The sequence below is a fragment of the Haliotis rufescens genome, unplaced genomic scaffold, assembly GCF_023055435.1.
Source record: "Haliotis rufescens isolate VD_foot unplaced genomic scaffold, xgHalRufe1.0.p SCAF_11, whole genome shotgun sequence".
NCBI classification, from domain to species: Eukaryota; Metazoa; Mollusca; class Gastropoda; order Lepetellida; family Haliotidae; genus Haliotis; species Haliotis rufescens.
Genome location: NW_025963791.1, coordinates 18706767 through 18766967, shown reverse-complemented (window position 1 = coordinate 18766967; position 60201 = coordinate 18706767). Strand labels below are relative to the sequence as shown.

At 40.8% G+C, this 60201-nt stretch overlaps 2 protein-coding genes across 7 annotated transcripts in view; one reads left to right on the top strand and one right to left on the bottom strand.

The window, feature by feature from the left end:
• Positions 1-4876, top strand: part of LOC124120477 — a 5946-nt gene extending 1070 nt beyond the window's left edge. Inside the window, exons 1-4 of one of the 2 annotated variants that reach the window (XM_046483308.2) lie at positions 1217-1760; positions 2676-2704; positions 2902-3135; positions 3911-4876. In XM_046483308.2, coding sequence (XP_046339264.2) covers positions 2695-2704; positions 2902-3135; positions 3911-4092 — 426 coding nt within the window. In that variant the 5' untranslated portion in view covers positions 1217-1760; positions 2676-2694 and the 3' untranslated portion in view covers positions 4093-4876. Of the gene's footprint in view, positions 1-1216; positions 1761-2675; positions 2705-2901; positions 3136-3910 lie in introns of those variants that run through there. The other variant, XM_046483309.2, reaches the window with a different exon arrangement.
• Positions 4877-10041: 5165 nt separating this feature from the next.
• On the bottom strand, positions 10042-59913 carry LOC124120478 (centrosomal protein of 112 kDa-like). 5 transcript variants are annotated; one of them, XM_048392375.1, is made up of 29 exons: positions 59797-59913; positions 44923-45116; positions 42026-42092; positions 40992-41109; positions 40742-40792; positions 39618-39799; positions 35611-35704; positions 34609-34675; positions 34127-34176; positions 33569-33655; positions 32878-32977; positions 31165-31283; positions 30824-30967; positions 29900-30054; positions 29114-29243; positions 26588-26680; positions 26172-26198; positions 22651-22730; positions 21685-21820; positions 20555-20662; positions 20043-20225; positions 19266-19409; positions 18037-18123; positions 17486-17548; positions 16134-16186; positions 15515-15611; positions 15151-15240; positions 13911-13976; positions 10042-12188 (listed from the first exon to the last, which is right to left on the bottom strand). In XM_048392375.1, the coding sequence occupies exons 2-29, from the start codon at positions 45020-45022 to the stop codon at positions 12033-12035; spliced, it is 2847 nt and encodes a 948-aa protein (XP_048248332.1). In that variant the 5' UTR covers positions 45023-45116; positions 59797-59913; the 3' UTR covers positions 10042-12032. The 5 variants fall into 5 exon arrangements, with proteins under 5 accessions (XP_048248332.1, XP_046339267.2, XP_046339269.2 ...); XM_046483311.2 differs by lacking the exon at positions 26172-26198 and adding an exon at positions 24671-24730; XM_046483313.2 differs by lacking the exon at positions 26172-26198 and adding an exon at positions 24418-24429.
• Positions 59914-60201: the final 288 nt, after the last annotated feature.

Sequence of the window (60201 nt, the reverse complement as noted above, 5' to 3'; positions counted from 1 at the left end):
TTGTGTAAAAATAAATTGTCTCAATGAAAAGAAGGGTAAAAAATAAATTTGCAACCACATGACGCCAACCAAGTTTGAAATGGTGTTCATTTGTGCAGAAAAAAACACGTTTATTGATTTCCAAAGATAATATGTCTAAGATACCCATCAACAGTTGTATTTTTATGCAAAGTTTTCTTTTTTTAAATTTTTAAAAGTTTAAAAAAAATATTCTTAAAAAATTGAACCATGTAGAAGAATTCTTTGGGTGATGACTCAGCTCGATTAGGATTAATTCTTTGGATATAATATCAGGAACGTAAGAGATTTTATCGTATGTTTGAAGTTCAATTGAAAATAGAGAGGTATAGTTTAATTTATTCAATCTATTTTTAGTTTATCTGTAATTCATTCAGATGTTTGTATATTCCAGCGAATCTTTGCGTATTCCCAACAAGAAAGAAATTCAACCTCCTATATTAGGCGATGAATTAACACCTTCGTAACTTCAGCCTTTGTTGTCTACATGTCACAACTTTTAAGGTACAATCGAGCATGCTCTTTCTACTTTCTTCTGTAACAAATGCTATATTTGGGATAACACTTTTTTAGTAACATGCTTTCCCCTGTATATGTGTTTTCAGTGCCAGCTGTAAACTGCTGTCTATTAAACACCGTATCAATACTTTGAACTGAAGCCCAGTATTATTACTATCACAGCTTTATCTAAACAGGCGAGAGCTTTATCTCCCCGGATTTATAAACCTGTGCTTATTACGCACTGTATGTACTAACTAGATTGTAGAGCTTTAGCGAAGTGACGGTTTCTTAAAAATATACAGTTCGATTAATAAAAATGACACTCAATTCCAAACATTCACGCACGCACGCACGCTCGCACGCACGCACACACGCTCAGATACAGACACACACTCACGCACGCACGCACGCACGCACGCACGCACGCACACCAACCGCCCACTCCACCATTTCCCCTTGACCTGCCACCTCTTCTAGCAACAAGAAATATAATTCATTGTCCTGTTTAAAGTGTCACACTGCGCGAAAGGTCACACTGATCTACAGGTGTATTGTGTATATTCGTTGCTTACAGATCAATCAATGGGAGTGGTTTCCGTGTTTTGTAAACCCCTTTGTCCGCACGTTACGCTCAGGCCTTCAATGACGAATCTATATTAGTCACATATGAAAACACCTCATTGTAATTCAATTGGGTGGGAATCTTCGAGACCATGCATACATTTTACAAACTTTGATGGAACTTTGAATTGTATTTGTGTGACGTCAGTCTATGGTATTGTTAATCAACGGCGTAGCTGCACGTGAATACTACCCTGGCCTGATTTATGTCGACATAAAATCGAACACTTCAATAGGCACGCGTTTTCTTCAGTGACTGCCGTTTGTAGCGTGTCAATGCCTCTCGCCATGGCTGCATTGGTGAGTCGCTAAGACTGCCAAGCCCGTGAATGTATTTTGACAACCTGCTATAGGGAGTTGCACACATGAGACGTAACTGTGTTCAGTTCTCCATACATGTGTACAATGTCACAGTAGGTTGAAATGAATGTTGAAGTGTTCACCCAGTGGTGATATACCTGACTTACCCAACACGTACGGAGGCCTATGTACCAGTATAGCTCTGTTGTATTGGGATGTGCATACCCCGAATTTGAACCGAGTGTGAACTGAATGTAATAGAGGAAAGAGTGACAAATCTGCACGTGGACTTCAGTCTATCCGTGACATGATACACCCAGGTAGGTGCCGTCTCTATGTTTAAGCTTATTATCTATCCCCCGCCACGGAGTGGGAGTGGGAGGGGGATATAGGAATGGGTGCCGTCCTTCCGTCCGTTCGTCCGCCCGTCATGTTTTGTTTCCGGGGCATAACTTGGAAACCGTTTAATCTTTTATTACGAAACTTTGCTTTATGTATCAAACACATGCTGTACTTGTGTCTTTTGGTGTTTCTTTATTTCTAAAAAACAAAAGTTTGGTATTTCCATGACAACAAACAGGACTTAGCCTCAATTACGTGTAGCAATCGTTTCCGGAGCATAACTTTGAAACCGTTTAATAATTTATTACGAAATTTTGCATATTTGTCTAACACATGCTGAACTGGTGTACTGTGTCATTCAACACTACTGTGTCATTCAACACTATTACACCATTCAACACTTCTGTGCCATTCAACACTACTGTATCATTCAACACTAGTGTATAATTCAACACTATTACATCATTCAACACTATGATATCATTCAACACTGCTTATTATTCAACACTTTAATACTGTATCATTCAACACCACTTCATCATTCAACACTACTGTACTATACACTGTAGGTCCAAGTAGTGACAAATACCACGGACTTGTATTACCTATCCAGGTTATATAGGTCCGTGCAAAGACAAAACCAGCCCCGTTTAGAAATCGATTCAGTTAATTTATTGCTGTTTACATCTGTTGGGGATTCCTAAGTTCTCCTCTTTTGTATGTATAGAGACATCGACATGATAATAGTGTTTTTCAGTTTACTGGTTGAGGAAACCACGTTTCTGTCTATACGTAACTACAAAGGTGTTATATTTTTCAACGCAGGAAATACAAAGCACTTTGACCAATCATGTGTTGTGGTTGCTCTTCTAAAAGGAAGTTTGTTGTTTCAGGGCCAGCTAATGCCACGCCATGGATAGCGGTACGTCATTTTTGTTTTGTTCTTTGTTTTATAAAAAGATATGCTACCAAGCACCTTATTTATCAAACCAGATCAGTCAAGACATATCCTGTGAATGAGGATCAAAGTCAACTCTGAACACGCACCAAAACTTAAAAACACGAACGATTATCCCATAAATGTTTTAGTTGTTTTAAGTTGTTCTTCCGTCATTTCAGAGAGGTTAGACAATGTTGAGGTCACGATCGAGTTCATTGACATGCAGGAAATAGTCCGGCAGTTGGAGATGGACTACGCCGCTGCTAAAAGTGCATTTCTTTTTCGAAAATATGGCATGTTGAAAGCTATGTTGAAGACAGCAATAACAGCCATCAATCAAAGCTACTATTCCAAGGAGAGACCACGGGGTTATTTTGCAAGAGCATTAGCGAACCGACGTCAGCGAAAGAAAGGTAACTGAATATTGATTGAGTTCTGTTTAACGTGGGTTTAAAGTATTTCTTTGTATTACGACGTGTCAGGTAAGTGTTGGAGGAAATCGGAGATATTTCCCGCAGATACTCAAGAACATGTTTTGACATAGTTTGACATTCTTCCACGTTAACCGTCATATCATATAACGGAAAAATACTTTTCAAAACGGCATTAAACCAACATCTGCTTAATCACCACCCATTACTACTAAAATCACGTACAATCACTATAAAATAAAAGTGAATGAAACCGATCAAATGTTTTTTGTTTGTTTAGTGATCAATCATCTGAGACTATTATACCACGTCCCCCGCCAAAGCATTCCACACTCTACTGTTGTACATCCACCGTTCCGTTTTATTGAAAAGAAATCTCGCCCAAAAGATGTGAAATATATCTGTTTGTTGTTTACCGCCACACTCAGCAATATTCCAGCTACATGACGGCGGTCTGTAAATAATCGAGCTGGACCAGGCTATCCAGTGATTGATATCAAGAGTACGTCCCACACTCTCAGGGTTAGATGAAACGCAATCACCCAAGACCCCAAACTGGACCACCCGAGCCATTTAGTCGCCTCTTACGACAAGCATAGGTTGAATTATAAATAACACTTTTTTATGGATAACAATTTCTTTTATTCTTTGAAACGAAGTTTCAGAGCTACTAATTGCCCCTTCTACCCCAGACGCCCCTCGGGGTGTAAAACAAGTAGACCATGTTGTATATGACTATGTTTATGCTGATTTACAGAAGTGCTGGCCATTTCTATCGAAGAGGTCGAGGCAGACAGTTGCTTGAAGCGAGAGAGGATCAGCACCATCCGGAATCTGGACGTAGAATATGAAAGTTCCAAACGGTCTTTACCTCCTTGGAGGTATGGGAAATTGAAAACAATGGCGAAACACGTCATCACTTTGAAGAACTTGGAATGAGGGACACAATAAATCAAGATTTTTGACCGATCATCATCTTGTGAAGTGCAACAACTTCATTGGTATAGCATCTTCGTAGACGCTTCCAAACCCCACATTCGTGCTTATAACACACCTGCCTCGAGTGTGGCAGAAGTACTGAGATGTACGACCGAGGGAACTGTGGTCCCTCTCTTCATTGTGCCCCCTCCCAGGGAAACCTTGCTGCCACAAGCGGTATTAGTCCCCCACTGTGGATCAGTAATCGCTACAAGAAATATCAGAGACAGTGTCAGTGTGTGTTCCTATTTCACGTTGTTTTAAACACCGAGTAAAATTAAGACAACCTTCATTATTTTTACTTTTACGTGTTTCATTTTGTCAAAATTATGCTTCATTTTTGTTAGAAAATATATGGTTGCTGGCGACAGGCTGTTTGTAAAGGTGGGAGGTGTTGATGTCGCTCGAGGAATGGATACTGTAAATATGTTTAAATCTATTTACTGTAAAAACATTTCTAATTAAGTTTTATACATATGTTGTAACATACAAGTCGTTTTAAATAAACGAGGGAGAAATCTATAAAACCCTGCTGTATATATCCAAGCGGAATGGAAGACGTTATCAACAGTAGTGATCTAGACGTGAAACAGGAAAACACTCGACAACTGATGACACGTCAGGACCAATGTGAAGATCTGGGTTAGAATTGGTCCTCAGCAACCCATGCTTGTTTCCTGTGAAGATCAGGGTTACAATAGGTCTTCAGCAACCCATGCTTGTTTCCCGTGAAGATCAGGGTTAGAATTGGTCCTTAGCAACCCTGTCGTAAGAGACGACTCACAGGATCGGGTGGTCAGTTTTGCTGACTTGGTTGATGCATGTTATCGTATCCCAATTTCTTAGATCGATGCTCATGATATCAATCACTTGGTTGTCTGGTCTCGACGAGTATGTACAATTCAATTGTTTATTATATGAAAGGCAATTGGCCCATATACAGACCGCCTTCATATAGCTGGAATATTGCTGAGTGCGACGTTAGACAACAAATAAACAAACCTTCACCACGGAGTAAACCACACTCCTATATACACTCTTCAAAAAAGGAAACGCACAGGTAGATTTTTAGTAAATTTATTATATTTATGATATAAGGCCACCGGGTTGCGCTGAACTCCGTATCTCGTGTGACAGCCCCGAGCAGCAATCACGGCTCTGCATCTCCTCGGCATGACTGGATAAATGTACGAATTCTGTCCTGTGCCATTCTGCTTGTAACGCGTTGGCCAGTTGTGGGAGTGTCTGCGGCGTGTTCTGACGTTAACGGACACGTCGTTCGAGTTCATCACGAAAGTGTTCGATTGGGTTGAGATCTGGAGATCTTGACGGCCAGGGCAAGGTGTTGATGTTGGCATTATGAAGGTAGTCTACCGTGACACGAGCTGTGCGGTGGAGCGCTATCCTGTTGAAACAGCTCCCTCTGGCGGTCAATGATTGGAAGAAGGTGAGGTTAAAGAATTTGATTCACGTAGTGATTTGCTGTCAAATTTCCCTGAACCAAAACCAAGTTAGATCTCGTGGTGTAGGATATGGCCCCCCACACCATGACACTACCGCCACCGAATTTGTCAAATTCATGTACACAATGTGGGGCAAAACGCTCATTTCGACGACGATAAACACGTCTTCCATCTCGCAGGTGGAGAAGAAATCGTGATTCATCGCTAAACCACACACGTCTCCAGTTTCTGAAATTCCAAGGCTGTAAGGTATGCCACAAACGCAAGCGTCGCTGTCGATGGATCTGTTGCAAAACAGGGACAATAACTGGCCTTCTGGGTCGGATTCCAGCCTCGCGAAGATGGTTCCTGACAGTCTGGTCCGATATCCTCCTCAAACCAGGGATGCGACCTGCAGTCTCCCTAGCTGTGGCATTGCGATGACATAGGTGGAACAGTCGAAGGGGGGTATTTATGTTAAACTGCGGCATGGTATCTCAGTGTGCTAACACTATAAATTTGCATCAGTCCGGACTAGTACAAGCAGCCACAAACACACACATACACGTCACTATATAAGTGCAATAATCTTGGATGCGACGTTAAACCTCATTTCACCTCACCCCACCTGATAGAATGTGGAAAGAAGGGTTTCCTTTTAATGCATGTACATCTTGTGATGCAGAAAATGTTGGACATTTTGTAGTGATTTAATAAGATCTGCAGACATTCAGAGATTGCCTCAGATTATCTGTCAACGACTGATTTGGCTGAAGAATTTCATCACATATATAAAATACAACAAACTTGTGTATAATATTTATTACAATGTTATATGTACAATCTATTGTCTATTCAGGTGTTTTTATACAGGATTTTGTGCACCTATCAATAACATATATCTATATTCTGTCAATAAAATACTTCAATAACCGACAGATGTTCCAACATACGCTACATCTGTTTCAGCTTCTCTTCGTATTCCACCTGTTCAACGGCATCTGTCACCAAGCAAAACAAAAACATCTCTTCTTCATCCAGAGGATTTGTAATTTGATTGGTCCATATTTTAGATTTGGAAGGTTTTCTTTTAGGAATGTTAATACAAAATGTCAATGCCAGAGAATATCAGTCTTAAGAAAACGTACATTACAACAACCTTATGGATAACAACTTCTGGTTATGTTTTCCTTCGTACGTTTTCTTATTTACTCATCAACTTCTAGAATGCTTGTGTTTTAACCCCCGCTTTTAACAGTATTCCAGTAATATCACGGCATGTCAGCTTAATGTGGGAGGAAAGCCCGAAGTGATGCAGGTCTCAGATGTTTACCACTTCGATGAAACCGCCGAGCATGGTAATGGTGCTGACAAACGTTGAAACATAATCAGGGTGAACCGGGATTCAAACCCACAATCATAGGTTTCTGGCGTGCCCAGGGGACACAACTCTGCACAGGAAATTGCAGTGCCTTAGACTACTGGGCTACCCGTGCCCCCAGAATGCTGATGAAACAGTTAATATCCATCTTGATTCTCTGCCAAAATGGCTAGATTTCATTCGGCGTAAAAGGAGAAATAGTGACACCAGGTGTTCGCAAAAAGGGTAAGCCTGTCCTGTTGTTATGGTTCTGTTTGGATTCATGGAGGGGGCACGGGTGGCCCAGCTGTCTCTGGGGCCGCAATTCGCTGTGCAGAGTTGCATCCCTTGGGCACGCCAGAAACCTATGATTGTGGGTTTGAATCCCGGTTAGCCCCGATTATGTTTGTAGGTGTGTCAGCACCATACCCGTGCTCGTGGGTTTCACCGAAGTGGTAAAAGTCTGAGACCTGCATCACTTCGGGCTTTCCTCCCACATTAAGCTGACACACCGTGATATAACTGGAATACTGTTAAAAGCAGCGTTAAACCCAACTCACTCACTCACTGGATTCATGGAAGAAACACTGATTTACTGTTCCAGCGTTAGAAATTGGCACTCGTCCTTTAGTCCTTGCCAAACTCCTCAATAGTTTAGGTATCTTAAGGACTAGTAGAAATTGGCCATTATTACAGGTTTTTTCTATATGTTATCATTATAAGGAAGAGTGGGCTTAAACTGTTAGTTTCTAGCACTGTGTTCACATGGACATTGACATCTGACATCTATATTAAACAGAGCAGTTCATTGCATTGTTAGTGAACTTCAGGAGCAAACGCAATAGTCCCACTATAGATTGGAATGGTAACAGCAGCATCAATATCAATCTGGTAAAACAGCTACACCCCACTGTAAAACAACAACAGTTAGTACGAAGTACGTCAACATGAAACCATCCATTTCAAACATTTACATCAAACCAAATATGTGTCGCTGAGAATGAGAAGATACAGTGTTTAGCTTCTTGTATGAAACAGCGATGTGATGCAGTGATTGTGACAGGTTCTGCAGGCTGTAGATGGATGAGAGTGATACTACCGCTAGCAGGAGTCTAACATAATGCTGGGGATATGACCAGACATACACTGTGAGTCAACTGATGACATTTGTATATATACACACTCGAACACTGACACACCTAATAAACAGGGAAAGTTTGGATTTGCTGACACGGTTTGAAAACAAGCAGTCATGGTTTCTCAACCAATGTAGCAGCCATAGAGTAAAAATGTATTGATAAAAAATGTAAGAAATGTAAAGAATTTTGATAGGTATTCGTTTGTTATTAACTGTTTAATTTGGAACTAGTAACATACTTAGCATGATAAGTGTTAACAAATTGTTTGAAAACTTGACAATGTGTTTCCCTGGTGTTTCAGTGCATTTTACAAGGAGGTAGATACAATATATTATTTTCCTACTTACAAGCTATAAACAGTGATACATGGGCTATATACACAGAATATACAGGAAGCAAATTGTGACTTGGTAAGAGAAATGAGCAATTTATTCTTGTTGCCTAGACAGGACATAACTACAACTTCCAGCACATATAGACTGATCCATTGACATTGTGAAGCACAGTTGGCCAGATACAGTAAATAGCTTATGTATGTTCGAAAGTTAGTTAGGATGTTGATATGTAACAAATGTTATATCTGGGATAACACTTTCTTTGTTAAGAACAGATTCTTGTACTTTTTTGTGTTGAGGTGCGATAAGGTGCCTCACTCTGGCAGTGTGGGTTCGAATCCCGGAAGGGACTCAATCCCAAAAGGTACAAGATTCTGTACTTTACTAAGAAAGTGTTATCCCAAATATACCGGTAACATTTGTTAAATTTGACCACTTTCTAAATGGCATTGTGTGTTTGATGTTGATATGATTGGCAAATGTTTATCTTTGCAACAAAACATACCTTTATCCATGTGAGTTTTCAGTTTGACATAAAAAATAAAAGAGGTAGAAAAGTCAGAAGCACATAAACCTGCATCTTGCAGTGTTACATTGAAAGTAGGTTATAGAGCAGTTCTCAAGTCTTCTTCAGCCTTGAGCATCACACTGAAAATGTAACGCAAAACAATTCCTCTCCATTGTAAAATATAGCTTTGAATGAAATTGAACGCACTGAGAAAGATAGAAAACTATTCTTCTCCATCCAAAAGGTCCACACAGAACATGAACAAGAAAACCTTTGTTTTCCATTCTCACGTTTCACATCAAAATGAAAGTAATACGAATAAGGAAACGATCCTTTTTCATCATAAGTGAAAGAGCTAACGAAGATAGAAAGCCATTCTTCATCCCAAAATATAACACGAAACTGAATGTCCTAAGAAAGATAGTGAATCATTCCTCTTCCAAAAGTTTTACTGTAAACATGAAGATAAAGGCACATCAGAACTCCATCAATCTTCATCCTTGAGTTTTACATTCCAAATTAAAGACCTTGCTGACAAAAAAAAGTCTCTTCACATCATAACAAGTGCTAAGAAAAATAACATTCTGATCCAATCTGAAGTTTTACATGGATAGAAAGCATTTCTTCTGATTCCATATTTCACATCGAAATATAGAAAAGCATTCTTCATCATCCCAATGTTTCACAATCGAAATAAGGAAGGCTCACAAAGCCACTGTCAACCATCCTTTAGTTTCAAGGTAATAATGAAAGCACTAAGAAAGCAAAAAAGAATGTGTACTCTCCATCCCAAAAGTGGTAGTGATGTACAAAATCCATTCTTCTCTATCCTAAAGTTTCACATTGAAATAAAAATATAGGATTCTTACAAAATCATTCTCCTTAGGCTAAAAAGAAATAATAGTCTTGGTTCTCAGGCACCGCCTGCATCATCATAAAGTCTGCCACACGCTTTGTATTATTATCATTTTAAAACAAATTTAAAAATCCATATCCCTTAAAAACAATGTGATCCAATATAGCATGCAGTTACTTCCCTTTACTGCGCATCTTGTGTTATGGTCATGGCGACAATAGGAATTTGTATGTTTATGTAGCGAGGCCCTTTCCCAGGTTAGTGGTACAAAACTGTTTATTTGGTTACATGCTATTTTCAACAACCAAAAAAAAAAAAATCACCACTTGCCAGCACTATTTTTTCAAAAGTCATTGCCTGAGAACCCAATTCTTTCTTTTTTTTAAGCCTATTATCCAAAACTAAAAGTTCCGCATCGAAATGAAATACATGAGATGTAAGAATTATTCTTCTCCTTTTTACAAAAACAATGAAAACACCAGGACAGCAGGAGAACTGTTCTCTCCCACCTAAAAACAATGTAACACCACCAAAAGAGACAGACATAAACAGGGAGATGCTCTCCTATGTACAATGACACATGACCTTAGCAAAGCAAATAGAACCCACTGATTATCCTGGGTAAATTCTGTGTTTCTTCAGATGCCGAAAACCCTGAAGAAGCACAAGGGGTCTGCCATAGCAGGCTTGACCCTGTGAGTTGTTAACTTCTAGACATTTGAGATGAGGAACACATAATGTATCCTGAATCTGTCACCCTCACACCACTCATCTCCTGACCTCATGATGAAGGGGAGAAATAGTTGGGGAATGTTCTGACCTAAATCCATGTCCTGGAGGATAGCAGGATAACTGAAAGTACACTGGACCCCTTAACTCTAGTGTCCTGTTAACTCATCTGGATTAACATAGTTCCACATGAACGAAGAGTATGTAGCAAGCAGGCTTTCTGAACAAAACAGACCTCACCATATCTAAAGTCATATGGTTAAAAATCAACATCCTTGACTGTAAAGTAGGTCTTTTGAAATGGAAAAATTTGGTGGAAAAGGCTGATATACTATGGTTAAAATGACAATACTACCAATCTCTATAATATATCTTTCAAGGCGTAAATGAGTTCAACACCAACCTAGATCATATTCCACACATAGTATTCTTGTAACACAAACTCTCCTGTATCACTTATCACCCTTGAACTGGAGTGCTACATATAACAGCTACATGATTGATTGTTTGAGCAAATGACTTCCTTACATATTACTTAAAGATACCTGAAAGAAAACCCTTTCAATATCTCAGTGTAAATAATGACTTGTAGTTGTACGTTTGAGCTGAAGTGACTTCTCAAAGTGTACCCCTCTATCTGCAGGGTGTGTCAGTGATAACCACTACAGTTATACAGACAGAAATAAGGTTGCAACAAAACAACCATGAAATTGTCTTCTTGAAAAAGGGTAGTGGGAGGCATTATAACTAGATTTTAATTTCAAATATATTACTTGAAACTGGGCTTGTCACTCAGGAACAAGCCATCTAGGATGCTACAGAAACAGGAGAGCAATAGTCATTGTTAATAAAATCAGCAGAGGCCAGATTGAATATTGGCAAGCTTCATGATGGATTACTGAATAACTGCCAGTATGATGACAGACTCTTTTTTCAGTTTCACATAGAGTTTTCTGATAGTGTCGACTGAAAGGGTTTGATAAACATGCTGACAACTGGACAACTACAATACATATAAATAAGATGCTAACACTCTTGAAAACTACAATACACATAAATAGCATGCTAACAATCTGGAGAACTACAGTACATAAAAATAACATGAGCACCATCTGGTGACGGTTGCAAGCCAGGAATATCACAGATGCAGCAAATAGGTCAGAGGCCTCCCCCCAACTAGGTACCTGGGAGGTCTTCCGAGTCACAGAATCCACAGAGCAAAGTAACAGGCACAGTGTGTAAGATTTGTCTTTGTCTAGACCAAGAAGCTCTGTGAAGATACACTGAGCAAATTCGTTTGAGGGACACAGTGATGCACAAATTTCACAGTGATCTTTTATAAGTGCAGGTCTTTGTACACTCCTCACTGAAGAACATGCACAACTGCACAATCAGGAAAACATGTACAGGATAAATCAGATCTGGGCTAGGTCTGGAAGACGTTTGTGAGTAGGTACCCTTTAGGCTTGCCCTCAAACCCATGTCCTCCACTATGCACTTTCAGCTGTTCTAGAAAACGGCTGTCCTGCAGGTCAGACAGAGGACTTGATGATGGGGGAGCTGGTCAGGGTTCCGAAAGGTCCCAGGGGATTTTTGATTTTGAGGTCGAGTTCGTCCTGCAACACTGCTGCTCTCTGCTGTAAGGAGTTGACCTGAGACCGCAGAGACCTGATGGTGTCCTCCAGCTCCTGCAACCACACATTAGGACGTGGACATCTTTCCAGTCTTTGAGAGGCATTTACAAGTGATACACATAAGGAAGAGAATTTATGGATGTCAACTTCTTTATTATGAGGAACACAACGTTTCGGAGTATATGCTTACTCTTTCATCATGTGAATGATGTTGACATCCATAATTCTCTTACTTAATATGTAAATCTTTATCTTGTAATACCTGACATATGAAACAATTCTTGAATTATTTTTTATAAGCCTAACCATGCTGATTATGACTTGTGTAAGCTGGTTGGTTGGCTGGTTTGTTGTTTAACGCTGCACTCAGCAATATTTCAGCTATATGACGGGGGTCTGTAAATAATCGAGTCTGGACCAGACAATCCAGCGATTAATATCATAAGCATTGTTCCATGCAATTGGGATCGATGACATGCATCAACCAAGTCAGCGAGGCTGACCACCCGATCCCGTTGGTCGCCTCTTACGACAAGCATAGACGCCTCTCACGACAAGCATAGACGCCTCTCACGACAAGCATAGACGCCTCTCACGACAAGCATGGTCGCCTCTTATGACAAGCATAGACGCCTCTTACGACAAGCATGAACCCCTCTTACGACAAGCATAGATGCCTCTTACGACAAGCATAGACGCCTCTTACGACAAGCATGGTCGCCTCTTACAACAAGCATAGACGCCTCTTACGACAAGCATGGACCCCTCTTACGACAAGCATAGATGCCTCTCACGACAAGCATAGACGCCTCTTACGACAAGCATGGTCGCCTGTTACGACAAGCATAGACGCCTCTTACGACAAACATAGACGCCTCTTACGACAAACATAGACGCCTCTTACGACAAGCATAGACGCCTACTTGTGTAAGTAAACAGTTGAGAGCAGCCTCGCCTGGAGAAGCGAGTCTGGACCAGACAATCCAGTGATTAATATCATAAGCATTGTTCCATTCAATTGTGATCGATGACATGCATCAACCAAGTCAGCGAGGCTGACCACCCGATCCCGTTGGTCGCCTCTTACGACAAGCATAGACGCCTCTCACGACAAGCATAGACGCCTCTCACGACAAGCATAGACGCCTCTCACGACAAGCATGGTCGCCTCTTACGACAAGCATAGACGCCTCTTACGACAAGCATGGACCCCTCTTACGACAAGCATAGATGCCTCTTACGACAAGCATAGAGGCCTCTTACGACAAGCATGGTCGCCTCTTACAACAAGCATAGACGCCTCTTACGACAAGCATGGACCCCTCTTACGACAAGCATAGATGCCTCTCACGACAAGCATAGACGCCTCTTACGACAAGCATGGTCGCCTGTTACGACAAGCATAGACGCCTCTTACGACAAACATAGACGCCTCTTACGACAAACATAGACGCCTCTTACGACAAACATAGACGCCTCTTACGACAAGCATAGACGCCTACTTGTGTAAGTAAACAGTTGAGAGCAGCCTCGCCCGGAGAAGTGTTGAGTAACAGTCCAGGTTACCATGACCAACTATGGCAGGTCATAACTGAGAGTTGTCTTTCCTTTTAGCCACTCCTCAAGACAACTGTCCACACACAGCAGCCACTGTGGCCATCTGATACACGTGTCTCAAAGACATGCATGGGTTAGAGATGACCCATATTTTACCCAAAGGGTAATCCAAACTGGCAGCTATACATGGCTGTACCTGTGGATGCTTGTATTTCTCACCTGTCTGACAACTGCTGGCATCAGACCCCGCATCCTCTCCTCGTTGCTCAGCTTCAGTTTTGTTATCTGAAATGAAACATGAAACACTTTGAAACCATGTAAGTAATTATTCATCTTACATGCACGTGTGATATCAAGAAATGTGTTAATAATTGCAATAACTGCCCTATCATCTCCTACTTCTCTCATCTACTTACCATTTTTTACCACTTACTCTAAGGCTTAAGAAAAATAAAAAAATGGTTCTCAGACAATGACTCTTAAAAACATAGTGCAGGAGGGCGGTGTTTTTTTCTTTTTTTCCTTGTTCAAACTAGTATCTGACGAAATAAACAGTTGTGTACCATCAACAGGGGAAAGGTTCTCCCTACAAAAACAAGCATACAAACTCCTACTGCCGCCATGACCATAACACGAGATGCACAGTAAAGCAGTGCATATGTAAAGGGAAGAAACTGTATGCTATATTGGATTGCATTGTTTTTAAGTATTAGGATTCTTTTATTTTTTTAAAAATGGAAACAAAAACGAAACATGCGGTGCCTGAGAACCAAGACTATTATATTTTTTAGCCTAAGCTTACATCCCATTGCTTCACTCAGTGTACAACCAACCTGCACCCTTACTTGTCAGATCACCTTCCTCAATGTCCATCGCTTGACCCTTGCACAACAACCCTTCTGTCCTTATTGCTCCACCTAATATGAAACCAACACTAAAAAACACCGAACCCCCACATCCTATCCCAACTGCCCAGCCACCCAACTAAATCCCTTCCTTCCTTCTCCTCACCCTACCTTCTGTGCCCATGCAATCCTTCACATTCCATCTCCAACACACCGGCCCATCAGACACCCAGTCCTTCATTCCCTCCCAACCATTCACCAACCCTCCACCTTCAATCCCTATCAGTCCCCACCAACAACTACATCATACCATACCCGTGAAGATCCGGGGTAGAATAGGTCTTCAGCAACCCATGCTTGCTGTAAGAGGCGACTAAGCTTGTTGTAAGAGGCGTCTAACGGGATCGGGTAGTCAGGCTCGCTGACTTGGTTGAAGCATGTCATCGATCCCAATTGCGTGAATCGATGCTCATGATATCAATCACTGGATTGTCTGGTCTAGACTTGATTATTTACAGACAACTTTCATATAGCTGGAATATTGCTGAGTGCAGCGTTAAACAACCAACCAACCAACCAACATCATACCACGTCAGCTTCTTGTTCATCCTCACCTTTTCTTCTTGATCTGCCTCCAACCTCTGCAACTGTCTCTCCATATTTCGACACTTATTTCGTTGTGAATCCAATTCCTTTTGCAGAGCCTGCAAGTAAACAATTGTTTTTCAATTTTTTAAAATCTGCAAACTTTCAGCTTGGTTGATGCAGGTCATCGTATCCCAATTGCGTAGATCGATGCTCATGATGTCAATCACTGGCTTGTCTGGTCCAGACTCGATTATTTACAGACCGCCATCACCTAGTTGGAATATAGCCAAGAGCGGTGTTAAGCAACAAACAAACAAATTATTCCATACATGCAACTGCAGACAGTACTAGCTCACGTACACTTGTTGTACATAAAGTGGGCCAACTCACAGTGACGTTGGTGGCGTACTGTTTCTTCATTGCCTTCTTGTCCTGCTCGTGCTGGGCTGCTAACTCTGTCATCCGCAGGTCACACTGCTGTCGAATCCTGAAACAAAGAGTATGTATAATTTCAAATAGGAAAAAATAAGGCTAAAAAATAATAGTCTTGGTTCTCAGGCACTACCCACATCATAAAGTCTTCATAAAGTTCATTGCAAGTTTCGTTTTTGTTTCCATTTTCAATTTTTTTTGTGCATTGTGTTAAAGTATTAGGATTTTTATATATTTTTTAAAATGGAAAAAACAACAACCGTGCGGCAGACTTTATGATGATGCAGGTGGTGCCTGAGAAGCAAGACTATTTTTTTTTTTAGCCTAATCTCTTTCCAAAAATGCTAAGCGTTGATAAAAAGAAATAAATCCTACACTGAACATGTGGATGTTCTGAAAAATAGTGTATGATGGGTCCACAAAACATTGTTTGACTTAAAGTGCTAAAAATTATGACTTAAACTGGAATCCAAGGTCACCACCAACCTCCCTCCCCCAGAATATGAAATGGGGAGTACCATAAGAGATTGCATGTTTGAAGAACGTGCATTATCTTTGATCAGCTGGGTTAGAGTACCTTTTGATTTCTTCTCGGAGTTGATTAGTTGCCGCCTGAAGATCAGCCACCACCTGCAACAAACAGATCTTCAAATGTACTTCACAAGATATGTGTCTCAGAGTACCACCTGCAACAAACAGATCTTCACATATACTTCACAAGATATGTGTCTCAGAGTACCACCTGCAACAAACAGATCTTCACATGTTCTTCACAAGATATGTGTCTCAGACCACCACCTGCAACAAACAGATCTTCACATGTACTTCACAAGATATATGTCTCAGAGTAGCACATGCAACAAACAGATCTTCACATGTACTTTACAAGATATGTGTCTCAGACCACCACCTGCAACAAACATCTTCACATGTTCTTCACAAGATATATGTCTCAGAGTACCACCTGCAACAAACAGATCTTCACATGTTCTTCACAAGATATGTGTCTCAGACTACCACCTGCAACAAACAGATCTTCACATATATGTGTCTCAGACGCCTCAACCAATGTCTATGCTCTTTGGTCCTGTAAAATGATACCAAGTTAAAACGTCAACAGAGCCTCCCTGCCTCGTCATCACCTCATTCAAGCAGGACATGTTTCCATCATTCTAGTTTTGTCTTCTAATCACAATTTTCGAATTCATAAAACTGATGAGTTGGTTATACAGTTGCTTTCTAATTACATGGCAACCATATTGAAAACACTGAGTCGAAGCTCTTGAACAAATCCAGGTGTCATCATTGATTGTAAAGTTTCTGCTTCATTGCTCCAGTGGTTTCAGAGGAGATTATGTTGATGACAAACAAAACACATTGTCATAGTCTTTTACTTAGTGCTGTCCATTCTAGATATGTAGTAAAATGCATTTACATGTAGGATAGTATGGACAAATCTGTACTGTCTGAGTGAAGGATAACCCAGTGAACAATATACAAATAATTACTCTTAATGAGGTCAATATGCGAAGACAAGGACCTGAGGACCCGACCCCTGAGGTAGTCGACCGTTGAAGGGGTTGGGTCCAATGGGCCTTGTTTTCGCATATTGACCTCATTAAGAGTAATCATTTGTTTTGTAATACAAAAATTCACTTTAAAGTTTATGAAGTCTTTAAACCATCCTCTGTTTCATTACAGTAACTTAGCCGTGAACCGTGAAGTGTTCGTACAAGACGCCATCTTGTTTTCCAGCAGACGAGTCAATATTCAGGTCAATACTGATCATGTGACGAGTCAATATTTGAGGTCAGTGTCAGTCACATGATTTCGGGGTCTACATCGAAACATATTGTTTTGCCATGTGGTATGGATTAACCAATGGAATTGCAAGATTCTTAATAAAGGCATAACAAAAAGAAGTGTTACCTCTGTGGACTTCTGCCCTCGGTCAGCGTACTCCCTCTCAATGTCCTTCAGACGCTGATTTGTCTGCAGGACCATAAAACAACAGATTAGTTATACTACAACACTAATCTACAGAGCATAGAGTTTGTTTGTTGTTTGTTGTTTAACGCCGCACTCAGCAATATTCCAGCTATATGACGGCGGTCTGTAAAATAATCGAGTCTGGACCAGACAATCCAGTGGTAGACATCATGAGCATCGAACCACGCAGTTAGGATCGATGACATGTATCATCCAAGTCAGCGAGCCTGACCACCCGATCCCGTCAGTCGCCTTTTACGACAAGCATAATCGCCTTTTACGGCAAGTATGGGTTGCTGAAGACCTATTCTACCCCGGAATCTTCACAGGTCCAGAGAATAGAGGGAAGGCTGTCTACCTGTATTACAGTTGCGTTGTCCCTATGAACAGGTGACATCTAGCAGAAGCACAAAGACAGTTTAAGAATTGCTAGGACTATGACACACTGCTGAGAGGAAGCACTGAAGTAGCCTGATAATACCCATCCCTACCTTCTCAAGCATGGTCTCCATCTCAGAGCTGTGGAGTTTCTGAAGCTCAAGCCGCTGCTGTTCCATGTCACTCCGCATCCGACCCATCTGTAACACATTGGTGAGACATGGTTAACACGATACAGATCAAACATGCACATACGTACACCTTCACTTACCAAAACCTCCACTGAAGCAGCAACAAGAAAACAGCATTATCACTATCCCCGCCATGAGGCACATTTGACTTTTGTTTGTTCATATACATGTAGTTGTGAATATAAACTAGAAAAAAGAGTCCTGTTAAGCCTATAAAGAGAAAGGCACTAGGGTCACTTTATGTCATCAGAAAATATGATTAAATGTGAAATTAATACACACAAAAGGCCCCTTCTCTGGAAAAATAGTTCATGGCACCAATTCTTGAACTCTTTTTGATAAGTATCTCTTATATAAATGAACATCAGTAATTTCTGAGAAAACTTGTTCCCATTGCAGACACTGTGCACTTTGTAAAGTAACATGAAAAGGGCCATAACTGTGTACGCTCAAAATCTAAAACATGTAGCTAGGGAAGTAAAGCTGGAAAAAATATTATTTCTGCACCAATTTCCGAACTCAGTCTTGACAAGTATCCCTTAGATAAGCATACAAACTTCATTGGTTTCTGAGAAAACTTGCATCCATTTCACACAGTATGTGCTAAGTTGAAAAGCATGGAGCAAGGGCCATAACTCTGTGCCCCTACTAAGTTCTGTCTCATGATCTCTGTATATTGTGCTTCACCTCATCTCCACCCCCTCGAGAACACACATCCAATCCCATCAATAGCCTAGCCCCATAAACACAAACCTTACCCCACCCCTAAACACACACACCTACCCTGCCCCATGAAACACTCCCAAAGCCCTGCCCCTACTCACTTCTGTCTCATAATCTCTCTGTATAGTGTACCCCTCTTCTCCTCCATTCCCTCCCGAAGACACACCTAACTAAACCCTTGCACCAAAAACACAAACCTTACCCCACCCCTAAACACACACACCTACCCTGCCCCATGAAACACTCCCAAAGCCCTGCCCCTACTCACTTCTGTCTCATAATCTCTCTGTATAGTGTACTCCTCTTCTCCTCCATTCCCTCCAGAAGACACACCTAACTAAACCCTTGCACCAAAAACACAAACGTTACTCCACCCCTAAATACACACCCCTACCCTGTCAAACGCACTCTAACCTGTCCCTGCTCACCTCTGCCTCATGGTCTCTCAGCATCTTCTGCTTCTCCTCCTCTCGGAGCAGCCCCAGTTCCACCAGCTGCTGCTTCCGGAGCTGGTTTGACTGCACAAGCTCCTCTCGCAACTCTCGCACTTGGCTCTCAAACTCTGTCAAGTTCTGCAAACAAAAGCATTCATGTAAAACCACTGGAAAGACTTGTCTCAACACTGCAGGAGATCATCTTCCCCAGGCAAGGGAGTTAACTGACTTCAAAAGTCCAGTTTCCACCCTTGCCGAACTTGGCTGGAGTTATGGAGTTATATTTTGGCTGGACTATCAAGTCTATACATCAAAATTGCGTAACGAAATAGATATTCGGTTTGTAACTGCCTAGCAGATTTCAGTTGATTGCAGGTTTTGCAAAACATGTGCACCACCAATTCGGCATTAACAGATATTTTCCAAATCTCTTCTTGTTCTTAATCAAGGGGGATTTGATGCCCTTCGCGAAGTAAGACCCGTTTTATTTCTATATAGATCTTGATTATCAACCAGATCATCGTTTAGTTTCAAGCAAATGCAAGTGATATGAGAGGTGGAATCTGATTGGTCAATAGGAGGGACATAGAAGAGACATAATTCATAATAGCCATTGGTGGCACTACCATCGAGCCCAGAAATTCCAGACTAGTTCGGCAAGGATGGAAACTGGACTTTTATAGTCAGTTAACTCCCTTGTCTCGTGAAGATGCCAGGACATACGAAGAAGTGAAAGAAGATATTAAAGTTCTATATTAAAACAATTGATACCTTTGTGTCTTTGTCGCCCCTCTCCCTGTACCGAGCCTCCAATGACCTCAACTCAACTCTGTGACCTTCCTTGAGTGTCTCCACAGCCTTCTCATGTTCTGACAAGATATACTCCTTCTGAAGGTGAAGGTCATGCAACATCTGCGACCTCTCATGTTCAAACGATATCTTCATTTCTGTTATCTGCAAGTATTGTTATTTAGATAAGTGTATGAATAAAATACCTTTAAGAAAGTGCTCAAATGTAACATGTCATATTTGGGATTGAAGTTTCTTAGTAAAGTACAAATTCTAGTACTTTTTGAATTTGAGTCCCAAGTATAACATACCCGGTATGTTACGTCAGTATAGTTCTATTTCAACAGAAGTCATTCATGATGTAAACAATGCCAATAGTACTTTTTATTTGTTTTAAAACAATTTTACTTTTTTACTTTTTACAGTTTAAATTGTAAATAATTCAGTTATTGACAACTACTGTTCAAGGCTCATTGAGTATGACCTTGACCTACCTCCCTGTTGAACTTGACCCTCTCCTGCTCCAGCTGCTTGCTGAGTTCCTTGTTCTGCTTCTCCCGGGAATGTTTCGACTTGTTGAGGTCCGACTCCACCTGGGTCATCTACAACCACCACGACTGTCATGATCACTGGACACATACAAGCACCGGGGGTTCACTAAGAGTAATCCTGTCTGGAGCTGGTAATACTGGCAATCACTAAGTCAGTATGGTTCAGTTCAGATATATAGATTACTAAACGAGTCCCCGTTTCAAAACGTTACTAACGAGTGAAAGATGTCACTGCTGTAGTTGATGTTAGTACACAATGTGTAATAAAAGTTTATTGTTTTTAAACGTGTGATCTCTTCACAGGTGAGTAAGAAATAGTCTTCCTACTAGGGCTGGGACGAGTCCAAATTCACTACCCGGGTACCCAACCCCCCCATTACCCGACCCTACCCGGGTACCCACTACAGGTCTCAAGAGTTGGGAACAAAATGTCTGATTGGGAATTATTTTACCGCAGCCCTGGCAAAAACTATTTAGATACATGTATCAAAAGATGTGTACACAGAAGTTGACTGAAGCTTTATCTCTACTCACACACATACAAGTCAAAGGAATGTGTTCATCATCAGAAAGAAATGCGAACTTTAGCGACTTGAAGTGTAACCACTGAGCTATAGTGAGTTGTTGCCATTAAACAATATATCACATGACTAACAACGGGGTTACTGTGGGTACCCGGATCCTACTCAGGAACCACCCGGCCCGAGTACCCGAGTTACCCGAGTTACCCGTCCCAGCCCTACTTCCTACACACTCCCTTCTTCTTCTCATTCAGCACTCAACAATTCAGTCCTCTTTTACAACAAACACAGTGATCAATTCTAACTTGTAAAGAGCACAGCTCAGTAACTTGTGGAACTGGAAATATTGCTACGCAGAACAAAGATCTCCTGAAAGTTTCATAAGGAGACAACCATAAAGAGCATGACATATACAACACCAGCAACTTGAGGACATTCAGTGTATGGTATTTTGACACACAAATGAATCAGGTCTGCACCATGTGTCTGTTCCGGCAAACCTGCAGCACTATGAAGGGCTATAGCCCTCACAAAATTACAGGTCTGACCTACTTGCTGCTTCATCTCCTCGTAAACCCGGTTCTGGTTCTTCTCCACCTCGGCCTTGAACTCCTCCAGAGCCCGTTCTGCTGACAGGGCCTGGTTCTGGTTCTGCTCTTGCAGTCTGTGGATCGTGAGGTCCTTCTCTCTGTAATCACAACAAACTCTACAAAATCTCCATAATAAATAAGAATAAACGGGAATTGGATCAACATAAGATCTCTGAAAACTTTTAGGGCTAAAAAAATTATTCCCCTATGGCTTACAAATTAAATCTTCAATAGAAAAGACAACAATCCTCTTGTCAGTTCATTGAATTATTACTTGTCTACAAAGACAATCTTGCCATTAACGGAAGAAATTCTGTATAATGGCCTTCAGTACTTGTTAGTTTGTTAAGAAACAAATCCAAAGTAGGTGGCCGGTAAAGAAACAAAATAACTTTTATCTTCCAGATTAGTACTGTTACTAATGATGTTTCAGATGTCAAAATACCAAAAGAGTTTTAAAAGTACTATTCACGACTTCTTACAGCAGACATAAAATCTCTCATTTCACCTAATTGTAAAACAGAGTCAGCCAACAGGTGCTTTTTGTTCTTTCTAACTGAGTTTTAGGTCAGTCTCATAACCATCTTAAATTACAGTACAAGACCTACTGGTAAGCATTTTCACTTTACTTCTGTATTGATACTGGGGCAGTCGGGTAGCCTAGTGTTTTAAGTGTTAGCTCGTCACGCCGAAGACTCGGGTTCAATTCCCAGCATGGGTACAATGTGTGAAGCCCATTTCTGGTGTCCCCCACCGTGATATTACTGGAATATTGCTAAAAGCAGCATAAAACCATGCTCACGCACTCACTCTGTATTGATACAAACTGGTAACATCTATATTCTTTGATTAACACTGCACCAACATCGTCAGTGATGTGTCTTGACATATACACATATTCCAGTTGATGTGAGGCTCGTGTACTCACTGTAGCAGGTGCTCCGAGGTCCTGATCTTCTTCTGGGACTCCTGCTCCAGCTGCTCCAGTTCTTTCTTCATGCTGCGGATCTGAACAAGAACGCAGTCATCACACATCCGTACACACACTGCTTGTGGGCTTCTCACAGCTCATACACAGTCACAGTTAGTAATCATCACATATAAACGTTAGATGATAACATCAAACCTCACATAATAGAGGGAATATGAACCTTACCTTTACTTGAACTTATATTACATTTCACATCATCATTTATGCAACAAAAATCTTCAACATAATAGTTTTTATGGAAAATGTCTTACCATGGTATGCGAGGAATAAATCTATACAATATACATGCTTTCAAACAAATTTGACGATTTCATAAATGAACCAAAATACCTTAATTAATAGTCTACAAAAATGGTTGAAAATAAATTAGTAAACATGTTAAAAAACACTAAACCAAACCCAAATGTCTAAAATGATTAGAAAAATAAGGAAAAGTAGGAGTCAACACTAAACACACATGGGGAGTGAGTGGGAGGGTGAGTGAGGTGAGACTACAACCCTTGTTGTACAAGCTGAACCTAGTGAATGTGTGAGGGTGGGGACTGTAAGCCAGTCTAGTGGAGTGAGTGAGTGAGGGTGGGGACTGTAAGCCAGTCTAGTGGAGTGAGAGTAAGGGTGGGCGTGGACTGTAAGCCAGTCTACTGGAGTGAGGGTGGTCGTGGACTGTAAGCCAGTCTACTGGAGTGAGGGTGGGTGTGGACTGTAAGCCAGTCTACTGGAGTGAGGGTGGGCGTGGACTGTAAGCCAGTCTACTGGAGTGAGGGTGGGTGGGGACTATAAGCCAGTCTAGTGGAGTGAGAGTAAGGGTGGGCGTGGACTGTAAGCCAGTCTAGTGGAGTGAGTGAGGGTGTGGACTGTAAGCCAGTCTACTGGAGTGAGTGAGGGTGTGGACTATCATCTACTGGAATTAACAAATAAGGCTGTTAGTTCATGCTGATAGACAGAAGACCTAAGGTTTGGTAAGCGAATATTGTCTACAGCCAGTCAGCAATATTTCAACAACAACATGGCAGCCTGTAAGTAATCAAGTCTGAACCAGACAAACCAGTGACTGAAACCATGAACAACCATCAACCAGCATGATGCAACAAGCAAGGGATGCTGGGGATCAGCTCAGCAGTGTGAAATCCCCACAATACATTGATGGTTTCATCATCAATCTGCGCTGTGTACTCAGGCCTGGAGCAGACAAACCAGGGTTGCAGCCTTGAGAAGTCATTCCAGCTTCCTGGTTAACACTTAACTTCAACAACTGAGAGCTGAGTCGTCAGAGGTTGCAACACCAGACTTCCTACCAGTTGACAAAGTAGGCACAATCTATGGATAACAACTTCTATGTTACTGTAATGGCGATGTGCCTGTATATATCCTTACACCGTTGGCAAGCTAGGTGTCTTGACACCTGTATACACACAATATATGCTTGAAAACAGTACAAGGATCTATACCGAAACACCGCCATTACAGTAAAATAAAGAAGTTGTTATCCATACATTGTGCCAACTTTATCATTCGTCAACTAAGAAATGCCTATCAAACAATCCCCACCAGCTATTCATATTGATCAACCATTGTATAAATTGTCTTTTTTATACCAACAGAGATCTTATAAATTCAGGATATATATCAAGTTTGTAATTATTAATTCTAACATGCCTATAAGCCTCTAGTACCTACATCTACAATGTAAAGATCAACAATTACCTCTGATAACTGCTGTAAAGACAACACCAAGCAAGGAATTAATTATCATACATTCCTACCACAAAGTGCTGGGCAATAACATGCATACAGCCCCACACAGGCAAATATCATGCATATCTACACAGTGCAATATCATGCATATCTACACAGTGCAATATCATGCATAGAATCCTACACAGAGGGACATATCGGACAGATAACACACAGGGTTCTTGTGTAGGGATGCACATCGCAGCCTTGGGGTCAGTAATACCTGTTTATCATGCAGGTTTTCTAAGTGCAGTTTCTCCTGCTGCCGAGCTTGATCTAACTCCTGAAATATAGCCGCAGGTTTCACTCACATTTATGCACAATGTAAGACTGGAAACCTCACAATATTCTATCAGTATGAATGAGAAAAAGAGTTTGACACCATCCAATATAAAATGAATAACAAATTAGATTTTCCATTAAGATGAAGCCATACTCTGCTCCAAGTCAGTGGGCAGTCAAATGTAGGTCAAGTTATCCATCAGGGCTCCGTTCCACAAAGTGGCCTTAGCTCTAAAATGATAACTCCCATACTTTAACATTGGCTTACAAAGTCGTGACTCCAAGATCGCTTTGTGGAACAGGCCTGGCTTTTACTGTACTCAAAATATTGTGTTCTATACTCGTAAAAATAAGACTTGACCCTGGGCCCAAATAACATTCCCTGCGAGTCCCTATCGACATGAAAGAGTATGGACGTTGGAATTATTGAAACTAATGCAACTGAAAAATGTACGGAAGTTTATCTGAAGCTTCTGATCTGAAACACAAATGTTCAGAGAGTCCATGTCAGGTATTCTGCACTCATTTACAAAGTTTTTATTCAAACAAGGAACTCCCCAACCATTAAAAAGCATATGCATCACACATACTTTTACTTGCTGTGGGTCTAGTTGTCTCAGTGACACCCATTTGAATGCCTTGGACCCCAAAGTTGTAATACCAAAAGTTCCTATGACTGCAATTTTATAGATCATGGTAAACCCCCTAATGCATAGTTTGAGATAAGCGAACAAGTGTCAACATTATACCTATCACATCTGCTGATAAAGATATTGCCTGAACATTTTGCATCATCTCAACTAATGTATTGATAATTGGTTTGATGGAGATTGATCGCTGTATGTACGAATTCACTGTAAATAAGGTTGCACTGTACGTAAGGTTGCACTGTCCTAAGGTTGCACTGTACGTAAGACTGCACTGTACGTAAGGTTGCACTGTCCTAAGGTTGCACTGTACGTAAGACTGCACTGTACATAAGGTTGCACTGAATGTAAGGTTTCACTGTACATAAGGTTTCACTGTATGTAAGATTGCACTGTACTGAGGTTGCACTGTACGTAAGGTTTCAGTGTACGTAATTTTAAAAGCATATACTTTTTTAGGAATAAATTATACAAATAATGTTGATATTTATGAAGACTGAGAACAATACACATAGTCCAGAATGGTTTTTAAATTGCTAGAATATTGATGGTACATCACACATGTCACAGATAGAACCATGCATCGTATTTCCTCTTGAAACAGAACCAGCTTATGTCACATCAGTTTCAGCACAAATACACCTAGTATTATTTAATTGTAAAACACGGGTCAGTTGATCTCACAAGGATTACATCAGGCTGCCACATGTGAGGTATGGAAGCAAACAGCCACACAGTAACAGTGTTCTGCCAAGCTGGGCGTGAGTGTAGGTCGGCACACTCTGTCTCACTTACCATGGTGACTAATGCTATGCTTGGAATCTGGGGGACAGAAAACTCACACAACTTAACCTGTTTCCAGACAACATGGAGCATTGATGGAACATTTTCACTTACAATTCTAAGAAAATAAAACCACTACAATTATACTATTCCACTTTTGATAGAGATATTTTTTATCTTTCCGTGATTCACAAAACTGATATAAGACCTCCATGTCAGAATGATGAGACCTGATTGGTCCATGTGATCTATCCAAATCTGCAAAGTTGAATATACCCTTGAGACTTGCACTTTAACAACATATTTTCATAACAGCCTGACACTAAGTACACCGATATTCACCAGAATATCAGAAGTCAGTAAATCTCAATGTGAAAACATATTGATTATCAGTGCAGGTAGTGAGAAAGAGATATGAGGTATCTTACTCGGAGCTGCTTCTGCCGGTGTTCGTCTGACTCCTTCATGGACCTCCTCATGGATTCAAGCTGCTGCTCCATATCCCCCACAGCATCCGCAGCCTGCAGTCACAGTCACATCACCTTGTCACATCACCTCATCACAGTCACATCACCTTGTCACAGTCACATCACCTTGTCACAGTCACATAACCTTGTCATAGTCACATCACCTTTTCACATCAACTTGTCACAGTCACATCACCTTGTCACATCACCTTGTCACAGTCACATCACCTTGTCACAGTCACATCACCTTGTCACATCACCTTGTCACAGTCACATCACCTTGTCACATCAACTTGTCACAGTCACATCACCTTGTCACAGTCACATCACCTTGTCACATCAACTTGTCACAGCTTCACCTTGTCACAGTCACATCACCTTGTCACAGTCACATCACCTTGTCACATCAACTTGTCACAGTCACATCACCTTATCACAGTCACATCACCTTGTCACATCAACTTGTCACAGCGTCACCTTGTCACAGTCACATCACCTTGTCACATCAACTTGTCACAGTCACATCAACTTGTCACATGACCTTGTCACAGTCACATGACCTTGTCACTGTCACATCAACTTGTCACAGTCACATGACCTTGTCACAGTCACATGACCTTGTCACAGTCGCATTGCCTTGTCACAGTCACATCACCTTGTCACAGTCACATCACCTTGTCAGTCTCATCACATGATCACAGTCACCTCTCATGACCACAGTCACATCATATGATCACAGTGAGTGAGTTGGGCTTATCGCTGCTTTTAACAGTATTCCAGTTATATCACGGCGTGTCAGCTTAATGTGGGAGGAAAGCCCGAAGTGATGCAGGTCTCAGATGTTTACCACTTCGGTGAAACCCACGGGCACAGGTATGGTGCTGACAAACCTAGAAACATAATCGGGGCAAACCGGGATTCAAACCCACAATCATAGGTTTCTGACGTACCCAAGGGACGCAACTCTGCACAGCGAATCGCGGTGCCTTAGACGACTGGGCCACCCGTGCCCCCCCATATGATCACAGTCACATCACCTTGTCACAGTCACATCACATGATCACAGCCACCTATCATGACCACAGTCACCTATCATGATCACAGTCACATCAGATGATCACAGTCACCTATCATGATCACAGTCACCTATCATGATCACAGTCACATCACATGATCACAGCCACCTATCATGACCACAGTCACCTATCATGATCACAGTCACATCACATGATCACAGTCACCTATCATGACCACAGTCACCTATCATGATCACAGTCACATCACATGATCACAGCCACCTATCATGATCACAGTCACCTATCATGATCACAGTCACATCACATGATCACAGTCACATCACATGATCATAGTCACCTATTATGATCACAGTCACCTATCATGATCACAGTCACCTATCATGATCACAGTCACATCACATGATCATAGTCACCTATCATGATCACAGTCGCCTATCATGATCACAGTCACCTATCATGATCACAGTCACATCAGATGATCACAGTCACCTATCATGATCACAGTCACATCACATGATCACAGTCACCTATCATGATCACAGTCACCTATCATGATCACAGTCACATCACATGATCACAGTCACATCAGATGATCACAGTCACCTATCATGATCACAGTCACCTATCATGATCACAGTCACCTATCATGATCACAGTCACATCACATGATCACAGTCACATCACATGATCATAGTCACCTATCATGATCACAGTCACATCACATGATCACAGTCACCTATCATGATCACAGTCACCTATCATGATCACAGTCACATCACATGATCACAGTCACATCAGATGATCACAGTCACCTATCATGATCACAGTCACCTATCATTGTCACAGTCACCTATCATGATCACAGTCACATCACATGATCACAGTCACCTATCATGATCACAGTCACATCACATGATCACAGCCACATCACATGATCACAGCCACATCACATGATCACAGTCACATCACATGATCACAGCCACATCGCATGATCACAGTCACATCACATGATCACAGTCACATCACATGATCACAGTCACATCACCTTGTCACAGTATAGTCACAAGCCGCCGCCGAATGTGAACACTGCAGACCATATGAACATGAACGGGAATGTCTGCCGAATACAGCAGGGAGGGAGTAATGGGGCCGCTCATCAGTTCACAACTCTGAATGATCAGCTGTTTACAAATAGTCTGTAAATGTCAAATAAATTACATGCATGCCATTAATGTACTACCAAACTGCCACTAACAATTGTCACCACTTGTGGGTGCAGGGGACAAGCAAGAAACAGACTACCACTAACATGACTAAATGACAACAAAAACTGCTGACCAAAAAATTAAAAAAAACACCAACACCAAGTTGAGTGTAATGAAGTTACAACCCTACAACCCTACAACCCTACAACAGTTGTGCTAGACATCTACTCCATGCTATGGTTCACCTTGGCTGCAGCGAGCGTGTGCTCTTGCTTGAGAAACTCCAGGCTGGCCTCAGTCTTGTGCTTCAGGGTGCGCATCTCGTGTTCATGACTCTCCTGCAGGTGCTGGTGTTCCCGGTCCAGCTGGTTGTAGCTGGATAGAACAGGAATCAGTGAGTAAATGGGACGTTAAACCATAGCCATCTCAGCATATCACTGTCTTACCAGGCTTGAGCTTGCTTCGCAGTGTGTGATGGGTGAGAACTCCCACAACAGCCAGCTTACAACACCCTTGAATACATGGTACATATTTAAGACACCCATGTACCTCTTATACCGCTGATAGCAGTCTGAATGTAAAATAGGTTCTTTTCATTTGACAAACTTGTAGAGAGCAAGGATTTGTCATGGATTCCAAACAAAACGTCCTTGGCAGGCAAGCTGGGAAAGAATAGTGATATTGTTCAAAATGGAATTCTGAATTCTGAAGACTTGGGTCATTTTTACTTCAAATTGGGAATTTGCTGCAGACTTGAGGCATTAATGGTCTCTGAGCAGGGACCTGTTCAACAAAGCAACCATAGCTAAAATGATCTAACTTTCTACTTGAAAATAGGCTTACAACAGTCATAGTGCTAAGATCACTTTCTGGAATCAATTCTATTCAATCCTAGTTTCCACACAGGGTTGAGAATAGGATGAGGAGAACTCAGACACATCTTTTTTTACTATGAGTGTATTTCACAGGATGTAAAAACAGGCTATCTATCATGGACAAGTGCAGTAGTTGCTGCTACTGTATTTCCCCACCTGTCTCTCACATCCCCGAGCTGTGCAGTCAGCTGGTCACATGTGTCCTGTAGACTTGTCTTCTCCTCCTCCAGGCCGGACCTCGTCTTTAGCTGCTGCTCCACCTCGGATGTCAGCTGCTGCACTCGGGACTCCAGCTCCCTGATCACGTTCGTCTGGCACCAACACACAATCTCATCACTGTCTTTTCATAGCAGAATATATTGGCACAAAATTATCAAAGGAGAAAACTCAGAGGCTATGCTGTTGACATATTAAATATCAAACGCCATGAGGGCGAAATCTTTTTAACAATATCGCTAAGATCAAGGGTATTACATCCCCTCTTCCTGTGACAACGCGGTCAAGCAATAGACTCATGTGAGTATCCAATCAAGCTTGCAACAACACCTAACACCCTTCTGTTCATCTGTCTTCATCCAATTTTCTGTGTGCTATTTGTTGTCAATTACCTGTCGTTGTTAACGTTAATCTGCTTCATATCACAACATATCTTGAAGATATACCTCTCATCACTTGGTTGTAGTCTTTCTAGCTTGATAACGGTGTATGAATTTACATCGATACATCACTAATGCAATAAACCAGAAGTTGTTATCAATATAGTTGTACGTTGCCTCATTATCACTAAAAGATAAATGATAGTTTATTCTATGGATCTAAGATTTTACTGTTCCATCATCAAAGATATCGCCTAATTAATTTCTCAGTCATTTTATTGGAACATGGAAAGAGTCTTGCTTTTCTTGTTGAAACCATGTCAACAATTTGGAGTCATTTGAATCCACCATATTGTTAAGTATGAGCATTTCTGATTAAATGCAATGTTTTTATGCTTACCTGACGCTACACCTATAGCATTGTATAACGTCAGGTAAGGTAAAACATACTTCTGCTAGATGTGGAGCATTCGATTGTACTAACATTGGATGACATTTGTTGGGTATACTCCTTCTCCATGCGCTGGAGTCGGGCGTTGGTGTCGTCTAAGATCTCCTGGATGTTCCTAGTGTGCTGCTTCTGCATCTCAAACTTCTCCTGCTCGAAATGGGCTGTGGTGTCATGGAGCTGGAACACACAGAAACATCTTGGAACAGGACCACATGGACAAACTTTAATAGAAGCATCTGGGCAAACCAACTGATCAACAGTGGATAAGTTTGGATGAGATAACAAAGTCATGAATTCTTTGACATAAATCAAAGACAACAAATCTGATACGTAAGATTAATTAGGATCCTGAAAATGACTCAATTTTGACATACCTTTTTGTCATACTCATTCTTGCGAGAGTCACTGGTATCATCCACCAGCTTCTTGAGGTCTGCCAGCTGTCTGTCTTTCATGTCCCGCATCATAGACATCTCCTTCACCAGAGACTGGACTGTAACCCACAGCAATAACTATGTAACACATTGCCTGAATGTTGTGACATCTCCTTCACCAGTGACTGGACTGTAACACACAGCAATAACTATGTAACACACAGCCTGAATGTTGTGACATCTCCTTCACCAGAGACTGGACTGTAACACACAGCAATAACTATCTAACACATTGCCTGAATGTTGTGACATCTCCTTCACCAGTGACTGGACTGTAACACACAGCAATAACTATGTAACACACAGCCTGAATGTTGTGACATCTCCTTCACCAGAGACTGGACTGTAACACACAGCAATAACTATGTAACACACAGCCTGAATGTTGTGACATCTCCTTCACCAGAGACTGGACTGTAACACACAGCAATAACTATCTAACACATTGCCTGAATGTTGTGACATCTCCTTCACCAGTGACTGGACTGTAACACACAGCAATAACTATGTAACACACAGCCTGAATGTTGTGACATCTCCTTCACCAGAGACTGGACTGTAACACACAGCAATAACTATCTAACACACAGCCTGAATGTTGTGACATCTCCTTCACCAGAGACTGGACTGTAACACACAGCAATAACTATCTAACACACAGCCTGAATGTTGTGACATCTCCTTCACCAGAGACTGGACTGTAACACACAGCAATAACTATCTAACACACAGCCTGAATGTTGTGACATCTCCTTCACCAGAGACTGGACTGTAACACACAGCAATAACTATCTAACACACTGCCTGAATGTTGTGACATCTCCTTCACCAGAGACTGGACTGTAACACACAGCAATAACTATGTAACACACAGCCTGAATGTTGTGACATCTCCTTCACCAGAGACTGGACTGTAACACACAGCAATAACTATGTAACACACAGCCTGAATGTTGTGACATCTCCTTCACCAGAGACTGGACTGTAACACACAGCAATAACTATCTAACACACAGCCTGAATGTTGTGACATCTCCTTCACCAGAGACTGGACTGTAACACACAGCAATAACTATGTAACACACAGCCTGAATGTTGTGACATCTCCTTCACCAGAGACTGGACTGTAACACACAGCAATAACTATCTAACACACTGCCTGAATGTTGTGACATCTCCTTCACCAGAGACTGGACTGTAACACACAGCAATAACTATCTAACACACAGCCTGAATGTTGTGACATCTCCTTCACCAGAGACTGGACTGTAACACACAGCAATAACTATCTAACACACAGCCTGAATGTTGTGACATCTCCTTCACCAGAGACTGGACTGTAACACACAGCAATAACTATCTAACACACAGCCTGAATGTTGTGACATCTCCTTCACCAGAGACTGGACTGTAACACACAGCAATAACTATCTAACACACAGCCTGAATGTTGTGACATCTCCTTCACCAGAGACTGGACTGTAACACACAGCAATAACTATGTAACACATGGCGTGAATGTTGTGATATTTCCTTCTGAAAGCCAACACTTGTTTCATGGTCTCCTGAAAGGCTAATGGTATCAAAGTCCCCTTACCTATAGTGGACATACGACAGTCTGAAAAACTACAAATAAGTGACAGGGCTTCTTACTTTTCCTCTCCAGTTTAGTTGTGGTGTCCTCGCTGTCCTTGGCTTTGCCTCGGTAATGACTTTTCACATCCTCAATCTCGGCATTCTTTCTGTCCAAGATCTGACACATACACAGAGGACACATGAAAAAAACAACAGAACATGAAACTTCTTATTCAAGAAACTCATATTAAAGCATAATAGCCTATTCATACTTGCAGATTTGACTAAAGTATAGATACACTGCTAGACAGTTCCTACCAACCTCACATGTACATATACACTACTTGATGCAGTTCAAGTTCCCCTTAGCTTCGGTACAAATACAGGTCTTGACAAAGCTGAGTTCCCCAAACCCTCATCTTCTGTACAGACATATTACTTGACAAAGCTCATTTTGAAATAAACTCTCATCAACTGTACAGATACACTATTTGAAATATAGGTTCCCCAAACCCTCACCTTCCGAACAGATACACTACGCGACAAAGCTGAGTTCCCCAAACTCTCATCTACTATACAGATACACTACTTGACAAAGCTGAGTTTCCCAAACCCTCATCTACTATACAGATACACTACTTGACAAAGCTGAGTTTCCCAAACTCTCATCTACTATACAGATACACTACTTGACAAAGCCATGTTTCCCAAACCCTCACCTTCTGTACAGATACACTACTTAACAAAGCTGTGTTCCCTGAAAACTCACCTTCTGTACAGCTGCATCATGTCTCTGCTGGAGCTTCAGCTTCTCTTCATGGTACTTGGCCTCCACCATCTTGGTCCTGAGCTCAATCTAAACCGAAGAACCACATGCTGGGATACTGTGAATCATTTCAGTATTGGTACATATACATACATGCCCTCATTAAAGATAATTACGTGTGATGGCATGTGGTCCTACAGGTCACAAATCAGGTGAAGTTAAGCAATGTCGGTCATGGAGAGTCCCTAGATGGGTGACCACAATGTTGTTGTTAACCTCCTAGAACCTAACAGGCAGCTTGGGTTGTATACTGATCCATTATTATTATGATGATGATTATGATTATGATAACTATTATCAAGACATCACCTTATACTCAAATATTTGATGAATGATAAATGATAATTTCAATATGCAGTGGGGATACCCTTTTGAAACCATGACCAAGAATATTTCACATATTCCACAAATATGTTTCTTGTTTGCTGTTTAATGCCTCATTCAGCAATTCCAGCTATAGACAGTGATATCTATAAGATAAAGACAAGGAATATAACTCACTTCTCTCGCCCCTCCTCTTCCTATGTTGCTGTCGTCTTGGAATGTTGTACCTGCAAGAACACCTTCAAAATAAATAATAATTATAGTGTCCAATTTACTCACAAAATATACTTTCTTATTACGTCTGAACTTAAAACATGTCATAATCAATACATCACAGTTTCACATCCTGGTATCAGGGCAGTATATGGTGAGAACATGAATTTTGTCACCTAGACTAGCTACTCCATAGCTGTGTGGGTCCTTGACCTCTTGGATATGTCAAATAGGACACTCCAAATATTAGCTGGAAATGATAAGAGAAATCAACAGAAATCTAAGGAATGGGAAACATATGTCAAGATCAAAACAATGAAACACAAAGTAAATATGCATAACGATGAATGCTTATTGTATTGAAATTGTGAGGAGATACGAGCGTAGTGGGGTATAACTGTAATATGCCACCCTGTGACTGACAGGTCAAGTAGGCAGGTGTTTACCTTTAGCAAGAGAGCTGCCCAGAGATGTGGTGGAGCTGTAGGGCTTACTCCAGTCCATGTCACTGGTCTGAAACACACAGCCAGCACTCTAATCTCACATCAAGCCATAGGATATCACATTCACAACTGAAAAGGGAATACCTATCACACGTGTAGTAAGGGTACATGTGTACGTGAGGTGAGGTGAGGTGAGGTGAGGTGAGGTGAGGTGAGGTGAACTGAGGTTAAAAAATGGGGTTAAATGTCGCATCCAAGATTATTGCACTTATATAGCGACGTGCATGCACGTGTGTGTGTGGCTGCTTGTACTAGTCCGGACTTATGACGATTTATAGTGCTAGCTCGCTGACATACCAAGACGCAGTTTAACATGAATACCCAACTCAGACACAGTATACTGACTCCGAGCTGACTAGTCCTTGTTTTAGCCCCTTAATGCCAAGTGCCAGACAGGGTAACACCAAGTAGCATCTTGTAACGTGTTTTGGTATGAAGCTGCCGGGGATCGAACCTCTGACCTTCCACTCTCCGGGCGGACGCTCTACCACTAGACCATGGGGGCGGTCACATGTGTACGTAGTAGGAATGATGCTTGTACATTTTGTTAAGAAATAACATGCTATCTACATTTGAAAAGACAATATTCATGAGTCATAGCACACACTAAGGCAGGCCTACTTGTATTAATTTCATGATGCATTTAGGTCAGGGGGTTTAACACTTGCATTAATTTGGTGATGCATTAATTTAATAATCTACAGTATTTAATTTTGCTACTAATGAAGCTGTTTACCAAAAATAGAATAAGACATTTATAACATGACTTACATAGTCAGCATCGCAACACTGTCATGAGAACAGGACCAAACTAGCAGAGCCTTGGTATAATGTGTCTGCTCCAGGAATCAAACCTGGACTTATGTGAGATAAGCGGACACCCTTCCACTGGGCTACTGCTATCCCCACAGACCTACACTTCCTGTAACATAAACTCTGTATTACCAGCAGGGATCCGACTGCCCCTCCCTCGGGTCTGCGCCACGGTGGGGACAGACTGGGGTCCTTGTCCAGACTCACCCCCAGGCTAGAGTAGGGTCTGGAAGAGGAAATAGGCACTGACTTCACTGTTAACACATATATGTTTTACAGAGATTAATAATTTCCTATCCTTCAGATAAATGCAGAACAAATAGATCAGGCTGAAACAAATGAATTTTTTCGGACACATTTTAAAAAAAAGAAGTGAGAATGGAGGTAGGACCAACAAACACAACTGGGCAAACACAACTGGGCAACTCTAATACAGTGTCAGTTGTCAAGCATGTTATGTTACGGACAACAGATTATGCTTCATACATGTCATATACTGCAGGAAATTTGAAAAACAAGCAGTTTTATCAATAAAAATTAACCGATGCTCAGCGCCAGTGTCCAGGAAATATTTCCTTTTTTTCATAGCCCAAGGTCTGTCTTGCAGCATTCATTTTACATCTGCTGGAAATCATGATAAATCTTACAATTAAAGATTACATTTTGTAAAATAATACTTTGGGAAAAATTGCAAGTATAAAAATGTTCGAGGGGCTGTGTGGCCATTGTAGCACATGGAAAAAATATATTTCAACTACTTTTGAATAACAAAATATTTGAAAATTAAGAAATAATTAAACAAATATGACAAAAGTGTAATAACATTAAGAAATCATTATTAACCATGATAACTGTAACCAATAATTCTACCAAAAAAGATAAATTAAAAATAGTGCCACAGCACTGCAGCTCATCTGGATGTGTAGTCAACAGTTAGTATGTTAACAAAGAAAGCAAGTTGCTGCCAGCATAGCTATTCAAATATGTTCTACATAATTACTGGGCACAAAAGTATTAACAGATATATAAGAATACTTGTAGGTTCAAGTAATGGCAGATATTTGGCCCTAAGTCTACAGCAAATGTCATGAAAATTTCCCAAAATGGAACTGGAAGTTTTCCCAATTAATGTTAATATACACAACGAAGAACATTTCTTTACCAATTTGTATGCCGGGGCACTTAGTTTAGAATCCTGGATAAATCCCTGTCTTGTGATTTATACTGGCTGTGCAAATGTAAAATGCTTCTTCAGCATGGATAACTACAGACAATATGCTATGACAAACACACACAGTGAACCTACAGTTCAGGCGACCCAAAATACATGTAAATACTTCACATGTGATCAACTTTAAGTATCAGTTTTTTGCTATGTGTCAATAGGTTTTTCCAGCACTCGGACATCTTAGTGAGTGAGTGAGTTGTGTTTAACACCGCTTTTAACAGTATTCCAGTTATATCACGGCGTGTCAGCTTAATGTGGGAGGAAAGCCCGAAGTGATGCAGGTCTCAGACGTTTACCACTTCGGTGAAACCCACAAGCATGGTTATGGTGCTGACAAACCTTGAAACATAATCGGGGTGAACCGGGATTCAAACCCACAATCATAGGTTTCTGGCGTGCCCAAGGGACGCAACTCTGCACAGTGCCACCCGTGCCCCCCTGACATCTTAGGAATACATTCACTGAATATGTTTCTTAAACAGAATATATACCCCATTTACTGGCAACAGCAATAGCTTCAGGTTGTAAGTGTGATATAACATTTGTTTGTTTGTTTGTTTGTTGTTTAACGCCGCACTCAGCAATATTCCAGCTATATGACGGCGGTCTGTAAAATAATCGAGTCTGGACCAGACAATCCAGTGATCCACATCATGAGTATCGATCCACGCAATTGGGATCGATGACATGTATCAACCAAGTCAGCGAGCCTGACCAACCGATCCCGTTAGTCGCCTTTTACGACAAGCATAGTCGCCTTTTACGGCAAGCATGGGTTGCTAAAGACCTATTCTACCCCGGAATCTTCATGGGTGTGATATAACAGGTGTTACTGAGTGTGAGGGCATACATCCTTGATTATCTAGAGTATTGTATCTTCCATTCTATTACACTATACACCTGGACTCATTTGCCACTACAGCTTCCTTTGAAGTTTGGATTTTACTGAGAAAATACTACTTGAAATGCTGGACTTCCTCATTGATAACATCTACGTAATCTTTTGGGGTAAGACATTAAGGCAAGACGTAGGTAGGCATCCCCATGGGCACATATTGTGTTCCCCTTCGTGCTGATCTATTTCTTTATGCATAGGAATCAAAATTTCAGCTCGGATTGGCAAAGTGAAAACAAGTTAATTTGGCCAAGATGTTTAACTAAGCTTCAGGTATATCGATAATCTGATTTTGTTCAATAACCATCAAATAGTCAATTCCCTTCCACTGAGACCAGAGAGACCACTTCATCTGTTTCATATTTAGATCTTTGCATAAAGATTCAGAGTGACAAAACCCTCTCCACAAGACTGTATTCCAATAGTTAGCTTTCCCTATATGCCAAGCAATATTCCAGCAGCTCCAGCCCTTGGTGTCTACATTTCACAACTTATGAGGTACAATCAAGCATGCTCTTTCTACCAAGATGTCAAACGGCATCATACGACTCTTGCTCGGAAGTTGTTTGATCAAGGTTAAAACATTCAAGGCCTCAGTAAAGCTTTTGAAAGGTTTATTGGTAACATTTCCAAATCTGACACATCAGTGACACACATTGTGTCTGATGCAATTCCCTGTTTTGACATGTTCCCGTGTTTTTTCAGAACAATTGACTTGCCTTTGCATGTGTTTGTGATGGGTGTCACCGATAGAGCAGGATGAGCTTATACCTTTCACAAACACCAGGTATCATCACTATTTGATTCATAAACACATGCTCATGATATAGTCAGAATTGTAAAATCGACTGCTTTTAGAAGATTTCTTATCAATATGGAACTTGTTTTGTCGCTTTAGTTTCAGAAGTGACATCCTTATTTCCGTCTGTCTTATCAGTAACTTAGCACAGAATTTCTCTCACTCAAGAGCTGGAAATCAACAACCAATCTAAACACCTCCTCTGAAAGTTCAGCAAAGATCTATCTTAAAACTCACAACTTCTGCAAGCAAGCCTTGATCATGTTGATTTGTTTAATCATATCAGAAAACTGCTCAGCTGTAAATGAGCTTTTAGCTGGAAAAGATGTTTCCTGTGTATAAAATCCAGTGCTACATGACGTTCGCAGATCTATATGAGATGACACCAACAAAGCGAGGACTGGTGATATAGCTACTTGTTGTCAATGATAAAAGTGACCCGTGAAGAATCCAGAGTAGAATATGTCTTCAGCAACCCATGCTATGCTTGTCATAAAAGGCGACTAACTAGATTGGGTGGTCAGGCTCGCTGACTTGCTTGATGCATGTCATCGCATCCCAAATGCGTAGATTGATGTTCATGATGTCAATCACTGGATTGTCTGGTCCAGACTCGATTATTTACAGACCGTCGTCATAAAGCTGGAATATTGCTGAGTGTAGAGTTAAACAACAAACAATGATAAAAGTACAGTGTTGATTGGACAGATATTATTAGCAGTGTTACTCAAACCAGACTCAAAATAAAGCTACTGCAGTGAATGTAGGCAGGGTATTTATCATAACAGAATGGAGATAAATATTCAGGTATTATACAAAGGATAATTGAGGAGGGCAAGCATATGTAACCATGACAACAGCTCTATGCAATTAATATTTGTTTTTTGGGCATATGGCCCAGTAGTTGTGAATGTGTCAATCAATTAGTGATACAGGGGATCTATACACATATTAACAGGTAAATTAGGATCTGTCTTCCCAGTGGTCACCCTCAAAAGTAGAGCCAAGCTGCATTGTGACCAACTGATACCTCTTTTAGCTCTTAGCTTAGATTGTCAGATTGTATTATTCAGTATTATAGCGGCTCATGAGCTAAATTAGATTTTTAGAATTTTATAAGTAAATATATTTTGTATGAGAATATTTTAGTAGTTGAGGCTGAGAGTCCATCTCATGCATGCATGCACCATGCCATGCTGAAAACAGAACACGCCTGCCTTAGCACACGCTGTGGGGAGTAGAAAACAGCATTGAACCTCTCTCGCACGTCATGTGCTGCAGTCGAACTGCCGGACAGCCAGGTGGAGGTGGCGGCAGGGTTGCCTAGCGACCGGCGGACCATGGAGGATCCTACAGACTCCAGCAGCTCTCCGTTCACCCAGTCTGGCACCTTGTCACCCTGGCAACCATGGAAATAATCATCAATGACATGACAAGTGACAACACAGGATGATTCTTGGTGTGACGTAATTTGAAGTGAGAGGAACACTACACCATGATTGCTGCTATCATGTGACATTAGATCATGGTATAGTAGAGAATATATACTACATATACTACTCAAAAGAAGTTAAGTCATACAGTGTTCCCTCGGTATTGCGCCATTCAATACAGTGCTAACTCAGTTATAGCGTGCGGTAATGCATGGCTCCCAAAATTGACTTAACATTCTTAATAAACTCAAGTACAACACTGACACAATGTTTTTCCCCTTCTCAAAAAAACATTATCAGCTGATCACGTAACACCACAATTACCAGTCAACAAATCCGAACTGAAGTACACAATTTAATCTCATTCTTATACCATCTGGTTATAAAAATGTGATCATTCTATATCTGGCCTTATGTTTATAATGTATTTTAGTAATTTTATTCAAAATTTCATTCAATATTGTTTACATTAATTTTGGCAAAATCGTGTGTGAATATGGTGAAGTTATCGGTTGATCGCACAAGTCACCATTATTTACAGCAACCATGGTCAGATTATCGCTATTGACACCTTGAAACAAACTTTAGTTAAAGAGCCTATCCATGCTTACTGTAGGGCAAATTAAAGCTACAGAAATTATGTCTGAAGGTGACATCATGGGAGCTTCTGAGAAAAGCAGAGTGAGTGAGTGAGTGAGTTTGGTTTTATGCCTCTTTTAGCAATATTCCAGCAATATCATGGCAGGGGACACAAGAAATGGGCTTCACACATTGTACCCATGTTGAGAATCAAACCCGGGTCTTCGGCGTGACGACTGACAAAAGCAGATGAATGATTACTGAGGATGGCTTATCCCAACATGCCCAAATATGTATCCCATTGAACATAAACAGAAAATGTGAGTTACCTCCCTTGCTTGTCCATCTGTACCTGTCATTGGCTCATCGAAATAGATGGACTGAAATTTTGAATAAGGAAACCTAAATTTTAGAGCATAATATGTTTCAGACATTTCCTCAACAGTCCCAAAATACAACACCCGTGATAACCATGACAACAGAATGAACCCTTGGAACATTAACGAAAACATTGGGTGCATTTTAGTTCCCATTTTAGGCATTCACACAAGTATGGTTTCTTACTTAGTAAGTTCTTACCATATATGGAGGTAGGGTAGGCAGTGACCCGCCTGAAGGTCGTTTGTCAAATGGTCCCTCCAGCACGCCTCTTCTGAGCATGTGCAGCATCAGCTGCCCGTACATGTTCCGGTTCTTCCTGGAATACAAAGCATTCTGGGATTGATGGAAGCTCAGATGACAAGAAAGAATTTCTATTGACAAATTACAGCTTAGTGAGTCAGTATGATTTTATACCACCTTGGCATTATTCCAGCAACATCACGACACAAGAAATGAACTTCATACATAGTACCCATGTAGGGAATCGATTCAGGGTCTTCGGAGTGATAAGGGAACACAGTAACAACTAGGCCACCCCACTGCCCATCCTGTTAACATGGGGCTGTCGGGTAGCCAAGTGGTTAAAGCATTGGCTCGTCATGCCGGAGACCCAGGTTCGATTCCCCACATGGGAACAATGTATGAAGCCGATTTATGGTATCCCCCACTGTTATATTGCTGGAATATTGCTAAAAGCGGTGTAAAACCATACTCACTCACTCACTCACTCCGGTTAACTGAAAGATAGTAATTATGATCAGTGTATGAAATATCTCAAATGTGTACATTGTCAGGACAACCAGTAGTTCTTCAGAGTAGCAAGTCACTAGACAGTGAAGATTATTGTGATTATGTCATGTAAAAGTGGGTGAGTGAGTTGGGTTTAATGCTGCTTTTAACAGTATTCCATTTATATCACGGCGTGTCATCTTAATGTGAGAGGAAGCCCAAAGAGATGCAGGTCTCGGACGTTTACCACTTCGGTGAAACCCACGAGCCCGAGTATGGTGCTGACAAACCTAGAAACATAACCTCGGGCGAACATGCCCTGTCATGTAAAAGACATGTGGTGATAGTGTCATTCGAATCATTATCAAGATATGTTTACAAAAGATCAATAATTGTGTGGCATAAGGTGGAAATACACAATGAGCCAGGCAGGAAAGTAAACGTGAATGATGACTTTTGCAACAAGTTGTATGAGTATTCTGCAGTGGTTAGTCACTCCTCACCTTCCTGTCACACCTGCAGCCGGTGGCTCACACAGCTTCTTGATCCACACGGCACACCTCTGGCGATCTGTCAATCAACATAATCCCACCATGATAACCAGACTCTTGAACTAGGCTGCATACAGGTAAGTAATCCCCTGGCTCAACCGTTACAGGTAACTAATCACATCCACTGTGCCTCTGATCCCCCAGTAATCAGGGCTAGACTGTATTCAGTCTGTCTTCGACAACACAAGTCACCCATGACTCAGGGGTCTACCACAGAAAGCAGACTACATTCAGTCTGTCTACCACAGAGGGTAGACTGTATTGAGTCTGTCTACCACAGGGAGAGCACTGTATTCAGTCTGTCTACCACAGGGAGTAGACTGCATTCTGTCTGTCTACCACAGAGGGTAGACTGTATTCAGTCTGTCTACCACAGGGAGAGCACTGTATTCAGTCTGTCTACCACAGGGAGTAGACTGCATTCAGTCTGTCTACTACAGGGAGTAGACTGCATTCAGTCTGTCTACTACAGGGAGTAGACTGCATTCAGTCTGTCTACTACAGAGGGTAGACTACTCAGTCTGTCTACTACAGGGAGAGGACTGCATTCAGTCTGTCTACCACAGGGAGTCGACTGCATTCAGTCTGTCTACCACAGGGAGAGGACTGCATTCAGTCTGTCTACCACAGGGAGAAGACTACATTCAGTCTGTCTACCACAGAGGGTAGACTGTATTCAGTCTGTCTACTACAGGGAGAGGACTGCATTCAGACTGTCTACCACAGGGAGTAGACTGTATTCAGTCTGTCTACTACAGGGAGAGGACTGCATTCAGTCTGTCTACTACAGGGAGTAGACTGCATTCCGCCTGTCTACTACAGGGAGTAGACTGCATTGACCCAATACCCATATACATTACTCATCTTGTGAAAATGTACAGGGTTTGATAATCATGATAATAGGTTTCTCATATTTTCACCACCCGGCACTAAAAGCACCAACAGGAAGCACTAAGGAATAAAATACAAATGTTATCTCTCAAAAGACATTACGTGACAAGACACAGGCCTTTGTTGTATGCAGCATGACGAACAATGTGACAGTGTTGACCCTCTTTGAAACAATTTGGCTGTGGGCTGTATTTTCATATTTAAGGCTTATTGTATGACATAAATCTCTGTTACGAAGCCCAGGGATAACAATGCTGTGTCCCTGTGGCCAGTGGCGTGAGACAATACAAGGACAATAGCTGACATATTGGAGACCAAACAACCAATCAAGCACCTGAGATCGGGCCATCAACACGATACACATCAAACATACTTTTGATAATAGCTCAGCATTGCTTAGTGAGAGATTCATTAACACTTCAAGCTGTAAACGGCTTTAGATCCGTATCATTTGTCCACATGTATCAGATTATCATAGCATGATGTCAAATGAATACATTTGTTCTCTTCAGGTAACAGTAATGCAATTAAATTACGGTGATCATGACCTCCGAATTCCAATCCGTGTTTAGATTGTTCCTATCAACACATTGAAAGGGTTGCTATAACGTCCAAATGAACCGCTTTTCATACACCGTATTCGACGTAATAAGGGCCCAGGGCGCTCTCAAAATTAGAAATAGGGGGCTCTTATTAGAATATCGTTTTAGTGAAAAAAACCATAGAAAAGATAAATTTCGTGGTTTATGCTGACAGCCTGAAATGTTTATGTACGACAGATATATTTTTCCAGAATTTAATTGCCCATAATTAAGTGTGCATATAACAGATGAGTGCGTATTATACGCGAATATATAAGTCTTGTATACATTGATCAATCGGAAGGGGTGTTAATTGGGATTGTTCACTAGCCAATATATTATCAAATATCGCCGTGGGCGCTTATCATGCTTATTAGAGCTGGGCGCTTATTACGTCGAATACAGTAGTTGTTATTTTGGCATGATAAAAAAATAATTCAGTTCTTGAGATGAGCATGAAAAGGTTAAGAAAATTGAACAGGCTTAATCTTTGTAAAGAAAACAAAACAACAACAAGGAGTATCATAATATATCTTCCATTGTATACATACAAAATGTTTCAGGGCTACTTTGACCGCCTCCGTGGTAGAGTGTCTGTCTGGAGAGTGGAAGGTACAGGGTTCGAACCCCGGCCAGGTCATACCAAAAGACATAAAGATGGTATTTGTTGTTACTCTGCCTGGTGCTCGGCGTTATGGCTAAAACAAGGACTGGTTGGCTCGAAGTCAGTATGAGTGGCTGAGTGGGGTATTCATGTCAAACTGTTGCATGGTGTCGCAGTGGGCTAGCACTATAAATCAGCATCAGTCCGGACTAGTACAAGCACACACACACACACACACACACACACACACACACACACACACACACACACACACACACAGACACACACACAGACACACACACACACACACACACACACAGAGCTATATAAATGCAATAATCTTAGACGCGAAGTTAAACCTAATTTCACCCTATCTCACATCAGGGCTACTTCAGGGATGACTTGGGATGAAGGGGCAAGAAGTAGCCCTGAAACGTTGTTTATGCATAATAAAGAAGTTATTATCAATAATCCTCCTTTCATGGTTACATCCAACTTCTATATGCCTTTATACGGACACTCATACCAAAACTAGTTCCAATCACGTGAACAGCCCTGTTTGTTTATGCTACAGAATATTTCATGCATATTCACCCTTGCACAAAATAGTGAATACATGAAAGATGTGAACTTCCTGTTGTCATAGTAATATTGTATATGTTCTAAATGGAATTAGTATTAAAAAAACATGAACATAGTTACTCTTGCAATCATTGAACTGAAACCAATTTACATATTATTACTGAACATGTTACATCAAAATGAGCTCTCACCTGCTTTGTGTGGCAGTTTGAGGACATACGGTTTCATGTCCGCCAGCACTTTGTCAAACTCAGAGTCCAGGTGCTCTAAAGAGGACTCGGGACTCTCCATTCTCTCTGACCCAGCTGCCTTGTCCACCAGCTCGGCTGACCTTTGAGATCCTGCCTCACACAGCTCCTGTTCCTGTTCCAGATGCTGGCAGTCTCTGGACAAACAAACAAACAGCTGCTGAAAGTCTACCAGGATGTCCTGGAGTGTCCGGGCATCTACCAGTTGAACACCACTTCCTGCTTCACTGTCAGCTGGGGCAGACTCAATGCTAGACTTGCTGTTAGTCTCATAACTGTTTTCAACTGCCGTCTCACACAGCCCAGGGTTATATTTCACACTGCACAGTTGTTCATCACTTCTATGTACAGTAGGCTCTGCAAACTTGTGGACTCTATGGCCTTTTCCTTTATAGGAGTTTGCTTCATACAACTGCTTATCACTGCTATGCACAGAGGGCTTAACTCTGTGCCTATGGCCTTTTTGTAAATGTGTTCGAGAGTCTATATATTCCTTGTCAGAACTTAAAGTGTCGGAAATGTCACACAGAGGGTAATTGCATTGTTTATTGGTTTCATTTTCATGGAAAGAAACATGTTTTGATCTATTATTAGGCGAACATTTAGATGGTCGTGATGACCATGAACTATCAGAATTTTGGGAAACTCCTGAAACTCTGGAAGAATCTGAAACATCAACTAGACAACAACACTGACAGTTACTTAACCCTGACCATGATGACAGAACATCATCACACTTCTTTCCACGAACATGTGACCCTGCACCCTGTCTCCCTTTACATGTATTAGAATTTGGACTATTGTGACCAGATTTGTAGTGTTTGGATGCCCTAGGTGAATGGTTATGTGAGGATGATGGCCTTTGCCATTTGTGTACATGTTTACGTCCACAATGTCCAGTATCTTCCAAACTCTGGTCAGATTCTTCTTTGAAACTTAAACATTTTGAAGAATGCTTGTTTTTCCTATAGTCACAGCAAGGAGAAGTTGTTGATGAAAGATGTGTCTCTCTATCAGAAGTACACCTTGACCAATGTGCTGCCTTGTGTCTACTCTGGTGATCATCCTCTTCTAATGGTAGGGACAAGATCTGTTCTCCATCCCCTATGGTTTGCCTGTCTACAGAACACAGGCACTTATAATTCACAGGTACGTTACGTCTTGGTTTGTCGTCCTCAGGATGTTGTTTCCGATCAATAGTGGATTTTCCACGTTTTATACCACCAGGTGGGGAGCATGGCTTCTTTCTCTGGAGCACAGCACTTTGTTGCTCTGTTCTCTTGAAGCTCACACATCGATGACAGGTACATTGATAGATCTCATCACTTTGTGAGCCTCTGCTTTCAGCATCTCCTGCAACAACTTCACCATCACAGTAAATCTCTTTTATCCTGGGGATCTTCTCTTGACGGTCTCTACTATTCATCAATGCTTCACTCTCAATATCAGAGCAATTTCTGTGAAGGTGTTTCTCTGAGGAGGATGAATCTTCATGGCCATAATACCCCTGTTTTCTATTATGCTTTATTTCAGAACCTTTACTGAATGGTGCTCTCATAAACTTGCTACCTGCTGCTACTGGTGACTGACTGGTTGTGTCAGCATGTACCTGGTATTGTTTAGTGTTCCCTCTGCTACTGAATGATGACTGAGTGCTATCACTGCTCAACCATGTGTCATCTTTAGGCAGCATGTCTGTCTCACTTGAAATAAGTCTTTTTTGACGATGATCTGTTTGATTCTTCTCAACATCAACTTTGTTTCCGCAATTGGCTATAGTTTCTGTATGTTGAACCCCGTTTGCCAGAGATGCCTTGACGCTGCCATCCACGGATGGCAATGTTGTAATGTTTGCTCCAGAATTATCATTTTTTGAAAGGGGAGTCCCATTACTCATTAAAGTATCTGAAAACACATTAGGACTCTTCAACACATGCTCACTAAGATCACCAGCATGTGGACATAAAGAATCACTTCCGCTAATGGAAAACGAAGACATTTCTGATACATCCACATTGTGGAGCAGTTTCCAGCTGTCATGCTGATGTTCCTCCTCCGACTCCTGTTGATGTCCTGGGGCATTTAAGTCATAACCATGTTCTTCCCCACTGCTGACATTCTGACAATTGCCCCTATCCACACGTTCATGTCCTGAGATCTGTATGAACTTCTGTTTATGCCTTGAGTTCTGTGATTCATGACTATGATCTTCCCCACTGATGTCCGTCTGATGGTCAGTCAGCTCTTTTTCATGTCCTGAGATCTGTATCAACTCCAGTTCCTGTCCTGAGATCGGTGAGTCATGGGCACTTTCTTCCCCACTGATGTCCCTCTGACAATTCCCCCCAGCTATCTGTTCCTGTCCTGAGATCTGACTCAACTCCAGTTCCTGCCCTGAGATCTTTGAGTCATGAGCACTTTCTTCCCCACTGCTGTCCCTCTGACAATTCCCCCCAGCTATCTGTTCCTGTCCTGAGATCTGTATCAACTCCAGTTCCTGCCCTGAGATCTTTGAGTCATGAGCACTTTCTTCCCCACTGCTGTCCCTCTGACAATCCCCCCAAGCTATCTGCTCCTGTCCTGAGATCTGTGAATCATAACCATGTTCTTCCCCACTGCTGTAACATCCCACATGGAGGCCACCATCATCCCCATCTGTTGGAAGTATTGGCTGGATGCAGCTGTCAGCACAGACCTTATAGTCATCACCAGAATATTCACCAGGGACTGATACATCGTCATCTCCACTGCCTTGTGCCATGCCAGATGATTCTTTGCTGGTAGATCCACTTTCTCCAATGATGTCACAGCATCTGACAATTACACCTGAAGTTTTCACATCTGTCTCTTGTTCATGTTCCTTCATATGAAGCAGTTCTTCCCTTGGACTTCTTTCTTTGGTTTCATCATGTTCATCCTCACTCATCTCCTTTAACTCATCCCCCTTCCTACTCCTACTGACAGTGTTGGGGGTGTGAATATCATCAGAAACATTCCATGCATGCTGTCCATCCACATTTTCTTCCTCCTTTGAACTACCTGTAGTGTTACCGTTCTGTGGAACACCTTTACCATCCCCATCGACAGAACAGTGCTCCTGATCCATACCAATGTGTTTTTCTATACTCAACCTATTTACTACATCATGCTTTTGTGCATCATCTGTTTTTGTTGCTGCCAAAACATTAGGAGACATGTTCTTCATGTTTTTTCTTGGAATTTTGCTAGCGTTTGATCCCCTCTGTGGTATGTTATCCTTTTTGGCATTTTTATCATTTGTATCATCTAATTCATCCTGCGCTTGACCTTTCTTTTGATGGAGTGACTTCCTCTTCAAGATGAGCGTCTCTACCATCCTGATCATGTTCCTGTGCTTGTCCTCAGCATCCTTTGACCTTGAAACTGACAGCAGGGATAGAAGTCCCTCTAGGTCAGTCATATTCAAACACTGTTTACTGTCACCTTGGGAGGAATTGATGAAATCTTTCTGTAGTAAGAAGAGAATTTGTCTGGAAACACCCTTCTCCTCCGTGTTTGATCCTGATGAGGCATCATCAGCATCATCTGATCTGATAACGTTGTTGTCTACTGATTGTGATTCTTTTGAGTTACTGGGATCTGTGGTTGGGCTTGGAGTGTTATTGCACAGTGACAAACTATTTTGATCATTCTGTTCTGGGAATAATGCCAGCTGTTTTCCATGGAATTTAGACTTACTCTTACTCTCTTTGTTCAGCCTCTTCTGGGACAGGATTGAGTTAGCTTGCCTTTTTTCATAATTCATCACATCCTTGTTGACACAGATTTTGTGATATTTATGCCTGGTATCACAATGGCCACTGTCACTCAAGTCTGCTTCCGTCGTGATTTCATCGCCACAGTCCTCATCAGACAAAACAAATCTTACAGATTTGGTTCTATCTCCTGTTCTTCTCCTGTGAGACGTATCATATGCAAGTGACTTTTCTCTAAGCACTGCAATGTCTGACGAGCTGGCCTGTCTCCGAGCTGCACCTTTTCCTCTCCTGGCAGCGTTAGCCTTGACTCGGTTGTTCCTTTCTTGAAGGTCTTTGGCCAGCTTGGCCAGGTCATTGTGGCTTCTGGACCAGATGGACATCGCTCAGCAGACCAGCCTCATCAACAGACATACACCAAGTACACCATCCCAGTACAGTTTCAAGAACACACTGATTTCTGTTAAAGGCATATCTCTATGACGAGACCACTAGCCGCCATTATTGATCCAGATTCCAAATGTGTTATGGGAATATATTTACAAACACTTCCCTGGTGTAAACAGCACTTCTGTCATCTTCCCATTGAAACACACTGAAACTGCCTCAGTCGTGGTATTCAGAGGTTTTACTCGTGAATACTTGCAAAAAGACTCTAAGTATTCAGAATGCATCATTTTGAAAGATTCAGGAAAACTACACGTTTCACAAACAAATCTTCAAAAGCATTATCAAAATTTGAATCATGAGCAAGAACTCAAAATCAGTGTTCCCTCTGCAACAGTTTCCTAATGTTCACTGCATGTGGAGCCGACCGCATGTGAGATAAGTACTACACCGGCACAGTACACTTGATAACTGATCAGAAATAAAGGAGTCAGTGTCTGTGTCCCTCCTGGCAGGCCCTAGAGTAAACTGTGTATGGTGTGAGATAAGCCGGGGTAACTCAAGTAGCTCAGGAATTAATGGGCCCATCAGACTGTGTGGCCAGTAGTAATCCTGTTACTCAGAAGAGGCTGTGCCCCATTGAACACAGGATCAACTCTGAGGGTTCTGTCGGGGTTCGGTTCAGCCCCCCGATGGGGTCACATGACCTGACGGGACCGATGTTCCATGCAGTGAACATCACACATCCATCTCAAAGGTCGCTTGCAGTCATTTCAGCAAACTAGGGGTGACAATAACTGTGAGAACTGATATTGCTGATAGCCAAGTTATCAAGAGAGGTGAACCAATAGGTATTTATTGCCTGACAAAAGTGGTCCGACAAGGGGCTTAGTATATTTATCGGATGTTACAAGCACTTCAAAGTAGACCGACTTTAACTAAAGGAGATGGGCTGTCAGCATGGTCAATTTGACAGATTCAAAGATTTTGTCATTGTCAAAGACTATACAAATATTTCTGGTCGTACTTAGACATGTTGCAGTATGTAATCTGCCAAGTAGTATCAATCAATGTTAGTAGACAGGTGAATTGCCTCTCCAGCCTACAGAAACAACACCTCCGACCAGGCTTAAAGACCTATAACCTTCTACTGGACACATTAATACACACAGCTTGTCCAAACACAGACAGTCCAACTGCCAAACAAACAACACCATGGCAGTGCACTGCGGCTTCTACCATGTCTACATGTATCAGTGAGTGAGTTTGGTTTAAAACTGCTTTGAACATAGTTATATCCCAGGATGCCAGCATGATGTGTGAAGAAAGCCTGAAGTGATGCAAGCATTAGGAGTATACCACTTTGGTGACCCCACAAGCATTGGTATTGTGCTGACAAACACTGGGTTAAACGGTGAAACATTCGAACCCAGGATTCTGTCATGCCAAATTGATGCCTTAGACAACTAGACCACATGTGCCCCAAAACAATTCAGTTTGTAGAAATGATGCACTCCTTTTCAGCCTCATATCCTTGCGCTCTTTGTGGTCAGACGCCATTTTTGCAATGTTGCTTTGGGGATTGAGTTGACTTTAGCATGTTTAGTATCTTCCTTTAGTGGCGGAGATACTTTAGATAAATTTTCAGCTTCAAAAACATAAATATTGAAACAAATGCTTTGCAGAGACAGCATCAACATGATCAAACATGTCACTGAAAAAACATTTACAACTAATACATAGGTGATGAAAAACTTTTTTAGTCTTCATCATGTTCACGTCTAAAGTCTATGCGTGAAGATCCGGGTTAGAATTGGTCTTCAGCAACCAATGCTTGCCATAAAAGGCGACTGTGCTTGTCGCAAGAGGCGACTAACGGGATCAGCTGGTCAGGCTCGCTGAATTGGTTGATGTATGTCATCGTATCCCAATTGAATGGGACGATGCTTATGATGTCAATAACTGGATCGTCAGGTCCAGACTCAAATATTTACAGACCGCCATCATATGGCTGGAATATTGCTGAGTGCGCCATTAAACAAAAAAAAATAAAACCACAAAACCAAACATATATACCACCTCTGGTAGTCTGGTAGATAGAGCATCTGCTTGAAGAACAGAAGGTCAGGTCTTAGATACTGTGTTATACCAATAGACGTTAAAAGATGGTACTTGTTGTTACCCTGCCTGGAGCTTGTGATTAAAGGTATTCCTGATAAACTGCAGCATGGTACCTCAGCATGGGCCAGTACTATCACACACATTGTTACATAAGCATGATAAGTGCAATAATCTTGCCTCTGAAGTTAAATCCTATTTCACCCCACCTCACATATATACAGGTACGTTCCTAAATCATGTAAATCTTGTTCAGAATATCTTATTCACTCTCAAGTGTCCATGTTTGATCTGAGCACACACTGTAGTGTATCCTAGGTATATCCTGAACAGGTGAACGCCCCACCCCAGTACAATGATAAGCTATAATAAACACATTAAACCCTTGTATCCAGCCCTTATACTCCAAACTGTGGAGTACCTGATTTTCTATACCTATTGTCTACGTGATATATTAGCCCATTAGACACTAGTGGAAAGGAATTGGAAAACCCCAAGTCAGCAGAATAAGCCAATTCACAACAGGCCATGGCTAACCTGCATATCAATAAGACCTTTAGAGTATTCTTGCCAGACTGTCAAGAATAATAATGTCTGATTGCATTCATTGATGAGTGTATGGATATCATGTTTCTTGTGAATGGATCGTGTGGAAAGAGCATCCTTGGGCTTTGTGAGGGGTGTGACATGCTGATAGGAGCTAGCCTCTACCATGTTTACATTGTTCAAATAACTGTACTGGATCATAATCATGATAATGATTACATGTTTATGAACACGTGATTTTCCAAACCAGCATCATAGTTGGACACACTACTTATCATGCTAATGCGGTCACTTCTTGTCAAATATTTCACAAATCTTTTCATTATGTTCAAACATGTTTTAGAAGTTTAACCAGCGTTTGAAACTGGCACTAGTCCTATAGTCCTTGCCAAACTGCCCAATAGTTAAGGTACCAAGGGTTTTGCTATATGTTATCCTTAAAAGGTCAAGTGGACTAAAACTGTTAGTTTCTAACACTGTTTAACAAGATAAATCAAACCTTTACACACAGCAAAACATAAACATGATAATAATCATCTGATAAATATTTCATAAAACATGAAAAAAAATAGTGCTTAAAGTCACAGCAATAATCATGATAATGTCAGCAAACATATATTCAGTTCATGGTGGAGGTTGCCATTGAACAGAATATGTTTTTTGTCTAGTTGTTATTATTTCAAATGAACATGGACATAGACAGAAAACATGTCTTAAAACCAATATGACCATCCAATGTAAAATACGAGAAAGATGAACATCTGGCCCATAGGATAGAGTAAGCTTAAGGAAATTAATACCTCTCATATGAGGGTATATCATATGGAATTCACAAGAACCAGTTTACCCTTTAACTATGTCAACTATACCGTGTATACAAGCCTAACCATCACTATAATCATGATAATGAGATGATATTGTCAACTGACAAATTTGGCAATCTAATTCACATGAACCATTGTCAACAGCTTAGATTACAAATTTTTACTAAATATTTCTAGTTCAAATATCAACAATTCTATATGCAGTCCGGTATCTCATTATCTCCATACAGATTCAATATACCCCATAAGGAACATTGTAGCAGGGAGATTTATAGCTCTATAATGTCTTGTAAATTGAGTTAAAGCCTTCATTGTGCCCTGTGCTCATATGGTAGCCACTAAATCTACACAAGGAGGCCATTAGAGTCAGGGCTGAATGGTGGCAAGGAGTGGGCCTTCAGCATAGTGCTCTTCAGCATGTTTAGTTCCGCAGCTGTGATGAGCTTTAATCAGTGTCTCAAGCATAACCTGCTTGGACAATGAAACCTAATGCCCTTATCCTAGACAGATATTTATTACCCATACCTGGTATCTTAGAGCTAACAATGACAGAGGAGAGGAAGATGACAGTTGATTCTGAATGTATCATTATACCATGTTATAGTGTGAAAGTAACAAAACAAGTCCAGTAATATGTCATAGATACTTTTATATTGGTTAAACATGTTAAACTAAGAATCGATATAACACAATTTTGCGATGTAACAAAGCATCTGACTACTATCATCATCACAGTCACTTGGGGGATTCCTGGACCAAATAGGTCCCCAGTACCCTATGCTTGAAGTCAATAGGTCCCCAGTACCTTATGCTCGAAGTCAATAGGTCCCCAGTACCTTATGCTCGAAGTCAATAGGTCCCCAGTACCCTATGCTTGAAGTCAATAGTTCCCCAGTACCTTATGCTCGAAGTCAATAGGTCCCCAGTACCCTATGCTTGAAGTCAATAGGTCCCCAGTACCCTATGCTTGAAGTCAATAGGTCCCCAGTACCTTATGCTCGAAGTCAATAGGTCCCCAGTACCCTATGCTTGAAGTCAATAGGTCCCCAGTAACTTATGCTTGAAGTCAATAGGTCCCCATTGCCCTATGCTTGAAGTCAATAGGTCCCCAGTACCTTATGCTTGACGTCAATAGGTCCCCAGTACCCTATGCTTGAAGTCAATAGGTCCCCAGTGCCCTATGTTTGTTTCTAATGGGATTCCTGGACCAAATTAGTCCCCAGTACCCTATTCTTAAAGTCAGTAGGTCCCCAGTACCTTATGCTTGAAGTCAATAGGTCCCCAGTACCTTATGCTTGAAGTCAATAGGTCCCCAGTACCATATGTTTGTTTCTTATGGGATTTCTGGACCAAAAATAGGTCCCCAGTACCCTTTTCATGTCAACTAAAATGGGAATCTGAACCTCATGGAATGCACAAAATGATCATAGGTCCATGTCTATGATGTGTGATCTGCCTAATTGTGTGCCAGCATAAATCTTTCATGCTTTTAACGACTGCAAAATATTGCAAATTAAACAGCCAATGATGTATTAATTCTGGCATGACACAACATTCACTCCAACCATCTCCACCATGTTCACACTCATCACACGGCTCCAGCTGCAAGTCTACATTTATTTATCGGTCACTGTGCCCCAGTTCAATGAGTTGCAGGAGTGTGAGCCAAACAGCAGTTAGTCCAATGAGAATAAATATTCATCATGTTAATCATGTTCATGATGGCCCCTCTTGCTCTCCTAAAGGGAAAGGTTATTTGAAATTCTGTTCCTACAGCATGTTTAGATGTTCAGAAAGCGCGTTCAGATGAAAGCTTGAATCATGACCTATAACAAATGTTAATGTCGATGAGATGTATTCATGAATATGTATTGAAAGATGCATTATTTAATTTCAGAATAACTTTATTTTCATAAAACTTTATATTAAGCATGGTTACATTTTAAACATCAATACAAGCAGGGGTAGAAACTAACCAGCTAACAGTTTCAGTCCACTAGTCCTTATAATGATAACATATAGCAAAACCCCTAAAAATGGAAAATTTCTACTAGTTCTTATGATACATGTACCTTTACTATTGGGCAGTTTGGCAAGGACTACAGAACTAGTGCCAATTTCTAACGCTGACAAGGTATTTTAAAAGAATATTATATGATTTCTAAGTGTACCCTCAGTACCCTTTGAGATACTTTCTCAAAACAGATCAACCCTTGAACATATTTACCATGTTTCAACATGTTTGATGAATACAGAGTCATGATCCTAGAAACACGAAAAGTCAACATTTCAGCTACCATGGTCATGATGGTTACTGCCTTCGTCAAACGTCATCACGTCCTCAGTGGCTAGGCAATGAACATATTGAATATTGTTCAGCTTTGACATGCTTGACTTGTCAGTTAAATACTTTCTGTTTATCATGTTTTTCACAATGATAATAAGAAATGAAACTATGCTGAAATGAATAAATGTTTGTGTATCAGAATGATCAGATCTTCACTGGTCAGTAATCAGAAACAATATGTCCCCTGCACTCCATGGTTTTGTGGAGAGATAATAAATACAGGTTATTTTACTAGCGCTTCAAACACTTGCAACAGACAACATCTTTACAAACATCGCATCTTAGATTATTGCACTTATATTGCAACCTGTGTGTGTGTGTGTGTGTGTGTGTGTGTGTGTGTGTGTGTGTGTGTGTGTGTGTGTGTGTGTGTGTGTGTGTGTGTGTGTGTGTGTGTGTGTGTGTGTGTGTGTGTGTGTGGAGATACCATGCCGCACAAGTCAGGATAACAACAAGTACCATCTTTTAACGTCTTTTGGTATGACGCGGCTTGGGATTGAACCCCAGACCTTCCGCTCTCCGTGTGGACTCTCTACCACTAGACCACGGAGGCGGTCTACAAACATGACAAAGAAGAAGATGCTGCAAGCTAAACAGTGTCCTGACAATTCATTTCTTACTTACCGTATATGACCGCGGATAAGCCGACCCCGTAGATAAGCCGAAGTGTTAACTTGACCATTGAAATACGAAAGAAAATGATATGACCCGCAGATAAGCCTAACCAGTAAGTGAAAACACTGCGAAACGGACTGCAAGACATGTGCCGTTACTCGCAGATATTCAATAATATAAGAAGAAAAACGTTGTAATCATATTGAAAAAGTCATTATTATTTCTAATAAAGACTTAACAAACCAGTCATCCACTTTCATAATGTCGGAAGCTGAGTAGTAACATTTTCTCTCCTTACAAGGAACAGAAAAGCATTATTGCAATGTATAGGATCACATATACCTTATAGATATACAACTAACATAAATCTGAACACTGTCATTGCCAAAACTTCTGACAATGATAATTAAAAGCAAAATAGATTACTTCTTGTTGAGTGGAAAATCCTTAAATAACATTAAAGCAAGGTAATAGTGCAACAGGCCTTCTGAGACCTTCAAGCTGATACATGTATTTTACAGTTACCATGGTTACAATACCAATACAATTACAAAAAGTAAAATATAATATAAATAATGTGAAGATACATCAATTAGTTCATGAAACATTTGTCTTCAAGCATGTTAAGATTTTTTCTGATAAATTTAATAAATAACTTTAACTTGATTTCGACGTCAAACATGGCCAGGAATGAAGTTTCATGCGTGCTCTTAGTAATCATGAATAAATAAGGTAAACATAACAAAAAACTACTACCTTCACACTCCTTGTCCCTGAGTGAGTGAGTGAGTATGGTTTTACGCCGCTTTTAGCAATATTCCAGCAATATCACGACGGGGGACACCAGAAATGGGCTTCACACATTGTACCCATGTCTGGAATCGAACCCGGGTCTTCGGCATGACGAGCGAGTGCTTTAACCTTTGGGCTACCCTACCGCCCCCCTTGTCCCTTACAACCAAATACAGACCATTAAAGTTTAAAGTACGTCCAAATAGTTCAGCAACCATTTCCATAAAAAAGAACAAGACCTAATCAATTTAAGCAAATAGACAATCGCAGTGATTGCTAATAACGTGTATGATCAACTGAGGAAGTGGTCCATGCATGTATGCATCAGTCAGTGTACAGGTGGAAGAGGGGGGGCTGTGTGTACCAACTGAGGAAGTGGCCCATGCATGTATGCATCAGTCAGTGTACAGGTGGAAGAGGGGGAACTGTGTACCAACTGAGGAAGTGGTCCATGCATGTATGCATCAGTCAATGTACAGGTGGAAGAGAGGGGACTGTGTGTACCAACTGAAGGACGTCAAGATATATTTATTTTATTTGCTAGTTGTAATCCTGGCAATTTAAAAGTAAACAAACATAGAATATTATTATGTATGCATATACACTTGATAAAAAGAAAAATGATGTTCCTTACTTGCCTAAATTGTATTAGAGATTGTACTGTGTTTGTTTTCTGTTTTAGTGGTATGTCTTTTAAGCTACATGACCAATTGTAAAAACAAACAGAAGTTGGCATATGATGTTTTTTCATTATGATATCTTTCTAATTTGTATATTTATATGATTTAGCTAGTACAATGTGTATGTGAAGAAAAGAAAGAGGCCATTACTTCCGAATAAAGAATCTGAATGTGAAACCCACACCAAATCCCAAATGTCTGTTTGGATAAAGATGCATTTAGCATGTTTCAATAATATTTTCAGCTAGATTAAATTTTAAAATTAAATGTCAAGTTTCTATTGTTGAGTACCCTATTTTCAAACAACACCTATAATCAAACAGCCGTATTTGATATTGATTTGTCGCATTATAGGGAGAGGTGTGATGTCATCAAAGTTGCCGACTTGAGAATGCATGCATTCAGCTTGTCAACATTGAGTACATGTGAAGTACTGCACACAAGTCAGAACATTCCATCGTCATTCAGACTTTTGGTGCCCGTGTCATGATGAAAAGGAAGAGTAAAATAGTGTGAACACAATCATGTGACAAATATTCATAATTTGTGAACAGGTTTCAAACTATCAATCACTTTTAGAGTTTTAATGCCGACCTGCGAGAATTATGTTGAGGACTGTGCGCCAAAACATGTCTCTTCATTCAAGAAAACCCCGCTAAAGTATGAAATCGGGTGTTCGACAATCGGTGGCGTCACTCAAGTGCAGCAGAAGTTTACAAATGAGGTAATGGAGGTCACGCCTTTTATCGAGGAGTTTTCTTTCGGAATGTAACTAAATTCTGTTGTTGAAGACATCACCTACTGGTATGAAGCAGAATTTGAGTTTTGATTCACTCATCCATCGAAATATCAGCAATGCCATCTTAAAGGAGCACTGATCTAAAGCAATTCCCCGGGACTGATTGTTGCCTTTGTTATTGTTTTTTCACTGTGAGTACCCGGATGATACGCAACGCAGCTGAGCGTGACAAGAGACTGGGCTACCGTCTGCAAGGACAGCTAAATAAACGTGGAGGCAATATTTGTTTTATTCATTTTTGAACACTGATTGGTTGACCGTGGTCTATAAAGATTTCGACAAAGGGCGCATGTTAATTAATTTCTTCAGCCTAAACAAACAGACGAAAAGAACGGCGGAGCTCATTGGATGTCGCCATTTGGAAATACCCCTGATTGTTATAGTTGAATAATAAAAAAAAGTATCCATGCAGTGAAAGCCTTTTCGGATTTCGGATTGCGTCGATAATACGATTGCTACTCCCTTGTTGTCATCCCTGTTCCGGGTATAACCCTACACTTGTGTATTTGTAGCCATTCACTTGATGCTCAGTTAATGAATTTATTACAGGTATAATTAGTGGTAGCACCACTCAGAATACCTGACAAAGGTTCTCATTTGGCATTTATTGTCACAATAGATTATTATGTAGGATTAGAAGCCAAACAATATAGAAATGTACTTTTCATCGTAACATTTTCAGTCTCTTGGTGTTGATATTAAACATATAAATGTTTTGAATTCGTTGTCATAATAGTACAGATGAACATATTTTTCAGTCAATTTGTAAAATAACTGAATATTCAGGCGTTTAATAAATTTCCTAAGTGAAAATTTTGCACCATTTGACTGTAAAAATATAAGCACGATAAAATAAGCAATGCTCAGGAGAAATATTTACTTTTTTACTAATTTGTGTTGCAAGTCAAAATAGTGTAAATGAAAATCGCACAATAACCAAGCAAGTGACATATCAAAACTTCGTCACCATTACCGATGCTACCCACAAAGATACCTACATTTTCTTATTATTTCAAAAACTGTATTTCATTTTGTTGATCAATGTGACAATATGCCCTCATACATGTACTATCAATGAAAGTGACAAATGCACTTACGAATTGCGCAGCACTGGTCGCTAACTAGTCTACGTTTCTGCTATATCATCCGGGTACTCACGAGAAAAAACAATAACAAAGGCAACAACCAGTCCCGGAGAATTGCTTTAGATCAGTGCCCCTGTAACCAGTCAGGGTGGCCTCTTTGGGATGTGGATGTTTAACTATTTGAAAATAGGGTACATCAGGATAAATAAGTATTTAGCTTATTTTCAAATTAAATGTCAAGGCTTCATTGACACTTCCATCTTGATTACAAAGTATAAGTATGAAAAGTCCAAGTTTTCCATTTAAGTATTACAAATAGGTTTGGATCTAATGTGATTGTGTACCATCAAACGCCACTGTTCAAAGGGAAGCAACTCTAGGTACCTGCACATGGATTAACTCGCAAACAATTCAACCGAATAATTGTGAAGTAGGCAACCAGAAGATGCAAGGATCTATTTTGATTAGAAAGCGACAGAAGAAGATTACATGGGGCAAATATATTCCGAAAGATGCAAAGCTTTCGCAATCTGTATCAACAAAATATTCGGTTATATTCATAACAGTTTATCATGTTTATAGTTTTAACCAAACGAAAATAACTTGTCTGAACATGCTTCCTGGACGAGAGGGAATGTGAATAAGCAAATACCAGTTAAAAATTGAAAATCTAGGCCCCTTTAATTACATTGCTATTCTACACCTTTGCTTAGATTACAACATTCTTCATTTAGAACAAAATTTAAGAACCAAACCATAGCTGGTGTGTCACAACAGGTCGATGTCAAACGTGCGTTGTCAATCGGCTGATAAGTGGTTGGGGCATAAAGCATACCCAAAATCATAATGCGCCAATTTCAATCATGAAATATTATCAAAACGTTGCTTACCTACTACAAGATCACAGTCTCCAAATTCTTCGCGAATATCTGAGATATGTAATTCGCATTTTTTACGTGCATGTTTATGAAAGTTTCAAAAAGACCACCATGTTGACATCGGAAGTTACTACTGCGCATGTTCGAATTTAGAGTTATCCCCCCTACTTGGAAATTCCCTAATCTATAAAAAAAAGAATTCAGTCGCACGTGTCGATATTCAGGCTGTCTCAAGTTTTCTCATTTTCTCAGGAGTTGTCATTCGAGACACTCGCTGATTATAATTAAAAACTTTAAACAGAAGACAAACACCTGAAAATGTTACTTTATACTCACTTATTCCAAAGCCATGTATAAGGTGTAATATGTCTAGTGGCAGTTCGCAGTCAATATCTTGACAGTAGTGGACGGATCACG

Excerpts from the sequence above, each read along its gene's own strand:
- LOC124120478 (XM_046483311.2), bottom strand. The coding sequence starts at position 45,022 with ATGGAGAGTCCCGAGTCCTCTTTAGAGCACCTGGACTCTGAGTTTGAC. Across the intron at positions 29,244-29,899 it reads CTCGGGGATGTGAGAGACAG|CTACAACCAGCTGGACCGGG; the intron begins GTGGGGAAATAC and ends TGTTCTATCCAG. Across the intron at positions 20,226-20,554 it reads GGGTCAAGTTCAACAGGGAG|ATAACAGAAATGAAGATATC; the intron begins GTAGGTCAAGGT and ends CAATACTTGCAG.